This window comes from Heptranchias perlo, chromosome 3 (genome assembly GCF_035084215.1).
Source record: "Heptranchias perlo isolate sHepPer1 chromosome 3, sHepPer1.hap1, whole genome shotgun sequence".
In the NCBI taxonomy this organism is placed as follows: Eukaryota; Metazoa; Chordata; class Chondrichthyes; order Hexanchiformes; family Hexanchidae; genus Heptranchias; species Heptranchias perlo.
In genome coordinates, this window is record NC_090327.1 from 34672811 (window position 1) to 34736364 (window position 63554).

Below are 63554 nucleotides of genomic sequence, written 5' to 3' on the forward strand. Positions count from 1 at the left end.
CCCTCCTGACCACTGCCCAGTGACCCCTGCTAGAAAGTGCATGGCTGCAATGTCACCATGGGTGAATAGTCTGGTGACACTCACCAGTGAAGTACAAAAAATGACGCAACCCCCATGCCAAGATTTGAGCACATAACCTAGGCTGACACTCCAGTGCAATACTGAGGGGGTGCTACACTGTCGGAGGTGCCATCGTTCGAATGAGATGTTAAACTGAGGACTCATCTGCCCTCTCAGGTTGACATAAAAGATCCCATGGCACTATTCGACGAAGAGCGGGGGAGTTCTCCTGGTGTCCTGGCTACGTTAAAACAGTTTAATTGGTCATTTATTTCATTGTTGTTTTTGGGATCTTGTTGTGTGCAAATTGGCTACCATGTTTCCTACAATACAACGGAGGCTACACTTCCAAAGGACTTAATTGGCTTGGTGCACTTTAGGATGTCCTGAGGTCCATGAAAGGTCCATGAAAGTTTGTTCTTTCTTTGACTGAAGGGTACAGATTCCAGAAGAGTGAGTGATCTACATGTATTGGTCTCCCATATCTACATAATTAACTGGTGCCAGCCTCTGTGTCAGTTAATTCCAAAAATGAACAACAGCTGTTGCTATGCACGTCCAATTTCCTTCTGCTGTTACATTTTCTGCGTGATGCAAGGGATTCTGACACTGCTTAATGAGGAAAGCTGAAGCATGGAGGAAAAGAGGAGCGTAAATAAAGGATCTTTCTCACTGGTGAATGTTCCACCTGATTATGTAGTGCTACAAATTGTTTCTGTAGAAAATATTTGCTTTTTTTTATATACAGAAAGCTGGTCCAACCAGACAGCGGACTTGGATTATGCTAAAAAAAGACTTGCATTTATATAGCACCTTGCACGACCCCAGGAATCCCAAAGTGCTTTACAGTCAATTAAGTACTTTTGAAGTGTAGTCACTGTTAAAATGTAGGAAATGCAACAGCCAATTTACACACAGCAAGGTCCCACAAATAGCAATGAAATAAATGACCAAATCATCTGTTTTTTTAGTGATATTGGTCAAGGGATAAATATTGGCTAGGACACCAGGAGAACTTCCCTGTTCTTCTTTGAAATAGTGCCATGGGATCTTTTACATTCACCCAAGAGGACAGATGGGGCTTCAGTTTGATATCTCATCTGAAAGACTGCACCCCTGACAGTGAAGCACTCTCTCAGTACTGCACTGTAGTGCCAGCCTAGATTATGTGCTCAAGTCTCTGTAGTGGGGCTTAGAACTCTCAACTGACTGACTCAGAGGCACAAGTGCTACCAACTGAGCCAAGGCCGACACATGACATGCTGAATTTCTACATGGCCATCAGGGGAAGTCATAACACCAGCAGCAGATCAGGTCACCCAGTAACTCAGGTCTCCTTTGCCATCGATTGTGCAGAGGACATTAAGTTTAGATTTGCCACTGCTATTGACTACGCAATACCCATTTGCCCAAGGTTGACTCTGCTACCCATATCCTATCCAGGATGAAGTCCCGCTAACCCATCAGCTCACTGACCTACAATGGCTCCCAGTCCCTCAATGCCTCAAATTTAAAATTCTCATCCTTGTGTTTAAATCTCTTCACGGCCTCAGCCCTCGCTTTCTGTGTAACCTCCTCCAGCCCTACAATACTCTGAAAACTCTGTGTTCCTCCAACACTGGCATCTTGTGCATTCCCTGCTCCCTTTACCCCACCATTGGCCAATGTGCCTTCAGCTGTCTAGGCTGAACACTCTAGAATTCCCTTCCTAAACCTCTTTGCCTTTCCACCTCCCTCTCCTTCTGTGATCCTCCTTAAAACCCACCTCTGAACAAGCTTTTAGCCACCCCTTCTGATATCTTTAGCTCAGCATTGATTTTTGATTATACTTCTGTGAAACAGCTTGGGATGTTTTCTACATCAAAGGCGCTATATAAATGCAAGTTGTTGTTGTTGTTTATTTGCTGCTGTTGTTAATGGCAGCGGAGAAGTGTGAGGGGATTTTGTGTGAAGATAAATGTCCACTGCTGCTTCCTTGATGTCAAGTCTTTGAGAGAAAGCAGGAGAAAAACTAAAACAAAAAAGGACGTTTTCCAGGTTTGTAATTGGATTATGAATAATCATTAAGGTTTATTATTGTTCTGAAAAGTGGTATTTTTTGACCGCTTCTGGGACATTTTATGCAAAATTTCAATACTCAAGCAAATGAACCAGTGGGGAGATGAGGAGAATTTTTTTAGGCAGCGAGTTGTTATGATCTGGAATGCGCTGCCTGAAAGAGTGGTGGAAGCAGATTCAACAGTATCTTTCAAAAGGGTTTCGGATATATTACTTGAAAGGGAACAATTTGCAGGACAATAGGAAAGAGCAGGGGTTTGGAACTAATTGGGTAGCCCTTTCAAAGAGCCAGCACAGGTGGATGAGAACACCATTACCTCCAAATTTCTCTCCAAGTCACACACCATCCCGATTGGGACATATATCGTCATTCCTTCATCGTTGCTGCGTCAAAAATCTGGGAGTTCCATACCTAATGGCATTGTGGAAGTGCATTCACCACAACGACTGCAGTAGTTCCAGAAGAAGGCCAAACACCAGCTTCTCAAGGGCATCTAGGGATGGGCAGCAATGAATGCCAGCTTTGCCAGCAATGCCCACAACTCGAGAATGAATATTTTTTTAAAAACACGATGGGCCGAATGGCCTCCTTCTGTGCTGTAAGATTCTATGATTCAAGCAGAAATTTGTGGGACTTGTTGTGGGAATTAACAATGTTCCAATGACATTTTTGGAAAAAGTAAGCAACTGAAAAGGATTGAGCTGAAAGGGTTGGAAATAAAGGCTCCAGTGCAGTGGAGCTGGATAAACTGTACATGGGAAGCGCAAGGTTTTCATATTGCTTGCTGTTTCAGTTCTGTTACCTCAGCATTGTGTAATCTGACACAAGTGTTTGACGGTGACAGTCTGAGAATGCATCACATTTCCTCAATGAGTGAGCAAGTGGAGAAAGAAACCTTTTTCCCCTGTACACTGGTGATGTCAGAGGAGACACACACGAGAGTCAGTGCCTCTCTTTTTTTGGTTTCTGGCCAAGTTCTGACAAGCCATTGGCTGAGTTAGTCTAATAAAGGCTGTAGCAAAAAAAAAACAGACAGGCTGCACAGACTTTAATCTGACCTCTGCTGCCAACAGCCTGTTCTCATAATTTTTTTTGTGTGAGGGGGAGGAGAGAAAGAGAAATAAAGAGCTATGCACACCCAAAAGAGTCACATTTTGCTTTGCAACTTTAAAGAAAAATTGCATTAAATTTGTCTCAATTTAATTTTACAGTTATTGATTTTCAATTTGGTTGGTAGATTACCGGAATAATTGTGTGTGGAGGGGTTGCATAATAATAAATGCAACATAAAAAAAATGTATGACTTGGTTAGAAAGAGGGAAAAAAATGGTTTTGCTGGAAACAGGAAGCAGTGGGCTGGAGCTTGTCAGAGCGTGCGTCAGCTTCGCAGCAAGTCTTTTTTTCCGCTGGGTGGCGAGAGAAAGGAGAGAAGTGAGTGAGTGAGTGAGCGAGGCCGGGGGGCTGAGTCACTTCACTTGGAGCCAGTCACTGGCGAAGCTCGAGCTGCAGCTCCGTCCCTTCCAGTCCGCTCGCTCGCTCTCTCTCGCCCGCCTGGAGCCACAGCAGCAGCTCCCGCCCGCCCGCTCCCTGTCACTCGGTCCCCGGCAGGAGCAGCAGCGGCTCCACTCAACACCCCAGCAGCGACTAGAGCAACCAGCAGCTGGAGCCGCCGCTTCTCAGTACCGGCAGCAGCTCCAGCCTCTCCCCATTCCTGTGAAGGTTCAGGGACCACCAACACCACCTTCCTCCAGTTACCCTTAAACCACCAGCTCGGCCACATCTGCCCAACATGAGAACGTAAAACAAGCCTTTTTCTAAAAAAGAAAGAAAGACATTCGACTCCCAATCTACCTTTTTTATTTGTTTTATTTTAAGTCCGCCTTCAATTTCCCTTCAAATTCATGGTGGTTATCAAGCCCTGAGAATTCTCAAGAGGTAAGTTTTTTTCTCTCTCCTTGTGTTATAAGATTCATAGAATTTCTGGTATGCGATCTGCCTGGCGGAGTTAGATAGTCCACTTGGATGGTATGTATGTTGCACTACTTGTCAGATAGGGTGTTACAGTGTTGCTTTAATGTGAAGTAGCTGTGGAATGAATGTATATTTATATCTTGAAATGTCTGTATATCTATTTATTTATGTGTCTGGTTAAGACTGAATGTAATTTTGTTCTTGTTCCAAAAAAAAGTGCTTATTCAGTAGGTTCAGACTGTTCCTGCGAGTTGCTAGACAGAAAAAATATGTTGCCTTAGTAACCTGGAGTAGTAGGATGTCTGAGTTTATGCTGAGTGGCAGTACTGCATAGTACAGCAGAGTCAAATACACACTCACTGTGAGCAGGTTTTGGTTTACACTCACACTCACTGTGAGCAGGTTTTGGTTTACACTCACACTCACTGTGAGCAGGTTTTGGTTTACACTCACACTCACTGTGAGCAGGTTTCATATTCCTTTTATTGAAAAGATCTCACTTTTACTGTTACTTTCTGTAATGTATATTTCTATCTTGAGACTTGCGTTGCTTAATTAGAAATATAATTTTAACTTGCTGCATCTTTTGAAGGAACAAACTGAAGGAAGGGTGGGATTGCATTATTGATATTGGTGCAAACATTGTAAATCTCAGGAGTGCACATGTTCTTGTAAATTCAAGTAATACTATAATGGGTCCTCTTGTCTCTTAAATAATTACTAGCAAACAGTGGTGATTGTCTGGTATTTAACTAGGTACTCCTGTACTCTGATTTTTTTAATAGTATCTTCACAGACATGTTTCTGATGGTGTGAGCTTTGTTTTTTCTGGTGTGTGTAATGCAGAGGTATTTGAAAGGTTGACTTCAAAGGAGGTTAATTAAGCCGCCTCAGTCAACAGTGATGGGAGATAATGATCAGTCTTGAAGAGGCTAAGTTCCATGCTGTGTCTGCTCTTAAGGCTGAATCAGTTCCACTGTGCAAATTAACAAATCACTGTGAATTTTTCTGTCTCTTATGTTCTCTGTAGCAGGTTGGCTGGCTTGTATGTTCCTTTCCTTAGGAATGCTGTGCACATTTTTTTAGTGTTTTTCCAACTCCTTAATCCACATCCTTTTCCATTCCATTGTCTCAATCCCATCTGAGCTTTTACAGTTCTTCTGTTGAAATGAACTTGTCTTTTTTTTGGTGGGGGAGAAAGGTTTAATGGTGATGCATAATTCTCAGCAAGGATCTGCTCCGATACCTTTTTTTTAAAGTCACATTTTAATTTAACCACAAAATGTTTATTATCTTTTCCCAGCTTCCCTTTTGATCAATCACCAAAATAACATGCAGCAGTTTTCTTTTATGTATTGCCTCTAACTTAAGCAAAAAAAAACAATCCCAAGACTCCTTACTGAGGTGAAGGGTAGTTGGACACCGATCAGGAATTGGGACAAATGAGAAGGTTGAGTGGAAGCCTGGTTGAAGAGATGGATTTTAAGGAAGCATGGTAAAGAAGTTTAGGAAGAGAATTCCAGAATATGGGAGCAAGATGTTATAGGCTGTGCCACTGATAGGGGAGGGAGGGCAAAACCCACAGTAGGCCAGAGTCTGACTAGCAGAGTGAGTGTGAGCTGGACATGGCCTAGTGTCTTTTTAAAAAAAAACTGAATAGTTTGGGAGTTTCTTGTGCCCTGTAATTTTAAAGCTGGGACTGATCATTTCATTGTGAAAATAACATCAAATGTCTTAAGTGCACAAGAGCCTTGCCAAAAAGTTGGTTAACCTTTGCCTAGATTAATTGAAGTTGTCGAATGTTAATGTTTTTAAGGCTTGAGATTCTGGGAATGCAGATTTAAAAGCTCCCAAGAATTTTAATTCCCCAAAGTGTCCTTTCAGGTCATCTCTGTAGATCAGAACAAAATATTTTAGCCGTGAGTTTGGATTCTTAAATGTTTTACTGTTGCACTCAGGAGAGACACACAATCTATGTATGCTGCTTTCCTTGTTTTTCTTTAGAATGTTGCCTGTGCAGATACAGGCCTGTTGGAGGCCTAATAGAGATTTCCTTTGGCAACCATATTGAGCCCTATGAAAATTTGGGCCTGGGGGCGTCACTGGAAGTATGCTACAACCTTTCTGCTTCGCCGCCACCCCCCCCCAAATACGCCCTCCTGAACACTCTATTCCTCTGACTGGCCTTTTGTAAATCGCCCTCTTCACCCCATCTTTAGCAGTTGTACCACCTAAGTCCCACAATTCCTTCCCTAAACACTTCCGCCCCTTTAAGACCCTCCTTAAAACCCACCTCTTCAGTCAAGCTTTTGACTACCCTTCCTAATACTCTCCATTTTGGCATCCATTTTTTGTTTATTTCCTTGTGCCTCTGTGAAGTGCCCTTGAACGTTTTCTCACTTTCAAGTTGCTGGAGTTTGCGTCCTTTTCTGTTGTGACATGCCATCAGCCTCGTTTCACTGAAGTGGGAGACCGATGCACGTTTATTGAGACCGGCTTCAGAAGCAGCCTGTTATAAATATAGTAAAAGAAGCGAGCTGGGAGAGTATTTGCCCTTATATATAGCATGATGGGGGAGCTCAGAGTAGTTTGTGAGATGAGTTTGAGGCACCTTGTGAGAAACAGCTGTAATTACAGTTTGATCTGACTAAATAATTAATCAGCAGTAGAACATGATAGTTATTAATCCCAGGAGCACTGTTCAATCTGTTTCAGTAGAAATGCTGTGCATTCTTCAATTTCCCCCCTCCCTCTGCCCTTGTTCTTTCCTCTCCACCCAGCCCCTTCCTCATTTCTTGAATCCCCCTCCTATTTTCTACCCTGTTCCATTTGCCAATTTTTTTTTTGCAAATTACTTTTTAATTTTCTTCCAAATTTAGCAATTTTTTCCCCTCCCATTTGGCGCTAACAGCTGGAGGGTAGAAAGGAACTGAAGTCTCGTGCTGGTTGGTTCTGAGCCAGCTGCCTTAACAAGAGAGTCATTTTGTTGGGTAGTAGGAACGAAAATGTGCAGTTTTTTTTGCAGAGATGGAGTCGAAGAAATCTGCTGACCATAACAATAGGAGGTGCAACATAAAGTTTCCTTTAATTGGCTTTCACGTTCTCTTCTGTTGCTAAGTGTGTCAGTTTTTTGAAAGGCATTGGGGCCTGCAAGCCGAGCTCTTGGTTATGTATTGCAGGATATCTCACATTTTGATTTTCAGAAGGTTGTTGTATGACAATGTAGCTTAACAATATGTAACTTGTTACCATTTTGTGCTTTAGCTACTTTTTTGTGACTTGTAGTAGGGGGGAAATGGGAACATTTAGGGTAAAGTGGCATGGTGGTTATGTTACTGGACTACTAACCCAGAGGCCTGGACTAATAATCCAAAGAACATGGGCTCAAATCCTACTATGGCAGTTTGAGAATTTGAATTCAGTTTAAAAAGCTGGTATCAGTAAAAGCGACCATGACGCTGTCGGATTGTTGTAAAAACCCAACTGGTTCACTAATGTCCTTTGGGGAAGGAAACCTCCCGTCCTTACCCAGTCTGGCCTTTACGTGACTCCCGTCCGTACCGACGTGGTTGACTCTTAACTGCTCTTGGAGATGGGCAATAAATGTCAGCCTGCCAGCAATGGCCACGTCCCGAGAATGAGTAAAAGCTATTTGCCAGCGTAAGTGACTTGTGTGTTAACTGCTTTGAGATGTTTGTGAGACCCGATAAAACACAACGTAAAGCAAGTATTCCTGGTTTTGGAAGTGCTGCCTTTCCCTGACTTTGGCCGCAGCATTGTAAGGTGCTTTGGGAGGCACTGCTGCCTTCTGAAGTACCAGCATTCACCTAAAAAGCTCCGCTAATATTGGAGAAAGCCAGAAATGTGAATCCAAAGTAAACGCAGATGTGCAACCTTGTGCGTGCACAGTTGCTTTGCAATTACTTTTGTGTTTTTTCACACTCTCTGGTGCACTAAACTCAACACCAGCAGCAACACACACAGCATTTCTGTGTCATTTTAATTTCTTCTCTCTTTTGCCACCAGAGGGAAGGATTTGATCTCTCTCACACTTCTGGACAGCAAAGGGACACCACCAGAGAGGCCTCACTCTCTAGCTTTTGACTGCTCAATTAGACAGAATAGGACCAGGTCCATGATAAAGTGCAATGATTGCCTCGTTTGTGCCTCAAACCTTCCAAGCATTGCTCACTGGATAGCAAACAGGAGCAAGAACTCAGAGTTCATTCCTTCTGCCCCAAGCCCAGGGACACTAAGACCGATTTGTACAGAGCCTACCCCACGCCATTGTTGACCCGATTGAGACCAGCAGACTCGACCCAGACTAGTGATGGAATCCAAGTCGTTTCTGCTTGGTATAGCTCAGCACCGCACAGGGCAATTCAGAGAATTCTAATATTTTTTTAACTGTGATGCAGCACTTGTATTGTGCATCATTTGCAGTTTTATTAAAACCTCAGTAAATTTCCCAACCACTTCAGGTTTATGATTGTGTAAATGGGTTTACAGTAATAGAACATATTGCCCTTGGCATGGTATATTTACAGGCTGTTGTGCTTTTCCCATTGTTTTTTTTAATGAAAGATGCATACAAGGTACTATAAAGGCAGGTGATTTATGAAGCTATTTGGAGGTGGTAAACTATAAAATTAATCATCAGACATATGGATTTCTTTTTCTGCCACCATGTCTTTTTCCAGATTGGCATTTGTTTTTAAATGTTACAGTGCAGGTGCACGATTTATAAACTAGCTTCTCTTTCGACCTACTGGAGAATGTCCATTCGGAGACCCGACAGTGAATGCGTCAACTGCTGGGAGTGAACTTCCCTGTGCAAATAGAAACAGGTTTATCTACTTGTGCAGCCACACCTCCCGATAATGCGTTTTTACTTTTGCTGCTGATAAAAACTCTAGTTTCAAAAGAGCGGAGTTATAAGAAGTTCTGGATGCCCCGCTCTCCTACATTTTGTTTTTATATATCTCTATCAGCTCTGATTCCCAACCAGCCGATTGGGAATACTGAAACCCGTTTTCTTGATGCGTGATGTTATTGCGGTTCTCCGTTTCAATCTATGCGTTTTAATTGAGTAACCATGATGCTGTAGCCCAGATGCGGTAACCTAGCTTTGCGCGATTAGCAGACCAGGTACAGTTCCAGTGTACACGGGGCAGCTCGCAAGTGCGACAACAGCAAAGGTCAGGTTGTTTGTATTTACAGGCACATCCGACAGCTGGGAAACTGCTTGTTCATTTCACTCTTCCGATCTTAAAAGCGCGCTTATTGTGTTACAAGGACGTTTCTACCTGCTACTTGCTCGCAGCTCATGTGAAATGAAGACTGCTCTGGACAACAACAGTTTGCATTTATATAGCGCCGTTGACGTAGTAAAACATCCCAAGGTGCTTCACAGGAGTGTAGTCGGACAAAAAGTGACCAAGCCAAATAAGGAGACATTAGCATCTGTGGAAAAGGCAACGTAGAGTTAACATTTCAGGTCGATGACCCAACTGACGAAGGGTCATCGACCTGAAATGTTAACTCTTTTTCTCCACAGATGTTGCCTGACTTGCTGAGTATTTCCAGTACGTACTTTATGTTTGTGATTTCAGATTTCCAGCATATCCGCTGCGTTTTGCTTTTGAAGGAGACATTAGAACAGGTGACTAAAAGCTTGGTCAGAGATAGGTTTTAAGCAACATCTTAAAGGAAGAGAGAGAGAGTGTGTGAAGAGCTGTGGGGAAGGAATTCCAGAGCTTAGGGCCTATTCGGCTGAAGGCACGGCTGCCAGTGGTGGGGCGAAGGAAGAGGGGGATGCACATAGTTGGAGGAACGCAGAGTTCTGTGAGGGTAGTAGCGCTGCAGAACGTTAGAGATAGGGAGGGGCGACTGGGTTCATTTTCAATTCTGGACTCTAAATGCTTGCCTTCAAATCCTCCGATTAACAAAATAACTCTAACAATTGACCTCAGAACCCTGTGTTCAGCCAGGTTTCCTGCTCCTGGTTGTTATCTTGTTACCCCCTCTCCCCTCCCCTACCACTAACAACCCTCCCTCCTAGAAACTATGCACCTGTGCACATTGGCTAAAGGCAGAATTGGGGTCTGATGAAATGTTGAATTCTGCTATTGCAGTCAGTCACTGTTGCTTCCCTTCACCCCACATTGCATGCAAGTGGATGGGAGAGGAAGGAGGGGGAACCGTACATCTGTGCATTTAGATGGGGTGAAGCATTCCTTCTGCAGGGGAGCAAAGAATCTAGAGGTGGAAAAGACGCTTAAATTGGCAGAGGCCGACCTCCTTTGTTCAGGTGACCCTCTGGTCTGCTGATTTCAGAGTAATGGTAAAGGTGGACATAGAGGAATCTGTTAAGGCAACTGAGGCAAGTAAGGAGGGGAGGAGAAAAGATTAATGCAAAACTAACTTGGACAGAGATGACTTTGCTTAATTCTGTGCCATTAGTAGAGGGGGGGGGAAAGAGAGAAGAGAGAGTGGGTGAGAGGGAGAGAGCGGGGGTGGGAGAGAGAGAGAGAAAAAAAATTGTATCTTTACTAACTCTCCAAGCCTGATTTAATGTATAAAATATAAACTTGCAATCTTTGATTGCTCTGGGGCTCATTTTTGATACTTCACTCAAACAGAATTAATTTTATTACAGGCATTCCTCTGACTGCAAGTCAGGAAATTAATGCAAATTAATGTCAAAGCCAAAGAGGAGGGAATTTCCTGGAGGCGAAAGGTGTCTCCTCGGTATTCGATGGAAGGGCAGAGTGTTTCACTCGGGGGGGGGGGGGGGGGGGGGGGGGCCGCAAGAGGAAATGTACTGTGACAACAATGAAAGACAGTCTTCTGCTTTATTTTAATTGTAATAATGCTGTTTAAAGTCCATTTTTTATTCAGGGGGAATGTGGATGAGAGCAAAGAGCTATTCTAAAGCAAAGCTGTTACTTAAATAGGTTGACTGCCCTGCGGTGTAGGGGTGTTTGCCACAAAGTTTGACTAGATCTGTGTGTTTGGGAGTGGAGGTCTCTGAAGTGTGTGTGTGCTCATACACAATGCAAATGCTTTCTACAGCTGAGGCAGCCTCTTCACTCTATCACTTCTATGCAGTTGGCATTTATGTTAGATGCCACATGGTATGGAATGTGTTCCAAGGCTGTAATGTATCTTGAATTCAGATGACTCCGAGCAGTGTATCGATGTCATCCAAACTCTAAGGTGCGTTCCTACTCTGGAACGCACTGTATGAAGGCGGGCAGTTACCTTGCCCTTTTTTTCTTCATTTTCCTTTACTGAATGGTTTGGGTTTTCTTTATTTCCCCCGTCCTCTCAAGTTACTGGGGTATGGTTCCATGTGAGTCCAAATGATGTTGGGAGGCTGTTTGACAGTTTGTGATGCCCCTGATGGTTGAATAGTTGGCTGCTTGGGGTAGTTTCATGGGTATTGGGCACCTTCTCGTTCCTGGCCCACATGGCTGTCTTTATGTGTAAGCTTAGACAATCAGCATTGGGGAGCATCGTAGCGAAATTCCACTTTGCACACTCACGTGCATTTTCCAGCAGAGATTATTGGAGCGGGGCCGCTAGCTAACTTTTCTCTATCTCTCTTCCCCCCCCCCCCCCCCCCCCCCCCCCCCCCCCCCAGTCTAGGGGTGCTGAATCCAAGTCCTCCACTGCTAACACTGGCTGAGAACAGGTACATCAACATGGACCAGGGACCTTTTGGTCTGTGTTGCTCAGTTGTATGTGGCCTTTTAACCACCAGAGATGGTGAGACTCAAAGCCAATTTAATTTACATAGCTAAAAAGTGTACTAATCATCTCATTGGTGTAGCTTTTAGACAAACTATGTATTGTCAGTGCAGTTTTCCCCCCTTGTTAAACTGTTAGTTAGGCTCAATTGGTTGAAGCCCCACTCCAGAGCCTTGAACACAATCTAGGCTGATGCTTCAATGCAGTACTGAGGGAGCACTACCTTGGCAGAGGTCTTTTGGACTGGACTTTAAACCGAGGCTTGTCTGCTTGTACCTGGCAGATGAGCAGGGAGTTTTCCCTGATTTCTGGCCAACATTCCACCCTCAACCAACACCACCAAAAAACATGGATTAGCTGGCCATTCATCTCATTTGCTGCTTGTGGGATCTTACTGCGCACGGTGTAGCTGCCTTGTTTGTTTACATAACAGTGGCTATGTTTCAGAAAGTTAATTGGCTGTGAAGCGTGTTGGGATGTAATGAGACTCTATATAAAGGCCAGTGCTTTCTCCTTGTTGAAGTGAGCAAGTTTTGCAAAGGAATATAGATCCCAGGTGACGATGACCCTTTAAGCTGCACTGCCATTTGCTCCTCTTTCTGCCTTGCCATGCCACTGCCCCCACCCCCTTTCACACAAAGGAAATATCAAACCCATCTGGGTGCAATACTTGTAATGTACTGTTCCAGGCTGAGTGGGAGTCATAGAGCCAGGAAAAAATTCCTGTGGGTTCTATCTGTTCCACTGTTTATTTTTACTAAAACAGACAGTTTAAATGGAATGAATGAGTGAGCGCTGGAGCCAAGGAACAGAATGTTCTTTGGCAGTGGAGACAGGGCACAAAGCTATTTTTTTTCCGTCGTGTATGTGCTTGTGAAAACTAGGTTGCAGATATTGTAATTTTTCCTTCTGTGCCACCAGAGGGCAGTGTCTACAGAACAATTTATTCTGCCCATCTTGTACCTTCAATTCTCCAGAGCTTGAGTGATAAGAATTTTTTTCAAAGAAAGTTGGGAACCCTTCAATTTTTTTTACCAAAATAATATATTGGTAATTTTCTGATATAACTGGGGTATATGTGAAACATTTTGTACAGGTCTGGCAGTAAGGTAGAGGAGTTACCTATTTTCCACATAGGACCTGAGCCGAGAGCCTCCATCTGTTTTGGATTAAGGCCAGGAAGGAAAGGACTGACTGCCAACATTATGCCAGAGGGAATTGCCCTGTCCCAGTTGTAACTTAGTGTCAGATAAAACACAAAATGTTTTGCATTTCTTCTAGAGGGGAAAAGTGATACTTTGGAAAAATTCCTATTGATAGTTCTACATTCATTTTTTTTATATACTGTGCCTTGCCTCCTTGCTCTTTACAGCATGAGGGAGATGGTTTGAAGTGCTTATAGGTAGGCGGGGATGCTAGTCTCCAACGCGGTGGCAGACTACGTGCCCACAGCGAGAGTTCTGGTAATACAATTCGGAAAGTAGGAAAAATCTAACCCAGCCAATTACCATCCTAGCAACAGCCTTCTCCCAATCTTCAGCATAGTGATGGAAAAAATAATCAATAGCATCATCAAGCAACACCTATTCACCAAAAACCTGCTTGCCGACGCTCAGTTTGGGTTCGACCAAAACCACCGGGTTCGTAACCTTTCTGCATCCAGACATTGATGCCAGAGTTGAATGCCAGAGGAAAGAGGAGAGTAGCTGCCCTCGACATAAAGTCAGCATTCAACCAAATATGGCACCAAGGAGCCCTAGCAAAATTGAGGTCAATAGGGGTCAAAAGGAAACCCCTCGTGGCTGGAGTCACACCCATTAACACACAGGACAATGGTTGCAGTGGTCAGAAATCAATAATTATAGCTAAAGGACATCACTGCTAGAGTTCTTCAGGGCAGCATCCTTGGCCCAACCATTTTCAGCTGCTCAATAATTTCCCCTGCGTCATACAATCAAGAGTGGGGCTGTTCGCTGATGATTTTATAGTGTTCACCTACATTCACAACATCCCTGAAAATGAAGCAGCCCATGCCAGCCTTCAGCTAGACCTGGGTAACATCCAGATTTGGGCTGACAAGTGGCAGGTGGCAGTTGCACCACATTAGCCAAGCATTGACCATCTCCATCAAGAAAAGGCCCAATCACCTCCACCTGACCTTCAGTGGCACCGCCATCATCGAATCCCCTACCATCAATATCCTGAGGGGTGTCATTGACCAGACGCTTAACTGGACCAGCCATATCAACACCATGGCTACAAAATTAGGGTAGAAGCCAGATATTCTGCAATGAATGGCTCAACTGCTGACCCTATGAAGCCTTGCCACCATCTACAATGCTCAAGTCAGGAGTGTGAAAGAATGCTCACCACTTGCCTGGATGGGTGCAGGCATAACAACACTCAAGAAGTTTAACACCATCCAGGGCAGAGCAGTCCGCATGATTGGTACCTCTGCCACTGGACTCAGTAATCCTCCCCCCTCTGCCATCAGCATCATATGGCTGCAGTAGGTACGATGTGAGTCAACCTTGGCTCAGTGGTAGCACTGTTGCACCTCAGTCTGAAGGTTATGAGTTCAAGTTTCACTCCAGAGACTTGAGCACACTCTAGGCTAACACTCCAGTGCAATACTGAGGGAGTGCTGCACTGTCGGAGGTACCGTCTTTCGGATGAGGGGTTAATCCGAGGCCCCTTCCCTCTCGGATGAATGTAAATAATCCCATGGCACTATTTGAAGAGGAGCCCGGGCGTTCTCCCCAGTGTCCTGGCCAATATTTATCCATCAATCAACATTACTTTTTTTAAAAAAATCATCTGGTCATTATCGCATTGCTGATTGTGGGACCTTGCTGTGCCCAAATTGACTGCCATGTTTCCTATATTACAACAGCGACTACACTTCAAAAAGTGTAAAGCGCTTTGGAACGTCTTGAGGTCGTGAAAGGCGCTATATAAATGCAACCCTTTTTTCAGAATCACACCAGTTCATCTGTTCTGTGATTTTTAGTACACAATGTAATAAATTTGTACTGAAGCAAACACAAAATATTAGCTTAAAGTCAGCTCGACATCTCACCCCCTATCGTTTCTTGACCTATTAAAAATAGATCGTTATTGTTGGCTTGGTGCAGTATTGTTACTAGACTGTTTCAATCTGTGCTGTGGTACAGTAACACGTTATCTCGCTCCAAACCCATTCTTGTCAGTCTGAGAAATTAAAACGTTCTTAAAATCCTGTAAATGTCAAAATGAAATAATTCCAAAGAGAGAAATCTTTGCCATCCCTAAATATCCTTTTCAAAAGCATGGTTCTGCGCCTTTTTCTTGGACATTTGTCATATACATTCGAATCTCTTTACACCTTGGGACTGAAGTGACAGTGTATGTAAACACAAAAAGCAGTTTAAATAGATGTTTACTGGGCAGCTTGTAAACTGATTCCTTCCTGTTGTTCTCTTCTGTTACGTTTACTCAACCTTAAAGTAAACTCCGCTGGTTAATGCGGTCACTAGGATTTCAGTGAAACCTAATTGTGAGTGTGTGAAACCTTTTTGTATCATCTCCACTTGAACAGTGGAGCTGGGGGAAGGTGGCAGGAGAATTTTTTGCTAACCCAAACTTGGGTTATGTCTGTCTACTTGTGTAGTTTGAGCTTTATAATAAGTTATGTGTCATTTGTGGTAGTCGTGGGAGCGATGTGTGAATATTTAAGGGCATCGCAAGAAATGAGTCAACTCTAAGAGCTGTGCTGTGATGTATTTGGCACATGTGACTTGCTCGTTTCTATTGGGGGTGAGTGTGGTAAAACCAAAATGGTTCAAACCCTGGTCTTATACGCATATATTCATTGGATCCTGTGGGAGAGGGAATAAGATTTGCAGCAGTCCGAGAGCTTTGAGTTGGGAGGGGGTGATGACCTCTTTACAGCATCAGTCTGGCCTTTAATGGCATTTTAAAATTTGGATGAACCGTCAGTCGCAGAAGGATTTCATTCATTCATTCATTCATTCATTCATTCATCCGCACCTTTGCTATTTAAGATTCCAATGAGATGCTTGCAGTGAATGTATTGGGGCATTTAGAGTGAGGCAGATCGCACTATTAAATCTAGTCCTGGCTTTATGACTGGAATTTGGCCAGCTGTTGAGTACAGTCAACTCCCAAGTACTATGGAAAAACACCAAAGCAGTTCAGAGAAGGATAATCACATGCTCAGCTCTGTGATGACTGATCAGTGATGCAGAAGTGTTGAATTTTCCTGGTTGTCCCAGCCCTTGTGTTGCCAGGCAACAGCAAAGGCTGCCAGTAGTTGCATCATAACCCATACTGGAACTGTTCTGGGTATTTGTCTGGGATTGGTAAACGGGACGTCTGCAGCCAGTCAAGCACTGACGCCAGTATGTGTTTAACCATTCTCGCCATCAATGACATGAGTTACACCAGTGAAAGAAAGAAAGAGCTTGTATTTATATAGTGCTTTTCACAACCTCAAGACGTGCCAAAGCACTTGACAGCCAATTAAATACTTTTGAAGTGTAGTCACTGTTGTAATGTAGGTAACATGGTAGGCAATTGACGCAGAGCAAACTCCCATAAACAGCAATGAGATAATGACCAGATAATCTGCTTTAGTGGTGTTGGTTGAGGTACAAATATTGGCCAGGACACCAGAGAGAACTTTCCTGCTCCTCTTTGAATACTGCCTTGGGATCTTTTACGTCCACTTGAGAGGGCACACGAGGCCTTGTTCTAACATCTCATCAAAAAGACGACTCCTCCAACAGTGCAGCACTCCCTCAGTACTGCACTGAAGTGTCAGCCTGGATTATGTGCTGAAATCGCTGGAGTGGGACTTGAACCCACAACCTTCTGACTCAAAAGCGAGAGTGTTACCACTGAGCCAAGGCTAGTACTTCACTATATTACAATAAATAAATTGAAAGTGCAAAATATTTCCCATCTCTATGTCTAATTGAACTATACCAAATACTTAATTGCATTTTGCCCTTCACAACTTGGGTTGTGTCTTCAGAGCGCATTTTGAACAATTTCACCCTAGGGTGAAATAGCAGTAATAGCAGGTCTGTTGCTGATAATAATGGTCTGAGGTAATGAGTTAAGATTGAAAGAGCACAACAAGAAAGCATATTGGCCTTAATGTAGCTTTATTTTACATTGGTATCAATATAACTAAATATGCCACGGGACAACCCTAGTCTCGGGCCAGTAATTTACACAATCATGAGTCGAACAACACAAGGAGCCACAGCTGTGGAGGTGTTCCTGTCTGCCCATGTGACTCTAGAGCTGTGTTCCACCAGGATTTATGTTCCTCGATTTTACCCGGGATGACTGCAGGATGCCTATGCCACTGGGGTTTAATGCACCTCCAAGATCTCCTCTTGGGCTTTGAATTGCTGCCTGCTCTGTAAGGAGCTCTTGAGTTTAATGTGTGCATTGCATATGATGTATTGGTGGATCATTGTCTCTTGACATTCTCACTCAATGAGCCACTTTAGGAGTCTATTAAAAATCCATGATGATTGACTTTCAAGGGAATATCATGTGATATGATATCATACTCTACTCTAAATACCCCCACAGGCCTTTTCTCTCTCCCCTCTATATCTATTTTTCTCTCTCTCTCTCGCTATATAGCTCTTTCTTTCTGTATCATCACACGGGCAGTAGGCTTGTATTTAATTTTATTTCAATAGCAAATTGTTCACATGCACACAACATGAATCATTGTGAGCTCTTCCAGTAATAGATCAAATGTGACTTCCACAGAGAGTCACTTCCACCCACGTGCAGGCTGCAAAGGTTGCAGAATCGTTCTAGTAAAGGGAGTACGAGTCATCTGGTTACATTATTGACAGCCTACTGTACTGAGTCATGTGTAGCAAGATCTTGGACCTATACCGAGACCAATGAGTAAGCTGTGTTTGAGTATTTATTGTGTTGTCTCAAATTGCTCAGTACAGATCCAGGCTCCTGCAAAGGCTGTGTCATTCTATTCTGTGACAAAACACTCTGCACTGCTTAATCTTCATTGTCGTTCCAGGATTTTGACCCAACAGCACTGTGGTTCAAAAAGACAGCTCACCATCACCTTCTCAAGTGTAACTAGGGATGGACAATAAATGCTGGCCTCACTAGTGACTCCCATATCCCGAGAATGAATTTAAAAAAAAAATAATGCTGAGATGCCAGATAATCTGATTTAGGTGTTAGTTGAGTGATAAATGTTGGCCAGGACACCCCTGCTCCTCTTCAAATAGTACCTTGGGATTCACCTGAGGGGGCAGACAGGGCCTCCATTTAACCTTTCATCCAAAAGATGATGCCTCGGATAGTGCAACACTCTCTCAAGTCTCTGGAGTGAGACTCCCAAGGTGAGAGTGCAATCACTGAGCCAAGGCTAATACATCACTATATTACAGTAAATACACTGAGATGTGCTATTTTCCACTATGTTCAGTTGAATTGCAAAATATGTAATTGTATTTTACCCTTCCCAGATTGGGTTGTGTCTTAAGAGAGCATTTTGAACTGTTTCACCAGTAATTACAGGTCTGTCGCTGATACTGAATTCAATTAATCTGGTCATTTGTGGGTTGGCATCAGGAACAAAAGATGACCGTAAAAACTGTCGGAAAAAAACGAACTAGTTAACTAATGTCCTTCAGGTCACGAGGGAACCTACCCCCTCCCCACCCGGCCATGCCTACACATCACGCTAGTCCATACTACCTGGTTGACTGTAAATGCTCTTAGGGCAACTAGGGATGGGCAATAAATGCAGCCTCGCCAGATCACCCACATCCTGAGAACAAATAATAAAATAAATCACTGGCTCAGGTCTGCCTCCTGTCATTTGGAAACAGACCAGTTGAACCACCTGAAACTAAAAAGAACATTTCCTTCTATTTTATCTAAAATCTTCAGTATAACAATGTCACTAATCCTTTTTGCAACTAATGTTTTCTTTACTGGTCTTGCTCCCCTCCTGAAGGTGCAGATTCACACTGGCCTATGGTTCTACAGGCACTTAGGGCCCTTTTTGGTATCTTGCCCAAGTGGCATTCGCCATTTGTGAACCTACTCAATTGAGTATTAGCTATCCAACTGCGAGGAGCAATCACAGCCAAATCCAGGCCTGATCTCGCTGAGCACCCACAAACTGACCAGAAGCAGGCACCTGACCTGATTTTTTTCATGGCTCCAACCCAGAGGTGATGAGGCCAATTGTTGTCTGCCCCAGCTGCTGCCACCCTTCCCTTCCCCCCCCTCCCCCCACTTGATGAGATCAGCTAACGCAGCACAAACCAGGAATTGACCCTGGGACCTCCTGGCCTGTATGACTTAGTCCTACATTGGGTGATGCCTTTCTCCACTGGGCAATTGGCAGAGAAATGCAGCTTGCAGTTCAGTGGTAGCAGTTTTGTTTCAATTCCTATAAAGTAGCCTGTTTGATTTTCTTTTTATTATTTAATTGCCTTATTTGCATTCTCAGTCATCACAGAGAGGCAGTAGTGTAATTAATGAGGATGCTGATGAGGAAATATTAAATGCAGTTTCAGTCAGGGGCTAAGAGAGACAAACTGGGATTGTACTCGTGTTTTAGTGACATCCCCAATGGCTCTTTGTAAGTTGTCAGCCTTGGCTCAGTGGTAGAACTCTAACCTCTGAATCAGAGTGGGTTCAAGTCCCACTCCAGAGACAAGAGTACGTAATCTAGGCTGACTCTTGGGTGCAGTACTGAGGGAGTGTTGCACAGTGGGAGGTGCCATCTTTCAGATGAGACGTTAAACCAAGGCCCTATTTGCCCTCATGTGGACGTAAAAGATCCCATGGCACTATTTTGAATAATTGTCCTGGCCGATATTTATCTCTCAAACAACATCGCTGGTACAGATTGTCTGGTCATTTATCTTATTGCAGTTTATGGGACCTTGCTGTGTGTAAATTGGCTGCCGCGTTTTCCTATTTTACAACAATGACTACGCTTCAAAACTGTAAAGCACTTTGGGATGTCCTGAGGTCATGAAAGGCGCTATAAAAATGCAAGTTTGTTCTTTCTCTGTTGGTAAATGCACTGGCTGATATGGAAATGTGCTGCACGGATTATGAAGCTCACAGGTTCGATCCACTAGCTGATCTCCGCTGTGGTGGTACTTGAGTTAGGCTTAGCACCCCTCGACTGGAGAGGGATAAAAATCAGCCAGGTTTTTTTTTTGTTGGGAGGGCAACTAAATCCAATCCTCTCCTTACTAAACATCCAAAACTTCGCACAATTAGTACCTCACTGCTGCCCTGATCTGAGATTCGCTACAAGACCAGGATTGAGTCTGGGACCTTTTAGCACTGTGACTCAGTCCCTCTGCTCCCCACACAATGCATTTTTGCACTGATCCAGCAGGCATGCATGGTGTACCTTTTATAAAATGATTAAAACTTGATTTTTTTTTAAGATTGAGGAATATATTGACTAATTTTGAAGACTGATAGAAAATCAGCAGTTGGGAATTTTCTTTGTGCAAATGAATACAATTTCTTGCCAGAAAAATTATGCATTTTAAAAAAAAAACAAGCAAAACGTTACTGCTGGCTTTTTGTACCCATTAACCCGCAAATTAAATCGATTTGGGCTGTGAAATTTGTTCCCTCCCCCCCACCCCCCCAACATACAATCTGTCCTGTCGTGGAGTACCCCACCCACCTCATGGCTATATAGACTTGCCATGTGTTCTTTTCTATTCGTTCCTGCAATGTGAGCGTCACTGACAAGACTGGAATTGCCCACCCCTTGTTTCCCTGAGAAGATGGTGGTGTGCCTTCTTGAACTGCTGCAAAGTAGCGATTTGATACAAATAGGTGGCTTGCTAGGGCAGCTGCAAATTGATGTGGAACTGGAGTCACATATAGGCAAGACTAGGTAATGCCCTAAAGGACATTAGTGAACCAATTGGGGTTTTATGACAATCTGACAGCTTTATGATACCAGCTTTTGATTTCCAGATTTTTTTTTAAAAATTAAAATTCTCAAACTGCCATGGTGGGATTTGGACTCACGTACTCTGGATTATTAGTCCAGGCCTATGGATTACTAGACCAGCAACATAACCACTGCACTACTGTACCTGCTATTGAACGAAGAAGCCTGCTCAACAGTGAAGCACATCAAGCACTTACCTCTGGTGTTTTGTTTTAATCTCCCTTCCCACCCCCTTTCTGTTTCTACAATTTTGGACACACATGAATGTAATTTTAACCGATTAAATCTTTTTTTTCTGTGAATGTAAAGGCACCTATTCAAAGGTCTGATGGTCAGGATGGAATTAAATATTTAATTCAGAATGTGAAACTTACAGAAAGACTTCACAATGTGCTGGAATAGTAGAAAATTGTTAACTCCAATTTTGTGATGGTCATTCATGAATTTAAATTCAAATCTTGCTGAAACATTTAAAGGGAAATTTGTTGAACACTTAAGAAAAAAATCCTTAAGGTGTACGGTGTGAGGTAGAAAAACTCTTCATTGACATTTTTCTTTTTTTTTAAGTAGAACTGTGACCAAACCACATTTTGCCATGAGTGGAGTTCTGAAACGAAAGTTTGAAGAAGTGGAGGATGATCCCTGTTACTCCTCATCTTCTCCGTCGTCATCCTCTTCCTCCTCCTCTTCCTCATCCTCCTCCTCCGCCGCTTCATCTTGCTCTTTGTCCTCCAGCTGGGACTCTGATGATGACAGCTCTTGTGAAATGTGGGCAACCAGAAGTAATGCAGCTTTCCCCATTACACCATTTACCCGTAAGTATCTAATGTAACATCCTATTCATAATTAAAGAACTCAATTAACATTTCAAGGTATTGCTGTCCTACACCACAAATACATCCTTTGGGTATCACATTGTCTTCTACTTTTACTTCATTCTTTCCCGGGACTTTAAAACTTCCAAAATTGTTTACCTCCCTAAATATTATGTGTTCGCCTTGGCTCAGTTGGTAGCACTCTCGCCGCTGAGTCAGAAGGTCATGGGTTCAAGTCCTACTCCAGGGACTTGAGCAAATAATCTAGGCAGCCACTTCAGTGCAGTACTGAGAGAGTGCTGCATTGTTGGAGGGGCCGTATTTCAGATAAGTTGTTAAACCAAGGCCCTATCTGCCCTCGGGTAAAAGATCCCATGGCACCATTTTGAAGAAGAACAAGGGAGTTCTCCCCCGGTATCCTAGCCAATTTTAAAAAAACAGTTCTTTTCTCCTACCCTTTTCAACCTTGGGTCTGTTGCATTATAGATTAAAAATGGAAAGAGTCCTAGCCTACAATGCAACTTTTAAATATATAAATCTGCTTTGTAACAAAGTTTCTCCATTGCACAATGAGCCAAATAGAACAGGAAGGTTTAATGATTGATGCCCAGTCAGACAGTGGTTGGAGAAGGAAGAACAACTGCTTTGGGGAAGAATTGGTACTTGATATGCAGGTACAGAATCTTCAGGCAGATGTTATTAGTGAAGACCAAGGGTTTCTGTAACAGTTTATAATGAAGAATGGGAACATGCTTAGACTGTCTCCTTTTTAAATTCTGTAAAAATTGACGGTCAAAGTAGACAATTGAGCATCACATGTTGGAATTCCCTCCTTAAAACCTACCTTTTTGACCAAGCTCACATCTCCTTCTTTGGCTCAATGTCTCTTTACTCTTCTGTGCAGTGCCTTGGGATGTTTTCCTACATTGAAGGCGCTATATAAATAAAAGTTGCTGCTGTTATGAGTTCCAGCATCCACAGGGTTGTTACCCAAAGCTCTTTTGCTTCCTGCAAGAGGGATTAATGTTAAGGTTGCAAGTAGAAGCTTGTTTAAAAACTTAATCTGAGAAAGAAAAGAGCTTCTTCCACAATAACAAAATATGCACTGTTCCCTCATGAGAAAGCATACAGTACTCTCACATCACAAACCAGTAGCCCCGAACGCCAGACTCTGTCACTGTAGGCTGTTGAGTTGGCGCCTAATAGGTCTATGAATTGAGCATGCTTCCCCTACACGAGGAGGCTTACCAGCCTAACTGAGGTCAGAAACTCACTGTGGCACTTAGGCTCAGTGGGTAAATGCAATACATAAAATGGCTGTAAGTCACCAGAGACCCAGGAAAGTCTGTGCCAAGTTAGCCATTTTCAGCAGGGGCAACAGTGAGGGTGCTGAGCCAGGTTAAGTGAGGGCAGGGTTGGTCTATAGTGCCCTCTGAGATGAAAGTGTTCATTCTTGCTCGTGGAAATACAGCCACTCGGGTGAAGAAGCAGCTATAGTGGGTGTGCTACTCGTAGTAGCTGCAGGCTGTCAGCCCCTTGTGGTGCTGTACTCCAGTGAGAGCTGGGGAGAATCGGAAGGATGGAATCAATGGTTTATAGAGCAGTATTCGAACACCGTGTGCTACGTTGTGTTACTGCTGCCAGAGGGTTTCAGAAACAAAATTGTGCTAACAACATTTGTAATAACAGGCCTCCATCCTAATAATCTGCTTAAAATAGCACACTGAAATGCTCAAATTAGTCTTCAGTGGACACCACGGCAACTGAGTTCCTTGAAATGAGCAAACTATCAGGAAACCTAATTACAGTTTGGCATTTTGTCGGTATTAAGTCATGTGCCGAGGCTGCATATGTCTAGAATAGCTGTTTCCTTCCCCATCATATTTTAAAGAAAATGTTGTAACCACAGTCATTCCATCATGCAGCTTTTTTTTGTGATTTTTTTTTTCTTTTCTTGCTGTTTGTTTAAATAGGAAATAAGCATGTTGGTAATTTTTTGTTTATCCTGGCGAATCTACCATTATTTCTTCGATGTCTTCCTTTCTCCCAGTTTTTATTGCCCCCCCCCCCCAACTAATCGTAATTCTTCAACCCTCAAGGCAGGTGGTCGTGAACTACTGTGGCTGCTTGGCAGTGTTGCTGCCAGGGAGATGCTGCCCTGCCTACAATTGGCCCCTAAGCCCCTGGACTTAGGGAGGGAGGGGGATTCCTCCTGCTAATTGCTTTCCAATGACCCTCCCTCTGCACCGTTGCTGAAAACTCTGCTTGTGGGTGGACATGACCCGACTGCTCTCGGTTCATTGCAGTCACGTAACCTCCTCATTGTGCATGGCCACTTCTGCCCACAGACTCGGAGACCTGCCTTGGGGGAGCAATGGCATTTGCGTGTGCCGAAGGATGCAGTGCCACACATCCTCCTCTTTCTCCCCCCCCCCCCCCCCCCCCCCCCCCCACCATGCCAATTTAAACAGTGCCATTAGAGGGAGGAGCCGCCTTGTCTCAATTGCTGAGCGTGGTGGCTTGCCCTGCTTATTATACCAGCCAGCAGTGCAGTGTTGGTGCTTGCCGATCTGTGCAGATTGTCCACCAACTGTTGAGAAAGGAGCAGTGGACAGAAAATGTAAGCCTTTGACACCTTTTAAAATAACTTGGTACGTGCAGAAGATGTTTACATGCGGAGTTGTTTTTGTACCAAACTAAGCTGATTCTACAACAACATGACCCCCTGGCTTTACCGAAGGAAAAAAACTTGCATTTATATAGCACCCTTCACAATCTCTGGACCTGCCAAAGTGCTTTATAGCCAATGAAGTACTTTTTGAAGTGTAGTCACTGTTGTAATGTAGGGAAACACTGTAGCAGCCAATTTGTGCACAACAAGGTCCCACAAACAGCAATGTGATAATGACCAGATAATCTGTTTCACATGTTGGTTGAGGGATAAATGTTGGCCAAGACACCGGGAGCACTCCCTTGCTCTTTGAAATAGTGCCATGGGATCTTTTACGTCCACGAGAGAGGGCAGACAGGGCCGCAGTTTAACCTTTTATCTGAAAGATGGCATCTCCAACAGTGCAGCACTCCCTCAGTATCGGACATGAAGTGTCAGCCTAGATTATGTGCTCAAGTGGCTGGGATGAGAAGGTGGTGGTGAGCCGCCGCCTTGAACTGCTGCAGTCCATGTGGTGAAGGTTCTCCCACAGTGCTGTTAGGAAGGGCGTTCCAGGATTTTGACCCAGCGACGATGAAGGAACGGCGATATATTTCCAAGTCGGGATGGTGTGTGACTTGGAGGGAAACGTGCAGGTGTTGTTCCCATGTGCCTGCTGCTCTTGTCCTTCTAGGTGGTAGAGGTCGCGGGTTTGGGAGGTGCTGTCGAAGAAGCCTTGGTGCGTTGCTGCAGTGCATCCTGTGAATGGTACACACTGCAGCCACAGTGCCCCGGTGGTGAAGGGAGTGAATGTTTAGGGTGGTGGAAGGGGTGCCAATCAAGCGGGCTGCTTTATCTTGGATGGTGTCGAGCTTCTTGAGTGTTGTTGGAGCTGCACTCATCCAAGCAAGTGGAGAGTATTCCATCACACTCCTGACTTGTGCCTTGTAGATGGTGGAAAGGCTTTGGGGAGTCAGGAGGTGAGTCACTCGCCGCAGAATACCCAGCCTCTGACCTGCTCTCGTAGCCATAGTATTTATATGGCTGGTCCAGTTAAGTTTCTGGTCAATGGTGACCCCCAGGATGTTGATGGTGGGGGATTCGGTGATGGTAATCCCGTTGAATGTCAAGGGGAGGTGTTTAGACACTCTCGTTGGAGATGGTCATTGCCTGGCACTTGCCTGGCGCGAATGTTACTTGCCACTTATGAGCCCAAACCTGGATGTTGTCCAGGTCTTGCTGCATGTGGGCTCAGACTGCTTCATTATTTGAGGGGTTGCAAATGGAACTGAACCTACAACCTTCTGACATGTGAGAGTGTTACCACTGAGCCAAGGAAGTGCAAATCTTTCCAGTTGCCTTAGCTACTGAACTGGCAATGACCTTGAACTTGAAAGAGGGGGCTGAGATTTAATACTATGCTCCTGTGGTTGTGTCTTATCACTGCACTTCAGGCTCAGTATGATCATCCGTGCGGGGGGCGCGCGCACGTGTCTGTGTATTTTCATAAACTGTGCATTGTCTGATGCTCCAAACTACTCGAGCTAAAAACTGCCAACATGCACTTCAAATACACTCTTAACTATAGCTTTAAAAAAAACCACAATTACTGCAGAGATGCAACCACTGGGGTATGAGGTGAACTTATTTTCTCCCATCCTGCTCCAAATCCTGCAGTTTCCCATAATGTTCTTCTCGATCTCTTCTACTGTATAGCTATGAAATATTCCCCAGAGGGTTGCAGCATGATGATATCGAGTAGTGAGCCTTCTGCACTGTCAAACAACTTTTCTTAAATACATCTTATTTCATGACTTGTTTATCTGAAAATTAGAAGGAAAAAAGGTCCCAAAGTGACCAATTTATAGAAATGAATAGTGATGGGACAAAGGGACCCTCCCAAAAACTTGGAAGCTGTTTTAAAGCAAAGTTACTTGAGCAACTCAAAAGTCCCAGGTCCTATACCTGGTCGTTGCTGATAGCCGATCTCAGACAGGACAGCAGTGGAATCACTGTAGTTTTCTCTGATGTCCCAGGAGCAGAGCTGAATGGGGAGAGGTCAGGTATCCCTTCAGCTAATTGCTATCCAATAACCCCCACCCCCAAACCCTGCTAAAAATTGCACAGATGAGCGTGAGCTGATACAGCTTTTAGTATTGAGGTGAGGTTCTGTGTCCAGGCTTACACCTCTACACTGGCTACTTGAGTGAAGTACTGGAGGGTGTTCAGAATCCGAGGAACTGTCGGACAACTGATCTAAATGTAGCTGTGCTCTGTGGAGAGAAAGAGTGCATATTTAATGCAAAGTTATACTACATCATTAGCCAGGGACTACGTAGCTCAGGTTCTGGGTTAAAATGCCACTCCAGAGACTTGAGTGTATAATCTAGACTGGCACATCATTGTAGTACTGAGGGAGTGCTGCACTGTCGGAGGTGCCATTTTTTACATGAGACATTAAACTGCAAGTTCGTTCTTTCTTTACACAAAGTAATCCCAGTGACAGCATCCTTGTAATGAGATCTGTTGATTGACATTTAGAAAGAGAACAAACTTGCATTTCTATAGGGTGTTCCTAATACAAGTCACAGGTCATGTGATGTGCCGTGCTGGATCAAGCTTATTGATTGAGTGAAGGTGCATGCTTTCAGTGTTGCTGACTTGAGATTATAAAAAGAACTCATAACAGGATTTTGAAGTAGAAATTAGGCAATGCAAAACTACTGCATGTCGTAGCTGCGCTGTGGACAGGTCTTACACTTTTCTAACATCGTTAACAAGGTAGCCCCACAGTGAAGGCGAGCTCTGTACAAAACACCCCCACCCCAAAGTAAAGGAGACACAGTTTTAATTCTGCATTTTAAAGGTATTGCTGTTTACTTGTACAGACACGCTGAATCTGAGCGGAGCTGAAGTCAAATTTTTAGCAATATTACTGGATATGGGGATAGCTAAAGACATGGAGCAAACCCAACCTGACCCTCCCCATACCTCACCCCACCCTCCGTGCAAAGTGTGTAAAACAGTCTGCAGGCCGATCTAAGTGTGTGTGCAAGTAAATAAATTCTAAGCGGATCCTCTCTTTTAAAATGGCCTAGTAGGAGAGATCAACCCTCTCTAGTCAAAATTACTCGTAATATATTTCATTTTTAGCATTATGTTAAAATAATACATTTTCAGTGTCATTCTGTGGATGCTTGTAATCTAACATGGCCACTGGAAGTTACTGATTGACATCATTAGGCACACCCTATAACATCGTTCATGACTGTAAGACGTCCCAAAGTGCTTTGCAGCCTATGAAGTACTTTTAAAGTGTAGTCACTTCAGTAGCAGAACACTTACTAACTTTACTTTCTCTTTCATTGCTGGTTTTTCAGCTGTACCCATCCTGAAGAGAACTAAACGCATGAGGAAGAACAACGTCCAGTTCGACCGTGTCGTGGTCTTCTATTTTGCACGGTGTCAGGGGTTCACTAGCGTTCCGAGCCAGGGTGGCTGCACCTTGGGGATGGCCAACAAGCACAGCTCATGCAGGCAGTACACATTGGCAGAGTTTGCCAAAGAGCAGGAGCTTGTTCGTTGGGAGAAAATCAAGGAACTTTTGAAAGAACAGAAGCTGGATTCTTTAAGGCTGCAGGTATGAAACCTGGGAATGGTAGTGCAGTGGTTATGTTACTGGACTAGTAATCCAGAGGCCTGGACAAATAATCCAGAGGCAATGTGAGTTCAGATCTCCCCATGGTAGTTTGAGAATTTGAATTTCAGTTGAAAAAAATCATTAAAAGTGACCATGAAGCTGCCGGATTGTCGTAAAAACCCAACTGGTCCTTTAGGGAGGGAAACCTGCTGCCCTTACCCGGTCTGGCCTATATGTGACCGCAGTCCCATGCCAATGTTGCTGACTCTTAACTGCCTCTGAAGAGGCTCAGCAAGCCAGGGCAACTAGAGATGGGCAATAAATGCCAGCCTTGCCAGCAGCACCGATATCCTGAGATTTTTTAATTCAATCAATCAGAGGTGGGGATGGGAGTAAATCTGTGGTACTTTTCTGTTTCCCACTCCCTGCCACAACCTTCTCCAATTATCCTCCATCCAGTTCTGAAGGCAGTAAAGTCATGAGCTCCAGTTTAATGGCACTGGCTTCCCTCCAATACTTTGCTACCCATTCTTCACATGTGAGCTTAGACTGTGAATGCTGCCAGCCTGTTGGACCATGAGGGGCATCACGGCCAAAGCAAATGTATTCCTCGCCCAACGTCCACAAGCGTGCACTTTTCAGTGAGAGTCGCTGGATCGCAATCAGGCCCCCGTCTCTTGCTCAAATCACAGCCAGAGCAGATGGTTTGTTATAGCAAGTGATGTAATACTCTAATCTACTCAGGTAGTGGCATTTTCACCTGCCTTTGGGACGTATTCTGCTAAACTATGTATTGGGCAGCAAACCCTGCTACAACCAGAGAGTAGCAATTCATAGAATATTTGGCCCATTGTGCCTGTGCCGGCTCTTTGAAAGAGCTATCCAATTAGTCCCATTCCCCCGTAGCCCTGCAAATTTTTCCTTTTTAAGTATATATTCAAGTTGCTTTTGAAAGTTACTTTTGAATCTGCTGGTGCCACCCTTTCAGGCAGTGCATTCCGGATCATAACTTTTTCCCCATAACCCTGCAAATTTTTCCTTTTTAAGTATATATTCAAGTTGCTTTTGAAAGTTACTTTTGAATCTGCTGGTGCCACCCTTTCAGGCAGTGCATTCCGGATCATAACTTTTTCCCCATAACCCTGCAAATTTTTCCTTTTTCAAGTAGTATATCCGATTCCCACCTTTTTTTCGTAATGTCAGATCACTTGCCCTTATCATCCTGCCCCCCAATGCTCTCCCGGCTGAGACCAGCCAACTCGACCCAAACCAGGGACTGGCATGGCCCATCCTGCCCTGTGTGGCTCAATACTGCATTACCTAGATGGAGCAGAGGAAGATACAGGGCTATGGGGGAGCAAAGGGCAGTGCAACTATTTTGGGATTAGTCTAGCAAGATATGAGGACCAAATGGCCTCCTTGTGCTGTAAATTTAAATACACAGAGCCATTACATACTTCTGAAGGAAAATCTTTGTTCACTGGTCTTCATTTGGAAAAAAATAACCCTTTCCTTCTCTTTCCACCCCCCCCCCCACCACAGTTGACTAAGAATGGTACTGCTGACTCCGAAGAGGCCGATCGGCTCACCGTTGATGACATCTCGGACGATGATATCGATGTCGGTGAGGTGGAGCTCGACAGCGGCTTCTTTCCGCAGCCGTACCCAGCTAAGAAAAGGCACACGCTGCTGAAAGCAGCTGGAGTGAAGAAGATCGACAGAGAGGAAAAACGGGAGCTGAACGCAATCAGGGTGTCACGCGAGGACTGCGGCTGTGACTGCAAGGGTTTCTGTGAGCCGGAGACCTGCAGCTGTAGCCTGGCCGGAATTAAATGCCAAGTAAGTGAGCCGCTGAATGAGACGCCTCTTTTTTTACGGCAATATCTGTGTGTTTACTAGTATGGCAAGTCACTTTTTGGTTTCCTACATTACAATCATCGATTTTTAACCACTGTTTTAAAGCTCTCATTCCACGATTCCATCTGTTTTTAAATGAAAGCTGCAAACCATTGACTTTGGCTGTGACATTAACAATTCCTCTGTCTGTCGCTCTGTGTCGATGGGACATCGCCATTATGCACCCTGAGTAATTCCTGTTGTTCCATCAATATTTCACCTCCCAAGGAAGAGACTAGTATTTTTCCTCCTTACATTCCCCAGTAGACGGTCAGACTGCCAACTTGGTAGCACACCGAAGACTTGTAGCTTGCTCGTGCTTTCCTACTGTTGGTCGAGAGCTAGGATTTTAATTCTGCGGTAGTTACTGGGAATCTTAACATTTGTATAAATGAGCATTGGTTTCATAGTAATTCTCAGAATTTATATTAAAAGAAAAAACCTGAATGGCAGGGTAGGAAGCAGCTTGGTTTCCAACAATTAAAATGTAGATTAAGAAATCAAGTAGCCTGAGGGGGATGAGGCTTACAGTGCATTTTTTTGACTCCAGATTTATCTACACGCATGGCCTACCTTGTCAACAGCTAGCATATTTTATTGAACTGTACACTAATCCCTGTGTGTTCCAGATGCAAAATGTTTAATTGTGTGGATACAGGAGAGTAGAAGATCAGACAGCTCTGGTATTTAGTGAGCACTGTATGTGGCTTTGAAACTGCAGCTATTTATTTTGATGGACACCTTTTTTAAAAAAAAAGCCTTTCATTATTAATGGCTCCTACAGTATTTTGGAACATTTTTGATTTATTGTCACTGTATGTGGCAAAAGTCTCTGTAGGCTGACTTAATTTATTTACGTCCAAACCAACACAACAATTGAAGCTGTGCAAAAGACTTGCATTATATAACACCTCATCAAGTATCTCAAACATCTCTAAGCCCTTCACACATTGAATTGAAGATTGACTGTTATATAGGCAAATTTTGCACACAACAATGTCCCACAAGCTGCAGTGAGGTACAGATGGAGTTGAGGTACAGATCCGCCATGATCTAATTGAATGGTGGAAGAGGCTCGAGGGGCTGAATGGCCTACTCCTGTCCTATGAGATGAATGACTTGTTGATCTGTATTTGGGTGTGTTGGTTAAGAGAAGATTGTCCACTAAACAGAGTTCCCTGTTCTTTAAATGGGATCTTTTAACAGCCAACTGATCAGAGTCTCCTGTAAAGGATGAGGGGCCTCTAGCAATGCAGCACTCCCTCCCTCAACCCTGCAATGAAATGTCAGCCTAGATCATGTTTAAATTCAACTTTTTGAATTGGAGACGAGAGTGCTACTAACTGAGCCAAGCTGACACCTCCTTACTTAAAAAGAGTCAATTTAAAAAAAAAATCTTCCTGTTCCTTGAGTCTTCATGATCTTTATTGCATGGGTCTCTGTAATGCTAAACCAAGCTAGTGCAATCTTGATCTTTGATTGAAATTGCAACACTTTCTCTTCACATCCATCCATTTCCAATGGTAGTCAAAAGCTTTTCAAGTTAGACATTTTCTTTTTAAAAAGAAAAATGTTGTTACAGCACCAATTGCAACATGTAAAATCTGCACTGTTGCTTCCTCCAGAAGTAGGATTTTTGCTTTATGTAGATCTACATTCCAAAAATGTATCATTTAGGTATCAGCCTTGGCTCTGTGGTAGCAAACTGGCTTCTGAGTCAGAAGGTTGTGGGTTTAAGCCCCACTCCAGAAACTTGAGCGCACAATCCAGTGCAGTACCGAGGGAGTACGACACTTCGAGATGCAGTCGCCTGGTTCAAACGGTAAAGTGAAGCCCTTGCTGCCTGTTCAGTTCTACCTAAAAGATTCCATGGCACTTCTTTTGAAAGATAGCAAGGAATTCTCCCAGTGTCCTGGCCAACATTCATTCCTCTGCCAAAACAGCCAAAATAGATTAGTTAATCATTCGTCTCATTGGTGTTTATGGGATTGTGCTATGTACAAATTGGCAACTGCATTTGCCTACAGAACACTGACGGCACTCAAAAGTGTATATATCATTCTCTGGATGTGTGCATTGCTGGCAAGGTCCATCTCAAGTTGCCCTTGAGAAGGTGGTGGTGAACTGCTGCCTTCACCCGCTGCAGTCCGTATTCTATGTAGTGATTTGACACAACTGAGTGGTTTGCTAGGCCACTTCAGAGGGCAGTTAAGAATCAACCATGTTAGAGTTGGACTGGAGTCACAAATATACCAGACTGGGTAAGTATGGCAGGTTTCCTTCCCTAAAGGACCAGTTGGGTTTTTACAACAATCTGACAGCTTCATGATCACTTTTACTGATACCAACTTTTTATTTCCAGATTTTTTTTAAACTGAATTCAAATTCTCAAACTACCATTTAAACTCACGTTCTCTAGATTACTAGTCCAGTAACATAATCACTAGGGTACCATTACCTCAGTAACATGTAATAGTGAATACATTTGAACTGTTGTACAATGATAGATTTTGTTCTTTTCAAAATATGGATTGTCTGGAGAAAGCGTTTTAAGCTGGATAACAATAGGATGAAGTACCAGTGATTGAAATCTGTCACCAGCCGTGGTTTAATGAGCAATTTGAGGTCATGAGTTAGGATCACACAACATTAAAGTGCAATTTCTACCCCTGCAACTCACTGCTACTAGAACACATTGTAACAAGTTGTTAGCAGTTCATTTTCATTGAAAATTAAATCCCCTCTCACTTCAAAAGTTAGATTTTAAATTCCAATTTTTAGTCCAGATATTCCAAATCTTTATAATAGGAGTACAGGTTCATAGCTCCTTGAAAGTGGAGTCACAGGTGGATAGGGTGGTGAAGAAGGCATTCAGCATGCTTGGTTTCATTGGTCAGAACATTGAATACAGGAGTTGGGATGTCTTGTTGAAGTTGTACAAGACATTAGTTAGGCCACACTTGGAATACTGTGTACAGTTCTGGTCACCCTATTATAGAAAGGATATTATTAAACTAGAAAGAGTTCAGAAAAGATTTACTTGGATGCTACCGGGACTTGATGGTTTGACTTATAGGGAGAGGTTGGATAGACTGAGACTTTTTTCCCTGGAGAGTAGGAGGTTTAGGGGTGATCTTTTCGAAGTCTATAAAATAATGAGGGGCATAGATAAGGTAGATAGTCAAAATCTTTTCCCAAAGGTAGGGGAGTCTATAACGAGGGGGCATAGATTTAAGGTGAGAGGGGAGAGATACAAAAGGGTCCAGAGGGGCAATTTTTTCACTCAAAGGGTGGTGAGTGTCTGGAACGAGCTGCCAGAGGCAGTAGTAGAGGCAGGTACAATTTTGTCTTTTAGAAAGCATTTGGACAGTTACATGGGTAAGATGGGTATAGAGGGATATGGGCCAAGTGCAGGCAATTGGGACTAGCTTAGTGGTATAAACTGGGCGACATGGACATGTTGGGCCGAAGGGCCTGTTTCCATGTTGTAAACTTCTATGATTCTATGAATATTCCATATTCTATATTGTGGCCATTGTGTAGTCAACATTCTTCCTCAGTGGATAATTCTGTTTTTTTTTCCTCAATGGTTTGATTTTTACCATCTTTGTTTCTTTATTGACCAAATAACATCACAGAAAATCTTCCTTCCCAATTTCAATTTTCTCCTTTACATTCCAGCAAAAAAAAAACCTTGGGATACAGCCTCCATGATAGATCCTCACTTACAACAGAAGTGAAGGAGGAGGCTGGGAGAAACTTTTTTTAAAAAAAAGAATAAACCCAGAGAGAGTGCAAGATGCTGAGAATATTTTTTTGGTGGGGCTTGGCTCAAAAAGTTGTTGAGAATCACTCAGATGATCAACCAGGGTCCCAATAGGTGTGTGCGGCGCAATCCATCTCCAACAAAAGAACTCCGGACTTCACCTCAGCAGTGCTGCCGCCTACAAAGTAGAGAGAGGAAGAAAAAGACACCGTTGGGAGAGAATGGGAAGGGAAAGACTTACTTCAGAGGGGCACCCATGGAAACTAGTTCAACATCTTCACTAAAGAACTGAGGATAAGGGGAAGCTAGTAGGGAGAGGAACAAAACCTAGCTTTATGTAATTAGATAATGGTAGAATCATAGAATCAAAGAAAAATTTACGGCACAGAAGGAGGCCATTCGGCCCATCCTGTCTGCGCCAGCTGTGAAACGAGCCACCCAGCCTAATCCCACTTTCCCGCATTTGGTCCGTAGCCCTGCAGGTCACGGCTCTTCAGGTGCACAGCCAGGTATTTGTTAAATGGGTTGAGGGTTTCTGCCTCTACCACCCTCTCGGGCAGTGAGTTCCAGACCCCCACCACCCTCGGTGAAAAAAAATTTCCTCATTTCAGCTCCAATCCTTTTACCAATCACTTTAAATCTATGCCCTCTGGTTATTGACCTCTCCGCTACGGGAAATAGGTCCTTCCTATCCACTCTATCTAGGCCCCTCATAATTTTGTACACCTCAATCAAATCACCCTTCAGCCTCCTCTGTTCCAAGGAAAACAACCCCAGCCTATCCAATCTGTCATCATAGCTGAAATTCTCCAGTCCTGGCAACATCCTCGTAAATCTCCTCTGCGCACTCTAGTGCCATTACATCCTTCCTGTAATGTGGTGACCAGAACTGTGCGTAGTACTCAAGCTGTGGCGTAACTAGTGTTTTATACAGTTCCAGCATAACATCCCTGCTTTTATATTCTATGCCTCAGCTAATAAAGGAAAGTATTCCATATGCCTTCTTAACCACCTTATCTACCTGTCCTGCTATCTTCAGCGATCTGTGGATATGCACTCCAAGGTCCCTCACTTCCTCTACACCTCTCAGTATCCTCCCATTTATTGTGTATTCCCTTGCCTTGTTTGCTCTCCCCAAATGCTTTACCTCACACTTCTCCAGATTGAACTCCATTTGCCACTTTTCTGCCCATCTGACCAGTCCATTGATACCTTCCTGCAGTCTACAGCTTTCCTCCTCACTATCAAGTATGGTATTAATAGAGTTTGCTGATTTAAATACTTACAATGTGCACTTTTGTATTGTACAGATGGATCGCATGTCTTTTCCCTGTGGATGTACAAAGGATGGTTGTGGTAACACAATGGGAAGGATAGAGTTCAATTCTGCCAGAGTACAGACACACTTCATCCACACCATCATGAAGCTGGACTTGGAGAAACGGCAATCGAGTATCACGAACGGTGAAAATAAGAACGGAGAGTCAGACACGCCGCACTTGGAAAATTCCCAGCACTATGGCTACTCGGCAGACAAAGCTGCATTCCAGGACAGAAGTGCCTCCTTAACGCCAGCCTTTAATTTCAGCGAGGAGTCAGACGACAGCGAGGACAACAGCTGTAGCAGCGACATGACCGACTCCAGTTCGTCGAATTACAGCGAGGAGGCAGACGAGGGAGTCGACGACCGTTTCTTGGATAACGCACCGCAATCTCATCAAACTGCGGACATTGATGACGATGGACTGGCCCGGATACTCCATTTTAACGATTCAGACAACGAGTGTGGTAACGATGCCGAGAACCAGGATGGCTTCCCTTACTTTAACCCTTCCGATTTTTTCTGCGAGACTGGTGACCAGCACTGCGGTGCAGAAAGCTTCAAGTTCAACACTGAGTATTACACTAATCACTTGCCCAGCTTGGACGAGAATGCCAATCAAGAGGGGAGTTTCCCTCTTGGGGATGTAGTTCCAACGCAGGGCAGCAGCCATGACTACCCGCCATCTCACTGCCCGGAGCAGGCGACGAAAAGCTACACTGACCTCAGCTTGTCGACTGATTCCTTCGAATTTTTCCAGTCGTTCTCCGAGTTCAACTATGGATCGTTTCACAACCCGCAGAAGGACTACGAAAACATGGACAATTGTCCAACGCTCCAGTTTCAGTTCCCTGGGTTTCCTGGCTTCTCCCAGGCTGCCGACCAGGGCAGCTGTTTCTTGGAGTCCCTAATTGGTCTGGCTGAGCCGATCACGGCGGATTCATTCCCAGAGCCACCTACACCTTTCCCGGACAGTCAGCACCTTGAAGAAGCCATCAAAACATCCATCATGGAAACTGTGAAGGTTTGAATTCGGATTATTGAAGTGACTGGTTCCGAAATCCTTTATTTCTTTTCAAAAATAATTGATATATATCTTTATGAAATGACTGATGTATTGGGAGGGGGGTGGGGGGTGCTGAACTAATTGAAATCATGTCGAGGAATTGTTCTCCACTGATTAGCCCTCAATTGTATTCACCTTGGGTCGAGTGAGGCTACAAATGGCAAAATGATTCTTCAACTTGGGGATGTGGGAGGAATACTCCTGACTATCAAATGGTAATAATTTTTATGAGAGCTATATATTGTTTAAAATGGAAAGATAATTGGACCCCGAGAGTATTGTAATAGTGACACGTCAATGCCGAATGTCGGTGGTACTTTAGTGAAGAGTAAGACAGCAATGATGATTTGCTGAAGTGGAAATAGAAGAAGTCTTTACCTGTTTGGCTTCTTATCAATGGACGTCTGGCAGCTAAAATGATTCAGACGATAATTTAACGTCTTTGTGACCAGTCCCATTCAAAGAGTCGCCTTTGTTTTCTTCAGCCCAGATCACCTATCTTGTATTAAGTGATAATTTTACTTTTGTTTCTCCTCCACACCACCCTCAATCCTGAAGACAGCTGCCCATGCTGGATTACAATTCCATGCTTGCTGCTGGACCTTTTGTAACCTCACTCAAATGCCTATATCATATGAGCCTAGACAATGAGTGCCGGCTTGACTGTTTAACCATCGGGAGCATCCCAGCCAAGCCTGATGCCGTGCTCTTAAGCCACTGTGCCCACACCTGTTCTTTCCAGCAAGGATGTCTAGATCACAATCAAGAATGGGTGCCTAGGCTGATTTTATTCCAGCCACAAAGATTGAAGCCCGTTGAAGCGCCCCAGCTGTTGCCCTCAGCCTGTCTGAGATCGACTAATTCAAGACAGACCAGCCATCGAACCTGGGATGTTCCTGGTTCAATATCGCTGCACATAGTGCATTTATGCACTGAGCCATTTTGGGAGTCCCCATCATAGTACATTAAGACAGGTGATAGAGATGAGCCTTGTTCACACAAATGCATTGATTCACATCCTCTTTAGATTCAGTAATTATTATTGATAGCTGGTTGAGAATTATTTTTCAAACTGCGAAACTTGTCCTTTTATCTTGAAGTGAGAGTGGTTAATGAGATGGTCTAGTGAAAAAGTGCATCGAGGTTGTTCCAACAACAGTTTGTATTTATGTTGCGCCTTAAATGTAGTACAATATCCCAAGGCGCTTCACAGGAGAGTTATCAGACAAAATTTGACACTGAGCCACATAAGGAGATATTAGGACAGGTGACCAAAAGCTTGGTCAAAGAGGTAGGTTTTAAGTAACATCTTAACAGACAAGAGAGAGGAGGTTTGGGGAGGGAATTCTGGAGTTTTGAGCATGGACAGTTGAAGGCACAGCCGCCAATGGTAGGGCGAAGGAAATCAGGGATGCACAAGAGGCCAGAATTGGAGGAACACAGAGTTCTCAGAGTTGTAGGGCTCCAAGAGGTTACAGAGATGGGGAGGGGCTAGGCCATGGAGGGATTTGAACACAAGGATGAAAATTTTAAATTCCATGTTTATTCTGTAGTCCAGGTTTTGAGTTCCCTCCGACGCTAAGATTCCAACCTATGTGGCAGATTGTCTACACAATTGGACCTAGATTCTGAAACTAAGGATTGCAATTTGACTCCAAGCTTCAATTTTGAGACCATTGCCACATGCACTTTTGGTAATGTCTCACTGTAAATCTAATGCTGTGATATATTTCTATTCATGCAAGTGACACCTAGTGCCAAGAACATTGATACTGTGCCAACCTTTAGATTTATCGTATGTCAACTTCCCCTATAGGAATGTTTTTGATCTCCTGTAGTCTGTTGGGTGTTAACCTAGTGTCTCATACACTGAATGAATAGAACTTGGGTATTTCTTAAATGTATATGTCACTGATGTAAAGAATGATTACTGGATTCTGTCTCCACACTTTCTTATAATTGAATTGAGTGGGGTCAAATGAATAGGATTGAATCTCTGCATTCTCTGACCGGAAGGGGCAGCAGGTCCAATTAATCTAGACTTTTTAGTTCAGGCCGATTATACGTTTGGAACAAAAAAAAAAGAAAATTCTGGAAATGAACAGCAGGTCTGTCATTGAGTTTTAAATGTAACCCTTCCTGAGTTCTGATGAAGGAACTTCACTCTAACATTGGCCTGACTTTCTCTCTGGCGCTGATTGACCTGCTCTGCATTTCCAACATTTTCTGGGTTTTTTTTCCTGGATTTCCAACGTTCGCAGTTTGTTTTGTATTATATATCTCTACAAGGTAAAGACTCTTTGAATGGCAAAGGGTTAATGCACAATTGACACGTACTATGCAAAGTCTTAACTACAGCCGAGCCCAGCAAATTTAAATTTGCAAGTACAAAGTACATTGATAAAGCCAAACTGAGACAAGGTCTTAAGTAACAGGAAGTTAATGAGTAATTTTTTTTGTAATACTGTACCTCAGAAGTATTACATGTGCAGTTTTTATTTATTTTGTACTTCTGTATTTATTTATTTTTGTACATGCAGTACTGCAAGAAGCACTGTGGTTTAATAATGAAACAATAGAAGTGCAATACAGCCTTTCAGTAGCACTGATCCTTCCGATCATTACACTGTTATGATAACTAAGTGTTTGCTCGAGCAGTATTGTCACTAATCTTATTGGTACAAATATGCTACAGAAAAACAAAATTGCATATAACCAGCTGCACATTGCAGTTGTGGCAGTGCACTTTTCATCCCACACCTTTTGATTTGCCATTTCAAGTTGCTCCTATCGTCATCAGCGCCAAACCTGTCCTTCATACTAGTGTTTTCCACAACTTAAAAACGCGCTCTCCACACGAGCCAAGTTCGGAAGGACAAAAGCTCCAACGGTATTGCCTGGGTATTTTTCAACGCAAACTTCGCCTACCAAATCATCACTAAAAATCCTAGTGACAACACTGCTCCAGTCAATGAAAACACTTTATCGCGAGTTCTCGGCTTTTCTCCAAGAACTCTGCAAAATGAGGGTGTTTTAAGATTTGAAAAGTACCTTTTGGTAAGAAACCATTTTTTAAAAAAAAATGAATTTGTGTGGATTACATTCAAACGTTTAGTGTATTAGGCTGTATTTTTGGCATGAAGATCGTAGCTCTGTAAAGGTGCTAGGGATTTGAAACCTTTAATTATTTTTTAATAATTCCACAAAGTAGCTAATTTTTTTTGTTCAGCTTTACAGTTTATAATTTATTGAAATTCTGTGAGGAAGTGGCACGCGTGGTTCAGTCCAATGTCTAATATGCAGAGGAACTATAATTTTTTTTGTAGCAGAGGGGACACTAGAATAAAGCAATAAGACCTGAAAGATAAAGTAACCCAAATTGGGATGAGAACGTAAAATCAAAACTCCTATACGGAACTATTTTCCAAAGAGCTCTTGGTGTTTGTGAAAGGATTTTTTTTAATTCAGTTTTTCTGATATATAAACTTCCTAGTCTGTCGGTTGCTTTAGAGACTTAGTCAATTTGTAAAATGACTACTGATGTCTGCAGTCTCTTTTCCCTTTATGTCAAACCCCCCCCCAAATTTGTTGAAAATGCCTCAAATTTCAGATGAAATGAACAAGCATTGTAGGGTAGAGATTGCGATCAATGCAATCCCAGTTCAAGTGCTTCATGAGCTCTTACAAATTTCCCCTCTGTTCTGTTTTAAACGGGTTAATACATGCATTAAAATAGCACAGTGAGGAGCTCTGTATGATGGGGTTGATCCATTCGTACAGGAATAACACTGCGTTGTCATTTCAACCTGTGTTCTCTTTAGGACCAGTAGTGAGTTCTGTCAAATAACTCCCATTTCATTAGTCACAAGTGATGACTTTTATTTTTGTCCCCCACCCTTTGTCATAGCTCTAGAGGTGAAGCAAATGGGACCAGTGACACAATGAAAGTTTTACTCTGAATTGCTTAAATGCTGACACTAGCTGTCTTAAAAGTGGAAAAAACGTCCAATTTACCATTGACCTCAACACATCTGAAAGGCATAGTGATATTACTAGGGAAGAGGGGAAGATTCAAGGGATAATGGTGATGGCCTCCCCTACGTCCAAGTCCTGCATAAACCAAATGACCAGCATCTCTGCTTCTCATCTTTGTGAATGGAAATAGATGGGCATTGGGGAGACACGCATTTTCCATCCTTTAACTATATTTGATATCGAAGTGTAATATTTAAAATCAAAGACTAAGGTTTTGTACGGTACACTTTTAAAAACAAATTGAAAAGTAGGTGGGTGAGTGGGGATCCTCCATTCTGAATTCTGCTGACTAGCATAAACAAACTTATTTATTTCCTAAATAATTTCACTTTACTTGGCTTGGGATTATTAGTGACGAAATTCGTCCAACTTGACTTGACATTTCAGTTTAGTTGGAGAAGGGTCATTTTTTTTGATGTGGGGATGGTGGCCAACTTGATTTATTTGCCCGTCACCCACCTAAAGTTTCTCTGCATAAGCCACCTGGACCACGCAACATGCAGCTGTACTGCCTTTAAAAGTCATTAATTTATTTTTTTTGTTTCCCTCTTCGGTTGCAAGTGGCAAAAATTTGAACTCTGTTCCTTCTCAAGGGCACTAGATGTCTGTAAATAAGTTCAATCTCACTCCATTGTATGATTTTCTTTTTTGCCTGTTTGTACATAGAAAAAATGAAAATTGGTATTTATTACAAAACTGTTAAGATAATGTTATGTATTGAATTGATTTGTCTACATCTCCCATTTGCCTTCAATATGTAAATAATATATATATTAGACTTCAATAATTTTGCAGAATGGTACTATGATTGTTTTTTTTTAAAAGAACACGCATTTAGCTTAATCTGTAAAATATGTTGGTGAATTACATGCTATTCATTTCATCCAAGCAGTATGAAGCTATTTTCATCATACTTTTAAATAATAAAAAAAATTATATATGCAAGAAAAGCAAGTGTTTGTGATTCATCCCTCTAATTTTTTCCTCGTCTCTCCTGAAAGTGCTGGCATAAGCCAGAGTACATTTCTACGTCTCGCGAGTGGGTAATTAGAGACAGGGTCAGTCGTCATGTGAATCTCGATGGGGAATTTCAGTGGCCTACTGGACTGTGCGAAGAGGAATCCAATCCCGTCATTGCCAGGTCTCCAAGTGCACGACCGCGCACTCACGTTCCAGCAGGAATTACTAGGTAGCGATTAGGAGTGGGAACCAAGGCTGCTTTTCTTTTTATCCTTGCTAGGCCACTGTTGGCCAGGACACCAGGAGCACTCCCTGCTCTTACTCGAACAGTGCCTCAGGATCTTTTATGACCACCTGAGAGGGAGAGCGAGACTTTGTCTTAATGGTAGCATTGTTGCCTCTTGAGTCAGAAGGCGCAGGGTTCGAATCCTGCTCCAAGTAGTCCTGGCGATTGGAGTTCGGCACTTTGGCTCTGCATTCCTGGTTGATATCCAGCGGGATGTTTGCATCCGGTGGATACGAGTGGACCCCCCCCCCCCCACCAACGTATCGGTTGTGGGAGCCCATAAAATCCATTGTATAGGACTGACCACCCTACCAGCTGGTACAAGAATGGTTATGGCCATGGTAGGAGGGTTTACGTTGCAGCCTGTCAGACTGTGAATCCTCCAATGGAAGTGTGTGAAGATATGAAAACCAGATGGGGGTGCATACAAGGAGGAGAAACCTGTAAGATAAAAGAAACTTTGCAAAGAATGTTGGGAGAAAGATGAGGGAACTCACTGGGAAAAATACAGGAACCCCCAAAAAACAGCCAGAAAGCCAAACAGGGAAGTAGAGACGAGTTCAGCTATAGAAGGCAAACATTAAGAAATTCTTCTGTTATTCTAGAAAGAAAGAATTTTGCATTTATATAGCACCTTTCACAACCTCAGGGTATTCCAAAGATCTTTACAGCCAATAAAGTACTTTTGAAGTGCAGTCACTGTTGTAATGTAGGAAAGGCGGCAGCCAATTTGCACACAGCAAGGTCCCACAAACAGCAATGAGATAATGACCAGATAATCTGGTTTAGTGATGTTGGTTGAGGGATAAATGTTCACCAGGACACTGGGAGAACTCCCCTGCTCTTCTTCGAATAATGCCATAGGATCTTATACGTCCACCTGAGAGCAGACAGGGCCTCTGTTTAATGTCTTATCTGAAAGACGACATCTCCAACAGTGCCGTGCTCCCTCTTTTATAAAAAAAAATGTCACTACAGAAGCTCTAGTCCTGTCACCAATCGTGGGAGGTTCAATTGATAACCTGAAGAAGCTGTACGAACCGATGACCATTAAATCTGAGGCCAGGGATGAAATCAGCAAAGTGCGGACAGTGATCATGCAGAAGTTGATGAATAAAGAGTATGCTCCGTTGCATTGGAAAACAAAGTACGTATTTTCAAGAAAGGTGGTTAAAACTCCAGTAACTACAAAGACATTGGCCTCAACTGGTAAAAATGATGGAATTGATATTTTTGGAACAAACTGAGGATTAATACATGAAAATAAACATATGTAGCAACAACAAAATTTCAGAAGGGACAGATCTGCCTGACTAACTGTTGGTACAGGTAGTGTACTGGTTATGGTACTGGACTACCACCTGGTTCACTAATGTCCTTCAGAAAAGGGAACCTGCCACCTCTACTTGATCTAGTCTACATATAACTCCAATCCCACAATATGTCTTTTAACAGCCTCAGAAGTGGCCTAGTAAGCCAATTGGTTGTATCAAACTGCTTGTGGTTCAAAAAGAAGGCCCACCACCATCACTTTCACAGGGCAACTAGGGATAGGTAGTAAATGCTGGCTTTGCCAGTAATGCCCATATCTAGAGAATACATTTTTAAAAACCAAGGTACTGGTTCTAACACTGGACTGACTATAAGTAGGTTAGTAAAGTGAAAAAGTTTTTTTTTTAAAAAAAGGGTAGCAATGGTCCTTAGACATGTTAATACTTTATGTGGATAAAGGTAGGACAATTTGCTCCAGGAGCTGGTATGAAAATATCCAGAAAGGGTTGTGTTAAGTCCCACATCTTGATAATGTTGCTTTAGGAATGTTCTGGGATTGTTACATTCTGTCCAGCTAGTATGTAGGCAATCAATGTTTTTTTTTGTTTTGCGGATGTGGGCAGCAATTGCAAAACAGTATTTATTGCCCGTCCCTAGTTGCCCTGAGGGTATAGGCAACATTTAATGTGGGACTGGAGTCACATGTAGGCCAGTCTGGGTAGGAGTGGCAAGTTCCCTTCCATAAAGGACATTAGTAAACCATTAATGGCAATCTGGCAGCTTTCATGATCATCTTCTGGTGCTAACCCGTGAATTATTAGTTGTGAAATTGAATTCAATAAACCTGTGATAGGATTTAAACTCTCAACCTCTGGGTTGCTAGTCTCGTATCATAACCACAGCTACCATACTCTCTTTAAATACATAACCAGAAAGAACAATTTAAAAAGAATTGTGGGAGAAATGCAGAAAAGCAGGGAGGGAAGAAATGCGACATCCTCAACGTTTTTAACCTCTGTACTTTATAATAGGTCTCTATTAAACACAGACATTACAGGTACATATTTAAATTCCAATTAGTTGTGGCATGCTTTAACCAAGAGAAAGGTAGCATTTAACTGGATTTGTTGTAACATGAAATAAAATGAACTACCTAGGGACAGATAAGGATTAGTCTGGGATTTTCGAATACCATGAGAGTGAGAGGCAGTAATAGCACAAGTCAGTAAATATATAAATTGCTAGGAGAGTCAGAAGGAATAATACCTGGAGTTAAAGTGTAAAGTATCAGGAGAGAGTAAGGGGAAATAATAGTTGGAGTCAGTGAGCATGTAAATTACCAAGAGAGAGGGAGAGGGATTGATACCAGGAGTCAGTAAGCTTGTAAATTCTGGAGACTGAGGAAATAATAGCAGGAGTCAGTAAGAGTAAAATATTAAGAGAGGGTATCAGGAGATAAAGCAGGAGACAGTGAGTGTATAAATTACTAGGAGAGAGTGAGAGGGAATAAAGCAGTTGATAGTATAAATTACTAGGACAGTGAGAGGGACTGAAGCAGGAGACAGTAAGAGTATACAATACTAGGAGAGAGTGAGAGGGAGTATTACCAGGACACATAAGAGGATTGCAGTCCAGAAACATAAAATATATTTTCCCAAACAAGCTTACAGTAATGTGACAGCCAACATATCGGAAATGCTGCTTTAAGAATACTTTGGGATTGGTGAATCCTGATGAGATGGATCGTTAAAGTTGGAGTGTTTTTCCAGATCTATTGCTTGTGTCAAAAATCGGAAGAAAATCAGTATCTATTTTGAGCATCACAAAAACTCCAGACAACAAGCAATCTACTAATTTCAAATATTCCAGTGACTAAAACATATGGATAATGCAAGGATTGTTTTCTGACTCATCTGGTGAACTTGTATTAACATGAAGAATCTTGAAAGAGAAATGAGTGTTGTACAATAAACATGTTTTATTTTAATTCCATTAATACTTCATAAATAGTTTTTTGCTCTAAGTCTTGTCCACAATGTTTTCATACACAATGGTAAACAGCACTGAAACATATATTGTATATTGCCAGTATATTGCTAATTTCAAGCAAGTTCTATAATGTAACTCTGCTGCACTGCAGTTTACAAGAGGACCTGGACAATATCCAGGCTAGGACGACAAATGGCAGATAACATTTATGCTGCCTCGATATAAATGAAAGGGCTGGCTAATGGCCACCTCCAACAAGAAAAGGCCTGACCTCCTCCCTGCCCCCAGTTCCTCCACCATCAACATCCTGGGGTTCACCACTGACCAGAATCCATATCAACACCATGGCTACAATAGCAGCATAGAGGCTGGGTACTCTGCAATGAGTGGATCATGACTGGAGCTCTCAAATAGCTCTGCACCATGTACAAGGCTGAAGTCAGGAGTGTGATGGAATATTCACCACTCACTTGGATGGATGGGTGCAGCCGCAGCAACACTCAAAAAGCTCAATACCTCCCAGAGCATAGCAGTTTGATTGACTGGAGCCCCTCCCGCTGGACTCAATATTGATCCCTTTCACCATCTGCATACCGTGGTTGCAGTATTTGCGATCTATAGGATGCATTGCAGCAACTCACCGAGTTTACTTTGACAGAACCTCCCGGCCCCATGGACTTCCACCACTGAAAAGGACAAGAATGGCAATATTACAGGAATACCATCACTTCTAAATTGCCCTCCAACTCACACACCATCATGATTTGGACATATATCATTGTTCCTTCATCTCTGATGGGACAGAATCCTGGAATTCCCTACCTAAGACTATTGTGATGTGGAGATGCCGGTGATGGACTGGGGTTGACAATTGTAAACAATTTTACAACACCAAGTTATAGTCCAGCAATTTTATTTTTATTTTTTTAAATTCATAAGCTTTCGGAGGCTTCCTCCTTCGTCAGGTGAATGATGTGAATTCACATCGTTCACCTGACGAAGGAGGAAGCCTCCGAAAGCTTGTGAATTTAAAAAAAATAAAATAAAATTGTAAGACTATTGTGGCAGCACCATCAGCACAAAAACTGCAGCAGTTGAAGGAGAAGGCACACCACCACCTTCTCAGGGCAATTGGAGATAGGCAACAAATGCAGACTTGCTTGGCCATACACCAAGATTAATTATTTTTCTAAAAGTTTATCACAGGTACACTGCTGACCTCAGATTTGTCGCTATTGCCCTACCCAGACACAGACTGACCTGCTGCGATTACTGGAAGAGCCAAAACCTGCTTCTGATTATTTAGGAGTTGTGTTGTGTTCAACATTTTTATAACTTGGAAAGAAAAAGTAAGTTGGGGGTTTGTTAATATATTTATCACAAAAGCATAGCATGTCATCACTAAATTACAGGGTGAACATTCCAATAGGATGATCTGTTTTCACAAGATCACAAGATAATCACGGCTAAGGAAGGCTATTCAGAAGATTACCTTTCAGATGTGACCTTTCCAGGCTGAAAAGTCTAAGTTTCTCCACTCTTTCCTCATAACTCAGATTGTTGATCATGTGGCTCTTCTCAGCCCTGAACGTCTCTGTTGTGTCTTGACAACCGGAACTGGACACAGTACTCAAGTTGTGTTCTGACCAGAGCTCTGTACAGTTTGGTTATGACCTCCTCTGACTTATGTTCTACTGTTTCGGCTGCATAGTTCAACATTCAATTGGCTTTGTTGATTGCTGAACTGGTTTAGTGTCGGCTGTACTAAGACTCTCAGGTGTCTTTCGGCTTCATCCTTGGCTTTTTCATGTATTGCTTATTTTTCTTTCAAATGTGCAAAGCTTTGCACTAGTCTGCACTAAGTTTCATCTGCCATTGTTCTTATATATTTTATCAAACTCTTTCTGTAATTTCTAAGCTGTCTCCTCATATTTCATTGTTTTGTATCATCTGTAAATTTGACCACTTGGCATTGAGTTTCTGAATCCAAGTAACTTTTCAACATTAGAAACAGTAATGGTCCAAACACCAAGCCCTGTGGTACCCCATTCAGTGCTTCCCCCACTCGACACAACTCTAATGAGTACTTGTTGTCTTCTACCTTTTGCCCAGTTTCTAATGCCATTTCCATGAATTTACCCTGAATTCCTACAGCTTTGAGTTTAACTAATAGTCTATTGTGTGCAACTTTGTCAAATGCCTTTTGGAAGTCCAGGTACATTGCATCGTAGGGCTTCCTACAGTCCACTTGGGTTTTCACTTCCTCAAAGAAATCTCAGGAATTTGGTCGGGGCAGGATCTGAATCGATGTTGTCTGCTCTTTACTAGGTTGATATTGTCCAATAATCCTCCTGAGAATCGACTCCATTATTTTACATGGAAGGCTTAGGAATCTTTAGAGAGTGGTTGTGGTACCAAACTAGCAACCCAAAGGTAGTTGGCTCAAATCCCACCCTGGCAAGTTAAGTAATTGAATTCAATAAATCTGGTAATGCATGGGCTGGTACCAAAATATGACCATGACAGAGCCAGACTGATGAAAAATCCCAACTGGTTCACTAATGTCCATTAGGGAAGGGGACCTGCCACGCCTACCCAGTCTGGCCTACGCATGACTCCAGCCTCACACTGCATGATTGACTCTTAATGGTCTCTGAAGTGGCCCAGAAAACCACACAGTTGTAAAGAAGTTCAATTCAAGAAGAAGGCTGTTTCCAGCGGCAGAAGGGTCAATAAACAGAGGACACAGTTTTAAGGTGATTTGCAAAAGAACCAGAGGCGACATGAGGAAACATTTTTTTACGTAGCGAGTCATTATGATCTGGAGTGCATTGCCTGAAAGGGTGGTGGAAACAGATCCAATAGTAACTTTCAAAAGGGAATTGGATAATACTTGAAGGGAAAAAATTTACAGGGCTATGGGGAAAGAGCAGGGAGTGGGACTAATTAGATAGCTCTTTCAAAGAGCTGGCACAGGCACGATGGGCCAAATGGCCTCCTGCTGTGCTGTACCATACTATGATACTATTATGATACTATGATAAGCTTTGCCTAAATGCATGACCAGAGAGTACAAGTCAAAACCAGTTGTGCAGAGTGTAAAAAGCATCTCACATCCACAACTTGCAGCCTCCTTTTCAAAAAAAATCTGTGACAGTTGCACACACCAACATAAGAGACATACACAGACACACATACACAGCCTCAAATGCACATAGACGTGCACAAAGATACACAGGGACACACAGCCACAGATATGCACATACAGACAGACATGCAGAGATATACAAGTACAGGCACACAAACAGACACATACATATACACGCACGTTTATACACGCATAAACACAAAATTAGTTGAGGCAGAAACTGTGTCAATATTCAATATTAGATTGGATAGGTGGAAGAAGGAAACCGGGTTGAAGGGAAATGACAACAGGTTGAGTAAATGTAATTAGGGCTATTTGCTCATGTGGAGGATAAACGGCAACATGGACTGGTTGGGGCGCATGGCCTCTTTCTGCGTTGTAACTTCTATGTATTTCTATGTAATTAGTTTCTATCATTAGCAAAGCCAAAATCAAAACAATTCCACCACTGCCCAATCACTATCCTACATCCCTGTATCAGAACCAGGAAAGAAATTAAAGCCTTAGGGACTCAACAAAATGGGCTAATGAGGTTGTCTACATAATAGCAGTCGTTGCATTTCAAAGTAATTCATTGTATGCGAAGCACTTTGAGATGTTTACGAGGAATGTGATGAGGCCCTATATAAGTTCAAGTCTTTCATTTTTGATGTTTGGGAGGAGTAAATACAACATAGGGGCAGCAAAGTATCTTTTTTGCTCTTTTATCCAATATTCTGTCCTTCAGACATTAACTCATTGCTGGAATAAATTTTCCTCTGGTCTCTTACGTGTTAGTAACATCATAGAATCTTGCAGCACAGAAGGAGTACATTCGGTCAATCATACCTGTTTGATAGAGCCTTCTTTGAAAGAGCCATCCAATTAATCCCATGCCACAGTTCAGATTGAGAGATGAGATTGAGAGGTGAGAGTGACTGCCCTTGACATCAAGGCAGCATTTGACCGAGTGTGGCACCAAGGAGCCGTAGTAAAATTGAAGTCAATGGGAATCAGGGGGAAAACTCTTCAGTGGCTGGAGTCATACCTAGCACAAAGGAAGGTGGTAGTGGTTGTTGGAGGCCAATCATCTCAGCCCCAGGGCATTGCTGCAAGAGTTCCTCAGGGCAGTGTCCTAGGCCCAACCATCTTCAGCTGCTTCATCAATGACCTTCCCTCCATCATAAGGTCAGAAATGGGGATGTTTGCTGATGATTGCACAGTGTTCAGTTCCATTCGCAACCCCTCAAATAATGAAGCAGTCCGAGCCCGCATGCAGCAAGACCTGGACAACATCCAGGCTTGGGCTGATAAGTGGCAAGTAACATTCGCACCAGATAAGTGCCAGGCAATGACCATCTCCAACAAGAGAGAGTCTAACCACCTCCCTTTGACATTCAATGACATTACCATCGCCAAATCCCCCACCATCAACATCCTGGGAGCTCACCATTGACCAGAAACTTAACTGGACCAACCATATAAATACTGTGGTTACAAGAGCTGGGTTTTCTGCGGCGAGTGACTCACCTCCTGACTCCCCAAAGCCTTTCCACCATCTACAAGGCACAAGTCAGGAGTGTGATGGAATACTCTCCACTTGCTTGGATGAGTGCAGCTCCAACAACTATCAAGAAGCTCGACACCATCCAGGACAAAGCAGCCCGCTTGATTGGCACCCCATCCACCACCCTAAACATTCACTCCCTTCACCACCGGCGCACAGTGGCTGCAGTGTGTACCATCCACAGGATGCACTGCAGCAATTCGCCAAGGCTTCTTCGACAGCACCTCCCAAACCCGCGACCTCTACCACTTAGAAGGACAAGAGCAGCTGGTACATGCGAACGACACCACCTGCACATTCCCCTCCAAGTAAAACACCATCCCGACTTGGAAATATATCGCCGTTCCTTCATCGTTGCTGGGTCAAAATTCTGGAACTCCCTTCCTAACAGCACTGTGGGAGAACCTTCACCACATGGACTGCAGCAATTCAAGAAGGCGGCTCACCACCACCTTCTCAAGGGCAATTAGGGATGGGCAATAAATGCTGGCCTTGCCATCGAAGCCCACATCCCATGAACGAATAAAAAAAAAATTATTTCCCTATAGCCCTGAAGCCTGTCTGAGTGTTGCTGTCTGTGTGTATATATCTGTGCTTGTATTTAACTGCTTGTATGTTATTGTGTTCATATTTGTGTGTTTGAGTCTGTGTGTGCATGTGTGCCTGTGTATATCTGTGTACGCCTTTGTGAGTGTGTGTATAGCTATGTATGCCTTTGTCTGAGCACAAAATCCAGGCTGACACCCCAGTGCAGTACCGAGGGAGTGCTGCACTGGCAGAGGTGCCGTTTTTCAGATGAGACGTTAAATCAAAGCTCTATCTGCCTTCTCAGGAGGATGTAAAAGATTCCATGGCACTATTGGAAGAAGAGCAGGGGAGTTCTCCCCGGTGTCCTGGCCAATATTTATTCCTCAAGCAACATCTCTAAAACCGATTATCAGGCCACTGTCTCATTGCTACATTACAACAATGACTATACTTCAAAAGTACTTCATTGGTTGTAAAGCGCTTTGGGACATCCTGAGGTCATAAAAGGCGCTATATAAATGCAAGCTCTATCTTTTTCTTTTTAAAAATGAGTCTTGTTTGGATGGATTATTATGTGTTAAAGAGGATACGAGGCTTTATATCTGTGCTCTGATTGCCCCCAAGTGGACAATCTTTAAGTGACATGCAAGTCTCGTGCAACAGAATAATTTCTATTTGCGGTTTTATTCCCACCTGTCTTGAAGGCAATGAATTAATGTAGTGAGCAGTTCTGTCAGCACCGGTTGTTGTCCTCCATTAACTCACCTCATAGGAGAGAAAAAGGCAAGAATAACGCTATCCAAATGTACACGTGTGCATGGATATAGCACCTTTCACAATCTCAGAACGTCTTAAAACACTTGACAGCCAATGAAGTGCTTTTCAAATGTAGTCACTCTTGCAACACAGGGAAATGCAGCAGCCAATTTGCCCAGAGCAAGGTCCCACCAACAGCAAAGAGATAAATTATCGAATAATCTGTTCTAGTGATGTTGGTTGAGAGATAAGTATTGGAAAGGCCATCGGGAAAACTCCCCTACTACTCTTAAGGTAAAGCCATGAGATCTTTTACGTCTACCTGATAGGGCATCCAAAAGACGGCACCTCCTTCAGTACTCCACTGGAATATCAACCTAGATTATGTGCTCAAATCTCTGGAGTAAGGCTTGAATCCACAACCTTCTAACTCAGAAGCGAGAGTGCGACTCAATTAAGGCTAAAATCGTCAATACTACAATGACTACAAGATGAGAGAGTTCAGGACTGATGTCCCAAAAAAAAGAGTGATTAATACATGAAATGGTGGGAGCATCTTCTCAGGGCAACTTGGGATGGCCAACAAATGCAGCTCTGCCAGAGAACAATAAAGAGGTAGGGTGGTGGAGGCAAAAACTCCAGAACCATTCAAGAGGCAGTGAGACACTATGACGGGGATGATCATAAGTTTGAATATACTTAGGAATTGGGCAGACAGGTTGCAGATGAAATTCAATGTAGAGAAATGCAAAATGCTTCACAAGGAGACAAAAAAGGGAATATTACTTAAAAGAAAAGAAAATAATGTGTATGGAAAATGAAAGAGCTCTGGGCGTTCTGATTGACAAAATTGAAGCTATCCCAACGATGCTCGATGGCAGTGAGTAAAGCAAATCAGATGTTGGGATATATTAAGAGGTCAACATTGAGCCAAAGTAGTGAGGTAATCCTGCCACTTTATAAATCATTGGTGCAACAGAATACTGTGTACAGTTCTGGTCGTCACAGTGCAAAAAGGATATTGCAGCTATTGAAAGGATACAGAAGAGAACAACCAGAATGATTGAGAGGATGAAGGGATCGGATTATGAGGAGTGATTATATAAATTGGGCATGTTTTCATTGGAAAAGAGAAGGTTGAAAGGTGATAAGATTGCTGTTTTTAGGATTCTAATGGGACTAGATAACATGGACTACGACAAGCTGTTTCACCTTGTCCAGAACAATAGAATCAGAGAACACGGCCTGTGCTGGAAGGGGGATAAATTCAAAACTAATCAGCGGAAACATTATTTCAGTGAACAAGTAGTAAATCAATGGACCACGCTTTCTAGGGAGACGGTGGAAGTAGTTGGTATTGATTCATTCAAATGCAAATTAGATAGATTTTGTTCAGAAACTAATATTTTGGGATAAAGTATATGAGTAATTGAGACATGACGTATGATAAGTGTAACATGCTTGGAAGGAACAGGTGATTTTGGACCTATGGTTCCCAAAGCTGTCCATCACTGGGGATTTCCTCACGCCATATCTGTCTGTTATAGGCTAATTGATAGAGATTGATTGTTATGATTAGTCAACAACTCCATTATCGTTGTATCATGCGACTACCAGGATGGTAGAAGGCAAGCTAGGTGGACCATGGTCTTTTATCGTCTAGTAATTCCTGTGCTCCTAGGAAGAATGAAGTAGGTGGGCCGCACAGCCTCTCTCATCTTTACTTAGCTTTTGATCCATGCGTACGATGTAGTCATTGTATTACCATGACCCAAGAAAGCACATACACTCTACACAATTCAAAAAAACATTTTGGGAAAAGTGGATGCTTCAAGTCCAGTAGAGCCATCAGCTGCTATACAGTAAGACTACAACTGTTTTCCGTTCCTCCATTTTTCCCTCCAATTTCCCTGCTTCTCTTTTAGAGGTCACTGGAGAGCAATCAAAATAATGGGAGCCAGCACAGGCCAACGCCAACTGCAGCACCCGCCTATATTGCAGTACCAGCTCTACTGATTCCAGAAGCAAATATAAACTGACATAATCTGAACCAACGTATTCTATCAGATCATCTTCCAGTTCTGATGAAAGGTCATCGACCTGAAATGTTAACTATTTCTCTCTCCACAGATGCTGCCTGACCTGCTGAGTATTTCCAGCATTTTCTGTTTTTATTCCAGATATTCTTTGCTCATTGATTCACCTTCAAAGACCATAGAAGTCTGGGTATCTGTTAGCCTAAAAATGATAACAAAGGAAGGCATCCTTCGACCACTGGACAGCTACCAAACGTTCATGCATTGTAAACACAATACACAGCCATGCACGGAACATCGGCACCTACTCATCTCCACTAGGGGCAGACTGGTCATATGGGGAATCGGGAGTTTTCCCGACTGCCCACATGAATGGTTCCATAGCGGTGTGTCATCGGCGCCCACCCCATTTTTCTGTGAGAATCCCGTGCCCTTTCGTGGGAGCCACTCTGTCCCTGTTCCCCACTGCCCAAGGATCAGATACTTTGCTCTTATGGTTCATAACATAATTCTAACCACTTCAAGTGTGTTACAGCCGTGTAACTAATTCTCAGGCCTCTGATATTCTCTATGCAGCAAACTTTAAATGCCTTTTAACGCCAAGTCCCAATACTTCTTAATTTGGTACATTTCCATTTGTTTATCACTGTCACGCTCACAATATCTCCTTCTAATTGTGTAATAGGAAAAACTGCACCTGTGTATAATTGAAGGCCACTCAAAGTTTCACACTTTAAGGCCAAACAGACCCAGATATGTCTGTAACATGGGTCATTAAACAGTTTTTTTCACTCCTTTCCATTTTTCTTGCCTCCTGTTCTGAAGATGATGTGCTGGAGTCATTTAACTCAAAAAGGTTGGAATACAAAGGGGAGGAAGTTATACTTCAGTTGCATAGATCCTTGGTCAGACCAGTTTTGGGCATGATGGTTTTAAAAATTCCAGTCACTTTTTTCCTCTTTTACTTTTCTGGACCACGTCCCATTCTATCTCATCCATTCATAGGAACATTAGGAACAGGAGTAGACCATTCACCCATCGCGCCTGCTCAGCCATTCCATTAGATCATGGTTGATCTGCACCTCAACTCCATTTTTTTGCCTATCCTTGATATCCTTACCTAACAAAAATCTATCTGTCTCAGTCTTGAAAGCTCCAATAGCCCTAGCATCCACAGCCTTTTGGCAGAGAGAATTACAGATTTCTACTACCCTTTGTGTGAAGAAGTGCTACCTGATTTCGCTCCTGAATGGCCTAGCCCTAATTTTAAGATTATGTCCCTTAGTTCATGATTCCCCCACTATTTCAGAGGAAGTAGTTTCTCCGTATCTATCCTATCAAATCCTTTTAACATTTTAAACGCCTTGGTCAAAACACCCCTCAATCTCCTATACTCGGGGAACCTGCAGTCTCCCATCACAGTATCCATACCATGGTACCAACCGGATAGTTTAAAAACCTTTTACGGTATTTTTCTTTCCGTTATTAATCTGAAACATAAAACCTTTGTGGTGTTTACTGTAAAAGCAACAGAGATATTTAGGGGTGGGCGCCTCTAAATAAAGATGGATTTAAAAATTAGCTACTTTTTTTCTCTTTTACTTGGGGTGCCCTCTGCTAAAAAGCTATATTTTCCCTTTTACTAATGCACAGCTTTCCTTGGTTCAATTCTGTTTTCAGTGTAATAATTACATCTGCTTCAATACACTGAGGATATTGTAGGGAACAGAAATTGTCCAACTCTCTAACAATGCACCTGTGATAGATTCTGTGCTGCTTTAAGCCTGAATTTACTCCCTTGTCTCACATAGGGTAGCCCCGACCACTGGAGCAGGTCTGTAGGGCATTCTTCACACAAATAATGATCAAACCGTGGGATGGATGTCTGTGTAGCGTAGTGGAGGGGGGAACCCTGGATTCATTTAAGAAACAGCTGGATACTGTAATGGGAAACTGTAGGTTCCCTGAATGGATGAGGTAGAATGGGACAAGTGGCCCAGGAAAGTAAAAGAGGAAAAACAGTAACTGTTATTGTTAAATCCATCTTTATTTAGAGGCGCCCACTCCTAAGTATCTCTGTTGTTTTTACAGTAAACACCACAAAGTTTTTATGTTTCACAATAATAACAGAAAGAAAAATACAGAAAAAGTTTTTTTAAACTATCCGGTTGCTTTAAGAGCTCCCTCAATGGCTAATTTGGTGAGGTCACTGCTCCATTCGTATCTCAACCATGCAAATCCAAACACTCCTAAGTTCTGTTATTGGTCTGGGCGCAGTTAGCTGATCTAAGGTGGGGAGGGTGATTCTACTGCTACAACTGGCCCCAACGTCCCTGGTAATGGAGGGAAAAATACCAGTGGGGTTCCCACTGCCGATCGCCATTCAGTCCCAGCTGTTAGAACGTGTACCTGTGTTGATTTTGGCGAGGCCAGAATCAGTCCTAGCTGTGATGCCCCTGTCCCTAATGGTCAAATAAATTACTGATGCTGTTTAGGATCTCACATAAATAGTCACTTAGGTGAGGTTTGGGTAGTGAGCAGTTCCACAGCATGTTGATGTCTCAGGGATTGTAGGAGAGAAAATTAAAACGATGGGGGAGGGAATCATGATTTATAAAAACTAAATAGCACTCTAATTCCGTGATAAAATAAATTGTCCGGTCATTGATCTGACAGGCTACTAGAAACAAGCAGCCTTGTAACTCTCCTAACTGTCACATGATACTGCAATTAGTCAGTGCTTGCATCCATTACAATTCATTAGAACCTTTGCTATGTACAATGAACGAACTGACAAAAATAATAAATGCATTGGTGTGTGAAGGATGAAGATAGCAACTAATCAATGCCACATTTTGACTAGTTAAATAAAGGCACCAAGAGAACCCATCAAGGAGATTTTTATGTCATTATTTTCATTAGGCTGTAGCCAGTATCATTAATCCCCCACCTTCACCCCACTTTGCAAAACAAAGCACCCTGCTTTTCTCTAAAAGACCACTTGAATAAAGAATGAGAAACAGTTATCATTCAGCCTGCCAAGCCTACTCTTTACACAGGCCATGCCCTACCTGTTTTGTTGTGGACCCTGCTCACTTGCTAATCTGAAGGAAAATTCCACAAAATTTGTCCGAGCTTCAAAGCTCATTTAAGTGAAATTCCAGACAATTTGTTTGTCCTTACACCTCCATCACACAAACACAGCCTCTTCTCCCACAGATGATATTTGCATTGTCCTAGGATCATGTATTATGCGACAGTTAGAACAGTATTACAAGGCTCCTTGTTTCTAGCAGGCTGTCAGATCAATTGGACCATTTATTCGGATGCAACCTGAGGGGAACTCGTAGAAGCATCCGAGATAGTGAATAGTAAAACTGGAGCACTACTTCAAACTGAACTAGGAGAGTAGGGAATGGGACACGGGTTAAAACCAGTAAACGGCAAATATCACGACTGGTATCAGGAACATCTTTGCACAAAAGTGATTAACATGTGCAATGGACTTCTAGGTAGGGCAATGCAGGTGAAAACCGTGTAATCATTTAAGAAATAGTTAAGTGTTGTGATTGGGAGATTGTAAGTTTTGAGGGATTGGATGGATGAGCTAAGATGGACCAAATGGCCCATCCTCACTTGTCTCTCTCTCTTGCAATTGTGCACCCTGGAGTGTATATTCATGTTTATCTATCTTTACCCTTATAACTTCTAATCCCATAGGGTTAATTCAACTATCCACATGCCCAGTTGGCAGCCTCACTTGACTCCAGTGCTGGTTGGAGGCACGAGTGTAACACTGTAACCTGTATTCTTCGATCCAGCCTCCCATTGATTGAGGCTCCCCACTGGGAGCACAAATCTGAGAATTCCTCAGTTGATCTCCAGTTCTTTTGTGAAGGGACTAAACAACACTGGATCATTTGCTTTTTGCTTGGAGACTGTTCTACATATCTACTCCACTGTGAGGGAAAATGTCTTCTAATCTCTAGCTTTACTTTAGGCTTGTTAGTAGGTACTTAAGGTTCTAAAATTGAAAAAGTGCATGTGATACTTTAAACTTTGGCTTGGTGTAAAGAGCTTTGCATCAGATATTCATTCAACTCCAGAGCAACAATGTATTAATGAAAGAAGCATATCAATGTATATAATGTAGTAAATATCTTACATCTAAGCACACTTCATGTCTACAGAACTCTACGTCCTGTTGTCACATTTTTGTCACAGTTTTGTGCCAACATTTTCCCATTATAAATTCCTATGTCTACATTTATAATGCAAATTTCTTATGTAAACTTGTCACGCTGTAATTCACCCTCCTGCCAGTTATGGCGCTGTAGCAGCTCAGTTTCATATCTCACAGCTCCTCAGCCTATACTGCAGAGAAATTCTCATGCACCAACAAACTCCACTTCTCCGCTTCCCAAATATTTTATTAAAAATCTTACTTCTATGCACAATTTTTCCTCATCCTTTAAACCAGCTTCACCTGAAGACCATACTTCCTTGTAGAATGCCATTGGTGATTGACTGGTTTATTAAAATCTTGTGTATGGCACACACTTCCTGTCTACAAATCTTATTTGCTCTGTTATAATTTTTATATCAACATTTAACATTGGAAATCTGTTTGTAAACATTTATAATGGAAACCCTATCTAAACATTTCACCATTGCTGTTTGTTAATGAACCAGTTCACACTTCTGAGGTGGGTAGTCAGCATTTTGGGGGTAATGTCTTCGATTGCAGATGAAAATCAGCGTGGTCCAGGTTCCTCCCATGCAGATCTTCTCCTGGTCCCCTTCTTCCCATTGTTGCTGTAACTAGTTGAATGCTGCAGTGAACTCTGCTGTACACGGTAGGTGGGAATTCTCATGGGATCAGGAATACTCATCCATAGTGTCCAGTGGCATTCAATCACTACAGCAATAACAGGAGTTAGGAACCCTGGTGTGGTGCTTGCATGTAGGGGAAGAAGCCAGGTGCAGCAGTGAGGGAAAGAGAAGAGAGTTTAGCTGAGGAGGAGAGAGAATGGAGAGTCCCAGCATTACTTGTGTAGGGAATCAGACACTGTTCGGGTTAACTGAGAGGGAATAAAATGCCAGCAATTACTTAGGGTGGTGAAAGGCCTGTGCCAGCATTAACTGAGGAGGGTTGAAAGCCTTGTGCCAGCATTAACTGAGGAGGGTTGAAAGGCCTGTGCCAGTGTTAACTAAGGAAGGTTGAAAGGCCTGTGCCAGCATTAACTGAGGAGGGTTGAAAGGCCTGTGCCAGCATTAACTGAGGAGGGTTGAAAGGCCTGTGCCAGCATTAACTGAGGAGGGTTGAAAGGCCTGTGCCAGCATTAACTGAGGAGGGTTGAAAGGCCTGTGCCAGCATTAACTGAGGAGGGTTGAAAGGCCTGTGCCAGCATTAACTGAGGAGGGTTGAAAGGCCTGTGCCAGCATTAACTGAGGAGGGTTGAAAGGCCTGTGCCAGCATTAACTGAGGAGGGTTGAAAGGCCTGTGCCAGCAGTAACTCCAATACGAGTTGTGGGTTTTTATGATCTACCTACAGTTTAAATCACAAGCCTGTGTCCCATTGCATTTTGTGTACTATTATAACTAAATTCCCATCTGTCAGCAATGGGGTTGAGCATTTTGTGCAATTCTTTATGTTCAGGGCCTTGAGTTTCCTCTATATTAGCACCCGGAGATGCATGTAACTGGGGCGCAAATTAACTACGCGGCCTAAAAGATTGCAGAATTTTGGGCACAAGTGAGTTAAGCGTGTAACTATAAAATCTCCTCAATCTTTTATGGCCATCCATCAAACTCTCCGCCCATAAAACTGGCCTTGCCCCCATATACGAGTTTCCTGCAATTGCGCTTGCTCAGAGGCTCGCTTCAAATTACCACCAGATTTCCAGGCACAGCAGTTTTATTGTAATTGTTTGAGCGTTTTTTTGAATTTCCCCTCACCAAGTCCTGCTCTGTATTTGCTGTTTCTTTGAATGGATTTTTATGGCATCAGTTTGTCAAGTCAAACAATGTAAAGCTTCCCCGATTGCAAGTTCTTAAACATGCTGTGCCTGATATGCATGAATGATGGTTGAATGAGTTGAAATTTTAATTTTCATACTAAAAGAAGAGAAACAGATGTGTGAATTTACTACTTTCTTTGGGTTGTTTATGTGATTTATGCCAATTTACACTCATTTTATGTTCGGGCGTATTCTAATGAGATTGGCAGAAAATTTGAGCGTAACTTGATGTCAGTAAAATGGCCATGGGTTTGGGCACATTTTTGGGCCTAATTTCTGGGTTGCGCCAGAGGAAATTACAGGCTTTGGATGTTTTGGAGTTGACGGATCATTGGGGCTGTGTTAACTTTTTCGAAGCTGTTGATCAGCTTTTCCTACTTTTCTAGCTTGCCATTAGTGATTAAATGAACAACCATGCGCGGTACTGACACATACAGACCAAGAGGGTCCACAGTGCGATCACTGGCCTGTGTTATGTTAGTTGGTCTCAGAATCAGTGGGCGGCAGGGAAAAGCCTGGGAACTACAGACCGGTGAGCCTGACATCTGTAGTGGGTAAGTTGTTAGAGGGTATTCTGAGGGACAGGATCTACAGTCATTTGGAGAGGCAGGGACTAATTAGGAACAGTCAGCATGGTTTTGTGAGAGGAAAATCATGTCTCACGAATTTGATTGAGTTTTTTGAAGGGGTAACCAAGAAGATAGATGAGGGCTGTTCAGTAGACGTGGTCTACATGGACATCAGCAAAGCCTTTGACAAGGTACCGCGTGGTAGGTTGTTACATAAGGTTAAATCTCATGGGGTCCAAGGTGAGGTAGCCAATTGGATACAAAATTGGCTTGACGACAGAAGACAGAGGGTGGTTGTAGAGGGTTGTTTTTCAAACTGGATGCCTTTTTTTTTTATTCGTTCACGGGATGTGGGCGTCGCTGGCAAGGCCGGCATTTATTGCCCATCCCTAATTGCCCTTGAGAAGGTGGTGGTGAGCCGCCTTCTTGAACCGCTGCAGTCCGTGTGGTGACGGTTCTCCCACAGTGCTGTTAGGAAGGGAGTTCCAGGATTTTGACCCAGCGACAATGAAGGAACGGCGATATATTTCCAAGTCGGGATGGTGTGTGACTTGGAGGGGAACGTGCAGGTGGTGTTGTTCCCATGCGCCTGCTGCCCTTGTCCTTCTAGGTGGTAGAGGTCGCGGGTTTGGGAGGTGCTGTCGAAGAAGCCTTGGCGAGTTGCTGCAGTGCATCCTGTGGATGGTGCACACTGCAGACACAGTGCGCCGGTGGTGAAGGGAGTGAATGTTTAGGGTGGTGGATGGGGTGCCAATCAAGCGGGCTGCTTTATCTTGGATGGTGTCGAGCTTCTTGAGTGTTGTTGGAGCTGCACTCATCCAGGCAAGTGGAGAGTATTCCATCACACTCCTGACTTGTGCCTTGTAGATGGTGGAAAGGCTTTGGGGAGTCAGGAGGTGAGTCACTCGCTGCAGAATACCCAGCCTCTGACCTGCTCTCGTAGCCGCAGTATTTATATGGCTGGTCCAGTTAAGTTTCTGGTCAATGGTGACCCCCAGGATGTTGATGGTGGGGGATTCGGCGATGGTAATGCCGTTGAATGTCAAGGGGAGGTGGTTAGACTCTCTCTTGTTGGAGATGGTCATTGCCTGGCACTTATCTGGTGTGAATGTTACTTGCCACTTATCAGCCCAAGCCTGGATGTTGTCCAGGTCTTGCTGCATGCGGGCTCGGACTGCTTCATTATCTGAGGGGTTGCGAATGGAACTGAACACTGTGCAGTCATCAGCGAACATCCCCATTTCTGACCTTATGATGGAGGGAAGGTCATTGATGAAGCAGCTGAAGATGGTTGGGCCTAGGACACTGCCCTGAGGAACTCCTGCAGCAATGCCCTGGGGCTGAGATGCTTGGCCTCCAACAACCACTACAATCTTCCTTTGTGCTAGGTATGACTCCAGCCACTGGAGAGTTTTCCCCCTGATTCCCATTGACTTCAGTTTTACTAGGGCTCCTTGGTGCCACACTCGGTCAAATGCTGCCTTGATGTCAAGGGCAGTCACTCTCACATCACCTCTGGAATTCAGCTCTTTTGTCCATGTTTGGACCAAGGCTGTAATGAGGTCTGGAGCCGAGTGGTCCTGGCGGAACCCAAACTCAGCATCGGTGAGCAGGTTATTGGTGAGTAAGTGCCGCTTGATAGCACTGTCGACGACACCTTCCATCACTTTGCTGATGATTGAGAGTAGACTGATGGGGCGGTAATTGGCCGGATTGGATTTGTCCTGCTTTTTGTGGACAGGACATACCTGGGCAATTTTCCACATTGTCGGGTGGATGCCAGTGTTGTAGCTGTACTGGAACAGCTTGGCTAGAGGCGCAGCTAGTTCTGGAGCACAAGTCTTCAGCACTACAGCTGGGATGTTGTCGGGGCCCATAGCCTTTGCTGTATCCAGTGCACTCAGCCGTTTCTTGATATCACGTGGAGTGAATCGAATTGGCTAAAGACTGGCTTCCGTGATGGTGGGGATATCGGGAGGAGGCTGAGATGGATTATCCACTCGGCACTTCTGGCTGAAGATGGTTGCAAACGCTTCAGCCTTGTCTTTTGTACTCACGTGCTGGACTCCGCCATCATTGAGAAAGGGGATGTTTGCAGAGCCTCCTCCTCCCGTTAGTTGTTTAATTGTCCACCACCATTCACGACTGGATGTGGCAGGACTGCAGAGCTTTGATCTGATCCGTTGGTTGTGGAATCGCTTAGCTCTGTCTATAGCATGTTGCTTCCGCTGTTTAGCATGCATGTAGTCCTGAGTTGTAGCTTCACCAGGTTGGCACCTCATTTTTAGGTACGCCTGGTGCTGCTCCTGGCATGCTCTTCTACACTTCTCATTGAACCAGAGTTGATCCCCTGGCTTGTTGGTAATGGTAGAGTGAGCAATATGCCGGGCCATGAGGTTACAGATTGTGCTGGAATACAATTCTGTTGCTGCTGATAGCCCACAGCGCCTCATGGATGCCCAGTTTTGAGCTGCTAGATCTGTTCTGAATCTATCCCATTTAGCACGGTGGTAGTGCCACACAACACGTTGGATGGTGTCCTCAGTGCGAAGACGGGATTTCATCTCCACGAGGACTGTGCGGTGGTCACTCCTACCAATACTGTCATGGACAGATGCATTTGCGACAGGTATATTGGTAAGGACGAGGTCAAGTAAGTTTTTCCCTCGTGTTGGTTCGCTCACCACCTGCCGCAGGCCCAGTCTAGCAGCTATGTCCTTCAGGACTCGGCCAGCTCGGTCAGTAGTGGTGCTACCGAGCCACTCTTGGTGATGGACATTGAAGTCCCCCACCCAGAGTACATTTTGTGCCCTTGCTACCCTCAGTGCTTCCTCCAAGTGGTGTTCAACATGGAGGAGGACTGATTCATCAGCTGAGGGAGGGTGGTAGGTAGTAATCAGCAGGAGGTTTCCTTGCCCATGTTTGACCTGATGCCATGAGATTTCATGGGGTCCAGAGTCAATGTTGAGGACTCCCAGGGCCACTCCCTCCTGACTGTATATCACTGTACCGCCACCTCTGGTCGGTCTGTCCTGCCGGTGGGACAGGACATACCCAGGGATGGTGATGGAAGAGTCTGGGACGTTGGCTGAAAGATATGATTCTGTGAGTATGGCTATGTCAGGCTGTTGCTTGACTAGTCTGTGGGACAGCTCTCCCAATTTTGGCACATGTCCCCAGATGTTAGTAAGGAGGACCTTGCAGGGTCGACTGGGCTTGGTGTTTTGCCGTTGTCGTGTCCGGTGCCTAGTGGTCCGATGCCGGGTGGTCCGTCCGGTTTTATTCTTATTATGACTTTTCGTAGCGAGATTTTACAACTGAGTGGCTTGCTAGGCCATTTCAGAGGGCAATTAAGAATCAACCACATTGCTGTGGGTCTGTGTCCAGCGGTGTGACTCAGGGATCGGTGCTGGGTCCGTTGTTATTTGTTATTTATATTAATGATTTGGATGAGAATTTAGGAGGCATGGTTAGTAAGTTTGCAGATGACACCAAGATTGGTAGCATTGTGGACAGTGAAGAAGGTTATCTCGGATTGCAACGGGATCTTGATAAATTGGCCAGTGGGCCGATGAATGGCAGATGGAGTTTAATTTAGATAAATGTGAGGTGATGCATTTTGGTAGATCGAATCGGGCCAGGACCTACTCCGTTAATGGTAGGGCGTTGGGGAGAGTTATAGAACAAAGAGATCCAAGAGTACAGGTTCATAGCTCCTTGAAAGTGGAGTCACAGGTGGATAGGGTGGTGAAGAAGGCATTCGGCATGCTTGGTTTCATTGGTCAGAACATTGAATGCAGGAGTTGGGATGTCTTGTTGAAGTTGTACAGGGCATTGGTGAGGCCACACTTGGAGTACTGTGTACAGTTCTGGTCACCCTATTATAGAAAGGATATTATTAAACTAGAAAGAGTGCAGAAAAGATTTACTAGGATGCTACCGGGACTTGATGGTTTGACTTATAGGGAGACGTTAGACAGACTGGGACTTTTTTCCCTGGAGAGTAGGAGGTTTCGGGGTGATCTTATAGAAGTCTATAAAATAATGAGGGGCATAGATAAGGTCGATAGTCAAAATCTTTTCCCAAAGGTAGGGGAGTCTATAACGAGGGGGCATAGATTTAAGGTGAGAGGGGAGAGATACAAAAGGGTCCAGAGGGGCAATTTTTTCACTCAAAGGGTGGTGAGTGTCTGGAACGAGCTGCCAGAGGCAGTAGTAGAGGCGGGTACAATTTTGTCTTTTAAAAAGCATTTGGACAGTTACATGGGTAAGATGGGTATAGAGGGATATGGGCCAAGTGCAGGAAATTGGGACTAGCTTAGTGGTATAAACTGGGCGACATGGACATGTTGGGCCAAAGGGCCTGTTTCCATGTTGTAACTTCTATGATTCTATGATTCTATGATACATT

General features: G+C 43.3%; 1 protein-coding gene across 2 annotated transcripts; it reads left to right on the plus strand.

Annotated features, from left to right (window-relative positions):
• The first annotated feature begins 3541 nt into the window (after positions 1 to 3541).
• On the plus strand, positions 3542 to 40982 carry csrnp1b (cysteine-serine-rich nuclear protein 1b). Of its 2 annotated transcripts, none has more exons than XM_067978768.1 (5): positions 3542 to 4054; positions 21411 to 21658; positions 27689 to 27948; positions 29491 to 29787; positions 34921 to 40982. In XM_067978768.1, the coding sequence occupies exons 2-5, from the start codon at positions 21439 to 21441 to the stop codon at positions 35959 to 35961; spliced, it is 1818 nt and encodes a 605-aa protein (XP_067834869.1). In that variant the 5' UTR covers positions 3542 to 4054; positions 21411 to 21438; the 3' UTR covers positions 35962 to 40982. The 2 variants fall into 2 exon arrangements, with proteins under 2 accessions (XP_067834869.1, XP_067834868.1); XM_067978767.1 differs by having other exon boundaries at positions 21414 to 21658.
• The last annotated feature ends 22572 nt before the right edge of the window (positions 40983 to 63554 follow it).

What these genes read in the sequence shown, in the direction of transcription:
- csrnp1b (XM_067978768.1), top strand. Translation starts at nt 21,439, where the DNA reads ATGAGTGGAGTTCTGAAACGAAAGTTTGAAGAAGTGGAGGATGATCCC. An exon ending in CCCCATTACACCATTTACCC is followed by an intron (nt 21,659 to 27,688) that starts GTAAGTATCTAA and finishes CTGGTTTTTCAG; the next exon opens with CTGTACCCATCCTGAAGAGA. An exon ending in TGGCCGGAATTAAATGCCAA is followed by an intron (nt 29,788 to 34,920) that starts GTAAGTGAGCCG and finishes TGTATTGTACAG; the next exon opens with ATGGATCGCATGTCTTTTCC.